The sequence below is a fragment of the Ambystoma mexicanum genome, chromosome 4q, assembly GCF_040938575.1.
Source record: "Ambystoma mexicanum isolate Mex_15411 chromosome 4q, UKY_AmexF1_1, whole genome shotgun sequence".
Lineage (NCBI taxonomy): Eukaryota > Metazoa > Chordata > Amphibia > Caudata > Ambystomatidae > Ambystoma > Ambystoma mexicanum.
The window spans coordinates 435,161,799-435,232,300 of NC_090928.1; the positions used below are offsets into that span (position 1 = coordinate 435,161,799).

The following is a 70,502-nucleotide window of genomic DNA, read 5'->3' on the forward strand; positions in this document are numbered from 1 at the left end:
AACAATAAGATATATCATCATTTCATATACAAAACAATGAACAATTGGGTTTAACTATGCTCTTAGCACAAAATCAACCAACTGCAGTAGAGAAGCATTTACATTTTGCAGAATTTGTGCATTTGACAAAAGATTTTTTTTTCCATGTTCCAAGATCTATATGTGATACGAAATGTATGAATTCTTGCAATGGAAACCTCACTGTATTTTACCAAGGCAGATAAAGGACATCCTTCACACCCCATATACTTATAAGGAGGGTTTGGTAGCTGAAAATGCATTGCTTTGATGGTGATTGCATGTTGCTTGCACTTTGTACATATTACTGAATTAATAAAGGTGAACATTTTAGAACTGGGGGTAGAGCTCAGTAGAAGAGCATTTAACTGCAGATCAAGAGGTCCCTAGTTCAAATCTGGGTGCCCCCTGATCCAACTGTTGTACCTGTTGAAATATTTTTTTAATTAAAGAAAACATTTACAATCTTAGCATTTTATGTAATGAGCAACACATTTCTACATTTGAAATACTCCTGATCATCTCCTGAAACATAGGGTAAACACCATTAAGCTGTTTCGGATTTCTTCGTATGATACAAGCTGTGTATTACATTCACCCAAGTTCTACTGGTGATATTATCAGTTTGAAATAGTCCATTGGAAGCTCATATGAATGTTATAAAACTGTGGTGGAAACCAATAATATGCCCTTAATGAAATGTATTAATTTGTAGAGCTGACCAGAAGTGCACTGATGTCATTAGTTCTACAGGTTCCATACAGTCACCCACTCTATCACGTTTTTTAAAAAAGGGCAGTTTTCAGCATTCAAGGGTTTATGTCAGTGGTAGAGGGTAGGAGTGCAGTTCAAGAAGTCCCTGTTTCATAACCGTATACCCTCTTCAATAGATCCTGTTAAAAGGTTTTTCAAGCCAATGCACGGTAAGAAACAATAAGATATATCATCATTTCATATACAAAACAATGAACAATTGGGTTTAACTATGCTCTTAGCACAAAATCAACAACCTGCAGTAGAGAAGCATTTACGTTTTGCAGAATTTGTGCATTTGACAAAAGTTTTTTTTTCCATGTTGCAAGATTTACATGTGATACGAAATGTATGAATTCTTGCAATGGAAACCTCACTGTATTTTAGCAAGGCAGATAAAGGACATCCTTCGCACTCCATATACTTATAAGGAGGGTTTGGTGGCTGAAAATGCATTGCTTTGATGGTGATTGCATATTGCTTGCACTTTGTACATATTACTGAATTAATAAAGGTGAACATTTTAGAACTGCGGGTATAGCTCAGTGACAGAGCATTTGACGGCAGATCAAGAGGTTCCTAGGTCAAATCTGGGTGCCCCCTGGTCCAACTGTTGTACCTGTAGAAATATTTTTTTAATTAAATAAATCGAAGAAAACATACAAGCTTAGCATTTTATGTAATGAGCAACACATTTCTACATTTGAAATACTCCTGATCATCTCCTGAAACATAGGGTAAACACCATTAAGCTGTTTCGGATTTCTTCGTATGATACAAGCTGTGTATTACATTCACCCAAGTTCTACTGGTGACATTATCAGTTTGAAATAGTCCATTGGAAGCTCATATGAATGTTATAAAACTATGGTGGAAACCAATAATATGCCCTTAATGAAAAGTATTAATTTGTACAGCTGACCAGAAGTGCACTGATGTCATTAGTTCTACAAGTTCCATACAGTCACCCACTCTATCACTTTTTTTTAAAAAAGGGCAGTTTTCAGCATTCAAGGATTTATGTGAGTGGTAGAGGGTAGGAGTGCAGTTCAAGCAGTCCCTGTTTCATAACCATATGCCCTCTTCAATAGATCCTGTTAAAATGTTTTTCAACCCAATGCACTTTAAGAAACAATAAGATATATCATCATTTCATATACAAAACAATGAACAATTTGGTTTAACTATGCTCTTAGCACAAAATCAACAAACTGCACTAGATAAGCAGTTACGTTTTGCAGAATTTGTGCATTTGACAACAGTTTTTTTTTCCATGTTCCAAGATCTACATGTGATACGAAATGTATGAATTCTTGCACTGGAAACCTCACTGTATTTTACGAAGGCAGATAAAGGACATCTTTTGTACCCCATATACTTATAAGGAGGGTTTGGTGGCTGAAAATGCATTGCTTTGATGGTGATTGCATGTTGCTTGCACTTTGTACATATTACTAAATTAATAAAGGTGAACATTTCAGACCTGGGGGTATATCTCAGTGGTAGAGCATTTGACTGCTGATCAAAAGGTCCCCAGTTCAAATCTGGGTGCCCCCTTGTCCAACTGTTTTACCTGTAGAAATATTTTTTTAATTGAAATACTCCTGATCATCTCCTAAAACGTAGGGTAAACACCATGAAACTGTTTAGGATTTCTTCGTATGATACAAGCTGTGTTTTACATTCACCCAAGTTCTACTGGTGATATTATCAGTTTGAAATAGTCCATTGCAAGCTCATATGAATGTTATAAAACTGTGGCGGAAACCAATAATATGCCCTTAATGAAATGTATTAATTTGTACAGCTGCCCAGAAGTGCACTGATGTCATTAGTTCTACAAGTTTCATACAGTCATCCACTCTATCACTTTTTTTTTAAAAAGAGCAGTTTTCAGCATTCAAGGGTTTATGTCAGTGGTAGAGCGTAGGAGTGCAATTCAAGAAGTCCCTGTTTCATAACCATATACCCTCATCAATAGATCCTGTTAAAATGTTTTTCAACCCAATGCACTGTAAGAAACAATAGGATATATCATCATTTCATATAAAAAACAATGAACAATTGGGTTTAACTATGCTCTTAGCACAAAATCAACACACTGCTGTAGAGAAGCAGTTACGTTTTGCAGAATTTGTGCATTTGACAAACATTTTTTTCCATGTTCCAAGATCTACATGTGACACGAAATGTATGAATTCTTGAAATGGAAACCTCACTGTATTTTACCAAGGCAGATAAAGGGGACATCCTTCGCACCCCATATCCTTATAAGGAGGGTTTGGTGGCTGAAAATGCATTGCTTTGATGGTGATTGCATGTTGCTTGCATTTGTATTTGTTTATAATGCGCAGACCATCAGGCCCGGGGGCATCAGGGCGCAATTTGTACAGGGTTGCAAGAAAAGAACATACAGGGAGATAAATTACAAACAAGTATAACAATACAGCATAATAAACAAACTTAAAAATTACATATCTTACACATGGTACAGTGACCCTAGGCTCTGCAGAGGAAGTATCCCTGAGGTAGTTGGGAAAGGTAGCAGACCGGAAATTGTGCAGGGGAACTGGCGGGTTGGGTAAGTAGGACCGATGTCTGACAAAGCTATTGCTGGTCAAAGAGCCAAGATTTGGCTTTCTACATATTACTGAATTAATAAAGGTGAACATTTTAGAACTGCGGGTATAGCTTGGTGGTAGAGCATTTGACTGCAGATCAAGAGGTCCCTAGTTGAAATCTGGGTGTCCCCTGGTCCAACTGTTGTACCTGTAGAAATATTTTATTAATTAAATAAATTGAAGAAAACATACAATCTTAGCATTTTATGTAATGAGCAACACATTTCTACATTTGAAATACTCCTGATCATCTCCTGAAACATAGGGTAAAAACCATTAAGCTGTTTCGGATTTCTTCATATGATACAAGCTGTGTATTACATTAAGCCAAGTTCTACTGGTGATATTATCAGTTTGAAATAGTCCATTGGAAGCTCATATGAATGTTATGAAACTGTGGTGGAAACCAATAATATGCCCTTAATGAAATGTATTAATTTGTACAGCTGACCAGAAGTGCACTGATGTCATTAGTTCTACAAGTTCCATACAGTCACCCACTCTATCACTTTTTTAAAAAAGGGCAGTTTTCAGCATTCTAGGGTTTATGTGAGTGGTAGAGGGTAGGAGTGCAGTTCAAGAAGTCCCTGTTTCATAACCATATACCCTCTTCAATAGATCCTGTTAAAATGCTTTTCAACCCAATGCACTGTAAGAAACAATAAGATATATCATCATTTCTTATACAAAACAATGAACCATTGGGTTTAACTATGCTCTTAGCAAAAAATCAACAAACTGCAGTAGAGAAGCAGTTACGTTTTGCAGAATTTGTGCATTTGACAAAAGTTTTTTTTTCCATGTTCCAAGATCCACATGTGATACGAAATGTATGAATTACTGCACTGGAAACCTCACTGTATTTTACGAAGGCAGATAAAGGACATCTTTTGTACCCCTTATACTTATAAGGAGGGTTTGGTGGCTGAAAATGCATTGCTGTGATGGTGATTGCATGTTGCTTCCACTTTGTACATATTACTGAGTAAATAAAGGTGAACATTTCAGAGCTGGGGATATAGCTCAGTGGTAGAGCATTTGACTGCAGATTAAGAAGTCCCTAGTTCAAATCTGGGTGCCCCCTTGTCCAACTGTTGTACCTGTAGAAATATTTTTTTAATTAAATAAATTGAAGAAAACATACAATCTTAGCATTTTATGTAATGAGCAACACAGTTCTACATTTGAAATACTCCTGATCATCTCCGGAAACATAGGGTAAACACCATTAAGCTGTTTCGGATTTCTTCATATGATACAAGCTGTGTATCACATTCACCCAAGTTCTACTGGTGATATTATCAGTTTGAAATAGTCCATTGGAAGCGCATATGAATGTTATAAAACTGTGGTGGAAACCAATAATATGCCCTTAATGAAATGTATTAATTTGTACAGCTGACCAGAAGTGCACTGATGTCATTAGTTCTACAAGTTCCATGCAGTCACCCACTCTATCACCTTTTTAAAAAGAGCAGTTTTCAGCATTCAAGGGTTTATGTCAGTGGTAGAGGGTAGGAGTGCAGTTCAAGGAGTCACTGTTTCATAACCATATACCCTCTTCAATAGATCCTGTTAAAATGTTTTTCAACCCAATGCACTGTAAGAAACAATAGGATATATCATCATTTTATATATAAAACAATGAGCAATTGGGTTTAACTATGCTCTTAGCACAAAATCAACAAACTGCACTAGAGAAGCAGTTACGTTTTGCAGAATTTGTGCATTTGACAAAAGTTTTTTTTTCAATGTTCCAAGATCTACGTGTGATACGAAATATATGAATTATTGCAAAGGAAACCTCACTGTATTTTACCAAGACAGATTAAGGACATCTTTTGTACCCCTTATAGTTATAAGGAGGGTTTGGTGGCTGAAAATGCATTGCTTTGATGGTGATTGCATGTTGCTTCCACTTTGTACATATTACTGAATTAATATAGGTGGTCATTTCAGAATTGGGGGTATAGCTCTCTGGTAGAGCATTTGACTGCAGATCAAGAGGTCCCTAGTTCAAATCTGGGTGCCCCCTTGTCCAACTGTTTTACCTGTAGAAATATTTTTTAAATTGAAGAAAACATTTACAATCTTAGCATTTTATGTAATGAGCAACACATTTCTACATTTGAAATACTCCTGATCATATCCGGAAACATAGGGTAAACACCATTAAGCTGTTTCGGATTTCTGCAATGATACAAGCTGTGTATCACATTCACCCAAGTTCTACTGGTGATATTATCAGTTTGAAATAGTCCATTGGAAGCGCATATGAATGTTATAAAACTGTGGTGGAAACCAATAATATGCCCTTAATGAAATGTATTAATTTGTACAGCTGACCAGAAGTGCACTGATGTCATTAGTTCTACAAGTTCCATACAGTCACCCACTCTATCACCTTTTAAAAAAAGGGCAGTTTTCAGCATTCAAGGGTTTAACTCAGTTTTAGAGCGTAGGAATGCAGTTCAAGAAGTCCCTGTTTCATAACCATATACCCTCTTCAATAGCTCCTGTTAAAATGTTTTTCAACCCAATGCACTGTAAGAAACAATAGGATATATCATCATTTCATATAAAAAAGCAATGAACAATTGGGTTTACCTATGCTCTTAGCACAAAATCAACAAACTGCAGTAGAGAAGCAGTTACGTTTTGCAGAATGTGTGCATTTGACAAAAGTTTTTTTTCCATGTTCCAGATCTACATGTGAAACGAAATGTATGAATTCTTGCAATGGAAACCTCACTGTATTTTACCAAGGCAGATAAAGGACATCCTTCACACCCCATATACTTATAAGGAGAGTTTGGTGGCTGAAAATGCATTGCTTTGATGGTGATTGCATGTTGCTTCACTTTGTACATATTACTGAATTAATAAAAGTGAACATTTTAGAACTGGGGGTATAGCTCCGTGGTAAAGCATTTGACTGCAGATCAAGAGGTCCCTAGTTCAAATCTGGGTGCCCCCTGGTCCAACTGTTTTACCTGTAGAATTTTATTTTTAATTAAATAAATTAAAGAAAAAACATTTACAATCTTAGCATTTTATGTAATGAGCAACACATTTCTACATTTGAAATACTCCTGATCATCTCCGTAAACATAGGGTAAACACCATTAAGCTGTTTCGGATTTCTTCGTATGATACAAGCTGTGTATTACATTCACCCAAGTTCTACTGGTGACATTATCAGTTTGAAATAGTCCATTGGAAGCGCATATGAATGTTATAAAACTGTGGCGGAAACCAATAATATGCCCTTAATGAAATGTATTAATTTGTACAGCTGACCAGAAGTGCACTGATGTCATTAGTTCTACAAGTTCCATACAGTCACCCACTCTATCACCTTTTTAAAAAAGAGTAGTTTTCAGCATTCAAGGGTTTATGTCAGTGGTAGAGGGTAGGAGTGCAGTTCAAGAAGTCCCTGTTTCATAACCATATACCCTCTTCAATAGATCCTGTTAAAATATTTTTCAACCCAATGCACTGTAAGAAACAATAGGATATATCATCATTTCATATAAAAAACAATGAACAATTGGGTTTAACTATGCTCTTAGCACAAAATCAACAAACTGCAGTAGAGAAGCAGTTACGTTTTGCAGAATTTGTGTATTTGACAAAAGTTTTGTTTCCATGTTCCAAGATCTACATGTGATACGAAATGTATGAATTCTTGCAATGGAAACCTCACTGTATTTTACCAAGGCAGATAAAGGACATCTTGTGTACCCCTTATAGTTATAAGGAGGGTTTGGTGGCTGAAAATGCATTGCTTTGATGGTGATTGCATGTTGCTTCCACTTTGTACATATTACTGAATTAATAAAAGTAAACATTTCAGAACGGGGGGTATAGTTCAGTGGTAGAGCATTTGACTGCAGCTCAAGAGGTCCCTAGTTCAAATCTGGGTGCCCCCTTGTCCAAATGTTTTACCTGTAGAAATATTTTTTAAATTAAATAAATTGAAGAAAACATTTACAATCTTAGCATTTTATATAATGAGCAATACATTTCTACATTTGAAATACTCCTGATCATCTCCTGAAACATAGGGTAAACACCATTAAGCTGTTTAGGATTTCCTCATATGATACAAGCTGTGTATTACATTCACCCAAGTTCTACTGGTGATATTGTCAGTTTGAAATAGTCCAATTGAAGCGCATATGAATGTTATAAAACTGTGGTGGAAACCAATAATATGCCCTTAATGAAATGTATTAATTTGTACAGCTGACCAGAAGTGCACTGATGTCATTAGTTATACAAGTTCCATTCAGTCACCCACTCTATCACCTTTTTAAAAAAGGGCAGTTTTCAGCATTCAAGTGTTTAACTCAGTGGTAGAGGGTAGGAATGCAGTTCAAGAAGTCCCTGTTTCATAACCATATACCCTCTTCAACAGATCCTGTTAAAATGATTTTCAACCCAATGCACTGTAAGAAACAATAATATATATAATCATTTCATATACAAAACAATGAACAATTGGGTTTAACTATGCTCTTAGCACAAAATCAACAAACTGCACTAGAGAAGCAGTTACGTTTTTCAGAATTTGTGCATTTGACAAACTTTTTTTTCCATGTTCCAAGATCTACATGTGATACGAAATGTATGAATTCTTGCAATGGAAACCTCACTGTATTTTAGCAAGGCAGATAAAGGACATCCTTCGCACCCCATATACTTATAAGGAGGGTTTGGTGGCTGAAAATGCATTGCTTTGATGGTTATTGCATGTTGCTTGCACTTTGTACATATTACTGAATTAATAAAGGTGAACATTTTAGAACTGCGGGTATAGCTCAGTGCTAGAGCATTTGACGGCAGATCAAGAGGTTCCTAGGTCAAATCTGGGTGCCCCCTGGTCCAACTGTTGTACCTGTAGAAATATTTTTTTAATTAAATAAATTGAAGAAAACATATAAGCTTAGCATTTTATGTAATGAGCAACACATTTCTACATTTGAAATACTCCTGATCATCTCCTGAAACATAGGGTAAACACCAATAAGCTGTTTCGGATTTCTTCGTATGATACAAGCTGTGTATTACATTCACCCAAGTTCTACTGGTGATATTATCAGTTTGAAATAGTCCATTGGAAGCTCATATGAATGTTATAAAACTGTGGTGGAAACCAATAATATGCCCTTAATGAAATGTATTAATTTGTACAGCTGACCAGAAGTGCACTGATGTCATTAGTTCTACAAGTTCCATACAGTCACCCACTCTATCACTTTTTTAAAAAAGGGCAGTTTTCAGCATTCAAGGGTTTATGTGAGTGGTAGAGGGTAGGAGTGCAGTTCAAGAAGTCCCTGTTTCATAACCATATACCCTCTTCAATAGATCCTGTTAAAATGTTTTTCAACCCAATGCACTTTAAGAAACAATAAGATATATCATCATTTCATATACAAAACAATGAACAATTGGGTTTAACTATGCTCTTAGCACAAAATCAACAAACTGCACTAGAGAAGCAGTTACGTTTTGCAGAATTTGTGCATTTCACAACAGTTTTTTTTCCATGTTCCAAGATCTACATGTGATACGAAATGTATGAATTCTTGCACTGGAAACCTCACTGTATTTTACGAAGGCAGATAAAGGACATCTTTTGTACCCCATATACTTATAAGGAGGGTTTGGTGGCTGAAAATGCATTGCTTTGATGGTGATTGCATGTTGCTTGCACTTTGTACATATTACTGAATTAATAAAGGTGAACATTTTAGAACTGCTTATAAGTATGAATTAATTTAGGTGAACATTTCAGAATTGGGGGTATAGCTCCGTGGTAGAGCATTTAACTGCAGATCAAGAAGTCCCTAGTTCAAATCTGGCTGCCCCTTTCTCCAACTGTTTTACCTGTAGAAATATTTTTTTAATTAAATAAATTGAAGAAAACATTTACAATCTTAGCATTTTATGTAATGAGCAACACATTTCTACATTTGAAATACTGATCATCTCCTGATCATCTCCTGAAACATAGGGTAAACACCATTAAGCTGTTTAGGATTTCTTCATATGATACAAGCTGTGTTTTACATTCACCCAAGTTCTACTGGTGATATTATCAGTTTGAAATAGTCCATTGGAAGCTCATATGAATGTTATAAAACTGTGGTGGAAACCAATAATATGCCCTTAATGAAATGTATTAATTTGTCCAGCTGACCAGAAGTGCACTGATGTCATTAGTTCTACAAGTTCCATACAGTCACCCACTCTATCACCTTTTTAAAAAAGGGCAGTTTTCAGCATTCAAGGGTTTAACTCAGTGGTAGAGCGTAGGAATGCAGTTCAAGAAGTCCCTGTTTCATAACCATATACCCTCTTCAATAGATCCTGTTAAAATGTTTTTCAACCCAATGCACTGTAAGAAACAATAGGATATATCATCATTTCATATAAAAAAAAGAATGAACAATTGGGTTTAACTATGCTCTTAGCACAAAATCAACAAACTGCAGTAGAGAAGCAGTTAGGTTTTGCAGAATGTGTGCATTTGACAAAAGTTTTTTTTCCATGTTCCAAGATCTACATGTGATACGAAATGTATGAATTCTTGCAATGCAAACCTCACTGTATTTTACCAAGGCAGATAAAGGACATCCTTCGCACCCTATATACTTATAAGGAGGTTTTGGTGGCTGAAAATGCTTTGCTTTGATGGAGATTGCATGTTGCTTCCACTTTGTACATATTACTGAATTAATAAAGATGAACTTTTCAGAACTGGGGGTATAATTCAGTGGTAGAGCATTTGACTGCAGATCAAGAGGTCCCTAGTTCAACTCTTGGTGCCCCCTTGTTTTACCTGTACAAATATTTTTTTTATTAAATAAATTGAAGAAAACATTTACAATCTTAGCATTTTATATAATGAGCAACACATTTCTACATTTGAGATACTCCTGATCATCTCCTGAAACATAGGGTAAACACCATGAAACTGTTTAGGATTTCTTCATATGATAGAAGCTGTGTTTTACATTCACCCAAGTTCTACTGGTGATATTATCAGTTTAAATAGTCCATTGGAAGCTCATATGAATGTTATAAAACTGTGGTGGAAACCAATAATATGCCCTTAATGAAATGTATTAATTTGTACAGCTGACCAGAAGTGCACTGATGTCATTAGTTCTACAAGTTCCATACAGTCACCCACTCTATCACCTTTTTAAAAAAGGGCAGTTTTCAGCATTCAAGGGTTTAACTCAGTGGTAGAGCATAGGAGTGCAGTTCAAGAAGTCCCTGTTTCATAACCATATACCCTCGTCAATAGATCCTGTTAAAAGGTTTTTCAACCCAATGCACTGTAAGAAACAATAGGATATATCATCATTTCATATAAAAAACAATGAAAAATTGGGTTTAACTATACTTTTAGCACAAAATCAACAAACTGCAGTAGAGAAGCAGCTACATTTTGCAGAATTTGTGCTTTTGACAAAAGATTTTTTTTCCATGTTCCAAGATCTACATGAGATACGAAATGTATGAATTCTTGCAATGGAAACCTCAATGTATTTTACCAAGGCAGATAAAGGACATCCTTCGCACCCCATATACTTATAAGGAGGGTTTGGTGGCTGAAAATGCTTTGCTTTGATGGTGATTGCATGTTGCTTGCACTTTGTGCATATTACTGAATTAATAAAGGTGAACTTTTCAGAAATGGGGGTATAGCTCAGTGGTAGAGCATTTGACTGCAGATCAAGAGGTCCCTAGTTCAACTCTTGGTGCCCCCTTCTTTTACCAGTACAAATATTTTTTTTATTAAATAAATTGAAGAAAACATTTACAATCTTAGCATTTTATATAATGAGCAACACATTTCTACATTTGAAATACTCCTGATCATCTCCTGAAACATAGGGTAAACACCATGAAACTGTTTAGGATTTCTTCATATGATACAAGCTGTGTTTTACATTCACCCAAGTTCTACTGGTGATATTATCAGTTTAAATAGTCCATTGGAAGCTCATATGAATGTTATAAAACTGTGGTGGAAACCAATAATATGCCCTTAATGAAATGTATTAATTTGTACAGCTGACCAGAAGTGCACTGATGTCATTAGTTCTACAAGTTCCATACAGTCACCCACTCTATCACCTTTTTAAAAAAGGGCAGTTTTCAGCATTCAAGGGTTTAACTCAGTGGTAGAGCATAGGAGTGCAGTTCAAGAAGTCCCTGTTTCATAACCATATACCCTCGTCAATAGATCCTGTTAAAAGGTTTTTCAACCCAATGCACTGTAAGAAACAATAGGATATATCATCATTTCATATAAAAAACAATGAAAAATTGGGTTTAACTATACTCTTAGCACAAAATCAACAAACTGCAGTAGAGAAGCAGTTACGTTTTGCAGAATTTGTGCATTTGACAAACGTTTTTTTCCATGTTCCAAGATCTACATGTGATACGAAATGTATGAATTCTTGCAATGGAAACCTCACTGTATTTTACCAAGGCAGATAAAGGACATCCTTCGCAACCCTTATACTTAAAACCTCACTGTATTTTACCAAGGCAGATAAAGGACATCCTTCGCAACCCTTATACTTATAAGGAGGATTTGGCGGCTGAACATGCATTGCTTTGATGGTGATTGCATGTTGCTTCCACTTTGTACATATTACTGAATAAATAAAGGCGAACATTCCAGAAGTGGGGGTATAGCTCAGGGGTGGAGCATTTCACTGCAGATCAAAAGGTCCCTAGTTCAAATCTGGGTGCCCCCTTGTCCCACTGTTTTACCTGTAGAAATATTTTTAATTAAATACATTGAAGTAAACATTTACAATCTTAGCATTTTATGTAATGAGCAACACATTTCTACATTTGAAATACTCATGATCATCACCTGAAACATAGGGTAAACACCATTAAGCTTTTTAGGATTTCTTAATATGATACAAGCTGTGTTTTACATTCACCCAAGTTCTACTGGTGATATGATCAGTTTGAAATAGACTATTGGAAGCTCATATGAATGTTATAAAACTGTGGTGGAAACCAATAATATGCCCTTAATGAAATGTATTAATTTGTACAGCTGACCAGAAGTGCACTGATGTCATTAGTTCTACAAGTTCCATACAGTCACCCACTCTATCACCTTTTTAAAAAAGGGCAGTTTTCAACATTGAAGGGTTTATTTCAGTGGTAGAGCGTAGGAGTGTAGTTCAAGAAGGCCCTGTTTCATAACCAGATACCCTCTTCAGTAGATCCTGTTAAAATGTTTTTCAACCCAATGCACTGTAAGAAACAATAGGATATATCATCATTTCTTATACAAAACAATGAAGTATTGGGTTTAACTATGCTCTTAGCACAAAATCAACAAACTGCAGTAGAGAAGCAGTTACGTTTTGCAGAATTTGTGCATTTGACAAAAGATTTTTTTCCATGTTCCAAGATCTACATGTGATACGAAATGTATGAATTCTTGCAATGGAAACCTCACTGTATTTTACCAAGGCAGATAAAGGAGATCCTTCGCACCCCATATACTTATAAGGAGGGTTTGGTGGCTAAAAATGCATTGCTTTGATGGTGATTTCATGTTGCTTGCACTTTGTACATATTACTGAATTAATAAAGGTGAACTTTTCAGAACTGGGGGTATAGCTCAGTGGTAGAGCATTAGACTGCAGATCAAGAGGTCCCTAGTTCAAATCTAGGTGCCCCCTTGTTCAACTGTTTTACCTGTAGAAATATTTTTTTTATTAAATAAATTGAAGAAAACATTTGCAATCTTAGCATTTTATATAATGAGCAACACATTTCTACATTTGAAATACTCCTGATCATCTCCTGAAACATAGGGTAAACACCTTTAAACTGTTTAGGATTTCTTCATATGATACAAGCTGCGTTTTACATTCACCCAAGTTCTACTTGTGATATTATCAGTTTGAAATAGTCCATTGGGAGCTCATATGAATGTTATAAAACTGTGGTGGAAACCAATAATATGCCCTTAATGAAATTTATTAATTTGTACAGCTGACCAGAAGTGCACTGTTGTCATTCGTTCTACAAGTTCCATACAGTTACCCACTCTATCACCTTTTTAAAAAAGGGCAGTTTTCAGCATTCAAGGGTTTAACTCAGTGGTAGAGCATAGGAGTGCAGTTCAAGAAGTCCCTGTTTCATAACCATATACCCTCGTCAATAGATCCTGTTAACATGTTTTTCAACCCAATGCACTATAAGAAACAATAGGATATATCATCATTTCATATAAAAAACAATGAACAATTGGGTTTAGCTATACTCTTAGCAAAAAATCAACAAACTGCAGTAGAGAAGCAGTTACGTTTTGCAGAATTTGTGCATTTGACAAACGTTTTTTTCCATGTTCCAAGATCTACATGTGATGCGAAATGTATGAATTCTTGCAATGGAAACCTCACTGTATTTTACCAAGCCAGATAAAGGACATTTTTGTACCCCTTATACTTATAAGGAGGGTTTGGTGGCTGAAAATGCATTGCTTTGATGGTGATTGCATGTTGCTTGCACTTTGTACATATTACTGAATTAATAAAGGTAAACTTTTCAGAACTGGGGGTATAGCTCAGTGGTAGAGCATTTGACTGCAACTCAAGAGGTCCCTAGTTCAAATCTGGGTGCCCCTTGTTTAACTGTTTTACCTGTAGAATTTTTTTTTATTAAATAAATTGAAGAAAACATTTACAATGTTAGCATTTTATGTAATGAGCAACACATTACTACATTTGAAATACCCCTGATCATCTCCTGAAACATAGGGTAAACACCATGAAATTGTTTAGGATTTCTTCATATGATACAAGCTGTGTTTTACATTCACCCAAGTTCTACTGGTGATATTATCAGTTTGAAATGGTCAATTGGAAGCTCATATGAATGTTATAAAACTGTGGTGGAAACCAATAATATGCCCTTAATGAAATGTATTAATTTGTACAGCTGACCAGAAGTGCACTGATGTCATTAGTTCTACAAGTTCCATACTGTCACCTCTAACACCTTTTTCAAAAAGGGCAGTTTTCAGCATTCAAGGGTTTAACTCAGTGGTAGAGCATAGGAGTGCAGTTCAAGAAGTCCCTGTTTCATAACCATATACCCTCATCAATAGATCCTGTTAAAATGTTTTTCAACCCAATGCACTGTAAGAAACAATAGGATATATCATCATTTCATATAAAAAAACAATGAACAATTGGGTTTAACTATACTCTTAGCACAAAATCAACAAACTGCAGTAGAGAAGCAGCTACATTTTACAGAATTTGTGCATTTGACAAAATATTTTTTTCCATGTTCCAAGATCTACATGTGATACGAAATGTATGAATTCTTGCAATGGAAACCTCACTGTATTTTACCAAGGCAGATAAAGGACATCCTTCGCACCCCATATACTTATAAGGAGGGTTTGGTGGCTGAACATGCTTTACTTTGATGGTGATTGCATGTTGCTTGCACTTTGTGCATATTACTGAATTAATAAAGGTGAACTTTTTAGAACTGGGGGTATAGCTCAGTGGTAGAGCATTTGACTGCAGATCAAGATGTCCCTAGTTCAAATCTGGGTGCCCCCTTGTTCAACTGTTTTACCTGTAGAATTAAATAAATTGAAGAAAACATTTACAATCTTAGCATTTTATGTAATGAGCAACACATTTCTACATTTGAAATACTCCTGATCATCTCCTGAAACATAGGGTAAACACCATGAAACTGTTTAGGATTTCTTCATATGATACAAGCTGTGTTTTACATTCACCCATGGTCTACTGGTGATATTATCAGTTTGAAATAGTCCATTGGAAGCTCATATGAATGTTATAAAACTGTGGTGGAAACCAATAATATGCCCTTAAAGAACTGTATTAATTCGTACAGCTGACCAGAAGTGCACTGATGTCATTAGTTCTACAAGTTCCATACAGTCACCCACTCTATCACATTTTTGAAAAAGAGCAGTTTTCAGCATTCAAGGGTTTAACTCAGTGGTAGAGCATAGGAGTGCAGTTCAAGAAGTCCCTGTTTCATAACCATATACCCTCATCAATAGATCCTTTTAAAATGTTTTTCAACCCAATGCACTGTAAGAAACAATAGGATATATCATCATTTCATATAAAAAAAACAATGAACAATTGGGTTTAACTATACTCTTAGCACAAAATCAACAAACTGCAGTAGAGAAGCAGCTACATTTTGCAGAATTTGTGCATTTGACAAAATATTTTTTTTCCATGTTCCAAGATCTACATGTGATACGAAATGTATGAATTCTTGCAATGGAAACCTCACTGTATTCTACCAAGGCAGATAAAGGACATCCTTCGCACCCCATATACTTATACGGAGGGTTTAGTGGCTGAACATGCTTTGCTTTGATGGTGATTGCATGTTGCTTGCACTTTGTGCATATTACTGAATTAATAAAGGTGAACTTTTCAGAACTGGCGGTATAGCTCAGTGGTAGAGCATTTGACTGCAGATCAAGAGGTCTCTAGTTCAAATCTGGATGCCCCCTTGTTCAACTGTTTTACCTTTAGAAATATTTTTTTATTAAATAAATTGAAGAAAACATTTACAATCTTAGCATTTTATGTAATGAGCAACACATTTCTACATTTGAAATACTCCTGATCATCTCCATGAAACTGTTTAGGATTTCCTCATATGATACAAGCTGTGTTTTACATTCACCAAAGTTCTACTGGTGATATGATCAGTTTGAAATAGACCATTGGAAGCTCATATGAATGTTATAAAACTGTGGTGGAAACCAATAATATGCCCTTAATGAAATGTATTAATTTGTACAGCTGACCAGTAGTGCACTGATGTCATTAGTTCTACAAGTTCCATAGAGTCACCCACTCTATCACCTTTTTAAAAACGGGCAGTTTTCAACATTCAAGGGTTTATGTCAGTGGTAGAGCGTAGGAGTGTAGTTCAAGAAGTCCCTGTTTCATAACCATATACCCTCTTCAATAGATCCTGTTAAAATGTTTTTCAACCCAATGCACTGTAAGAAACAATAGGATATATCATCATTTCATATACAAAACAATGAACAATTGGGTTTAACTATGCTGTTAGCACAAAATCAACAAACTGCAGTAGAGAAGCAGTTACATTTTGCAGAATTTGTGCATTTGACAAAAGATTTTTTTTCCATGTTCCAAGATCTACATGTGATACGAAATGTATGAATTCTTGCAATGGAAACCTCACTGTATTTTACCAAGGCAGATAAAGGACATCCTTCGCACCCCAAATACTTATAAGGAGGGTTTGGTGGCTGAAAATGCATTGCTTTGATGGTGATTTCATGTTGCTTGCACTTTGTACATATTACTGAATTAATAAAGGTGAACATTTCAGAACTGGGGGTATAGCTCGGTGGTAGAGCATTTGACTGGAGGTAAAGCGGTCCCTAGTTCAAATCTGGGTCCCCCCTTGTTCAACTGTTTCACCTGTAGAAATATTTTTTTAATTAAATAAATTGAAGAAAACATTTACAATCTTAGCATTTTATGTAATGAGCAACACATTTCTACATTTGAAATACTCCTGATCATCTCCTGAAACATAGGGTAAACACCATGAAACTGTTTAGGATTTCTTCGTATGATACAAGCTGTGTTTTACATTCACCCAAGTTCTACTGGTGATATTATCAGTTTGAAATAGCCCATTGGAAGCTCATATGAATGTTATAAAACTATGGTGGAAACCAATAATATGCCTTTAATGAAATGTATTAATTTGTACAGCTGACCAGAAGTGCACTGATTTCATTAGTTCTACAAGTTCCATACAGTCACCCACTCTATCACCTTTTTAAAAAAGGGCAGTTTTCAGCATTCAAGGGTTTATTTCAGTTGTAGAGCGTAGGAGTGCTTTTCAAGAAGTTCCTGTTTCATAACCATATACCCTCTTCAATAGATCCTGTTAAAATGTTTTTTTTAACCCAATGCACTGTAAAAACCAATAAGATATATCATCATTTCATATACAAAACAATGAACAATTGGGTTTAGCTATGCTCTTAGCACAAAATCAACAAAATGCAGTAGAGGAACAGTTACGTTTTGCAGAATTTGTGCATTTGACAAAAGATTATTTTCCATGTTCCAAGATCTACATGTGATACGAAATGTATGAATTCTTGCAATGGAAACCTCACTGTATTTTAACAAGGCAGATAAAGGACATCTTTTGTACCCCTTATACTTATAATGAGGGTTTGGTGGCTGAAAATGCATTGCTTTGATGGTGATTGCATGTTGCTTCCACTTTGTACATATTACTGAATAAATAAAGGTGAGCATTTCAGAAATGGGGGTAGAGCTCAGGGGTAGAGCATTTCACTGCAAATCAAAAGGTCCCTAGTTCAAATCTGGGTGCCCCCTTGTCCAACTGTTTTACCTGTAGAATTAAGGAAATTGAAGAAAACATTTACAATCATAGCATTTTATGTAATGAGCAACACATTTCTACTTTTGAAATACTCCTGATCATCTCCTGAAACATAGGGTAAACACCATGAAACTGGTTAGGATTTCTTTATATGATACAAGCTGTGTTTTACATTCACCCAAGTTCTACTGGTGATATTATCAGTTTGAAATAGTCCATTGGGAGCTCATATGAATGTTATAAAACTGTGGTGGAAACCAATAATATGCCCTTAAAGAACTGTATTAATTTGTACAGCTGACCAGAAGTGCACTGTTGTCATTAGTTCTACAAGTTCCATACAGTTACCCACTCTATCACATTTTAAAAAAAGGGCAGTTTTCAGCATTCAAGGGTTTAACTCAGTGGTAGAGCATAGGAGTGCAGTTCAAGAAGTCCCTGTTTCATAACCATATACCCTCGTCAATAGATCATGTTAACATGTTTTTCAACCCAATGCACTATAAGAAACAATAGGATATATCATCATTTCATATACAAAACAGTGAACAATTGGGTTTAACTATGCTCTTAGCACAAAATCAATAAACTGCAGTAGAGAAGCAGTTACGTTTTGCAGAATTTGTGCATTTGACAAACGTTTTTTTCCATGTTCCAAGATCTACATGTGATGCGAAATGTATGAATTCTTGCAATGGAAACCTCACTGTATTTTACCAAGGCAGATAAAGGACATTTTTGTACCCCTTATACTTATAAGGAGGGTTTGGTGGCTGAACATGCTTTGCTTTGATGGTGATTGCATGTTGCTTGCACTTTGTACATATTACTGAATTAATAAAGGTGAACTTTTCAGAACTGGGGGTATAGCTCAGTGGTAGAGCATTTGACTGCAGATCAAGAGGTCCCTAGTTCAAATCTGGGTTCCCCCTTGTTCAACTATTTTACCTGTAGAAATATTTTTTTTATTAAATAAATTGAAGAAAACATTTACAATCTTAGCATTTTATGTAATGAGCAACACATTTCTACATTTGAAATACTCCTGATCATTACCTGAAATATAGGGTAAACACCACTAAGCTGTTTATGATTTCTTCATATGATACAAGCTGTGTTTTACATTCACCCAAGTTCTACTGGTGATATGATCAGTTTGAAATAGTGCATTGGAAGCTCATATGAATGTTATAAAACTGTGGTGGAAACCAATAATATGCCCTTAATGAAATGTATTAATTTGTACAACTGACCAGAAGTGCACTGATGTCATTAGTTCTACAAGTTCCATAGAGTCACCCACTCTATCACCTTTTTAAAAAAGGGCAGTTTTCAACATTGAAGGGTTTATGTCAGTGGTAGAGCGTAGGAGTGTAGTTCAAGAAGTCCCTGTTTCATAACCATATACCCTCTTCAATAGATCCTGTTAAAATGTTTTTCAAACCAATGCACTGTAAGAAACAATAGGATATATCATCATTTCATATACAAAACAATGAACAATTGGGTTTAACTATGCTCTTAGCACAATGTCAACAAACTGCAGTAGAGAAGCAGTTACATTTTGCAGAATTTGTGCATTTGACAAAAGATTTTTTTTCCATGTTTCAAGATCTACATGTGATACGAAATGTATGAATTCTTGCAATGGAAACCTCACCGTATTTTACCAAGGCAGATAAAGGACATACTTCGCACCCCTTATACTTATAAGGAGGGTTTGGCGGCTGAACATGCATTGCTTTGATGGTGATTGTATGTTGCTTGCACTTTGTACATATTACTGAATTAATAAAGGTGAACTTTTCCAAACTGTTGGTATAGCTCATTGGTAGAGCATTTGACTGCAGATCAAGAGGTCTCTAGTTCATACCTGGGTGCCGCCTTGATCAACTGTTTTACCTGTAGAAATATTTTTTTAATTAAATAAATTGAGGAAAACATTTACAATCTTAGCATTTTATGTAATGAGAAACACATTTCTACATTTGAAATACTCCTGATCATCTCCTGAAACATAGGGTAAACACCATGAAACTGTTTAGGATTTCTTCATATGATACAAGCTGTGTTTTACATTCACCCAAGTTCTACTGGTGATATTATCAGTTTGAAATAGCCAATTGGAAGCTCATATGAATGTTATAAAACTGTGGTGGAAACCAATAATATGCCCTTAATGAAATGTATTAATTTGTCCAGCTGACCAGAAGTGCACTGATGTCATTAGTTCTACAAGTTCCATACAGTCACCCACTCTATCACCTTTTTAAAAAAGGGCAGTTTTCAGCATTCAAGGGTTTAACTCAGTGGTAGAGCGTAGGAATGCAGTTCAAGAAGTCCCTGTTTCATAACCATATACCCTCTTCAATAGATCCTGTTAAAATGTTTTTCAACCCAATGCACTGTAAGAAACAATAGGATATATCATCATTTCATATAAAAAACAATGAACAATTGGGTTTAACTATGCTCTTAGCACAAAATCAACCAACTGCAGTAGAGAAGCATTTACATTTTGCAGAATTTGTGAATTTGACAAAAGTTTTTTTTCCATGTTCCAAGATCTACATGTGATACGAAATGTATGAATTCTTGAAATGGAAAACTCACTGTATTTTACCAAGGCAGATAAAAGACATCCTTCGCACCCCTTATACTTATAAGGAGGGTTTGGTGGCTGAAAATGCATTGCTTTGATGGTGATTGCATGTTGCTTCCGCTTTGTACATATTACTGAATAAATAAAGGTGAACATCATCGAATTGGGGGTATAGCTCAGTGGTAGAGCATTTGACTGCATATCAAGAGGTCCCTAATTCAAATCTGGGTGCCCCCTGGTCCAACTGTTGTACCTGTAGAAATATTGTTTTAAATAAATTGAAGAAAACATTTACAATCTTAGCATTTTATGTAATGAGCAACACATTTCTACATTTGAAATACTCCTGATCATCTCCTGAAACATAGGGTAAACACAATGAAACTGTTTAGGATTTCTTCATATGATACAAGCTGTGTTTTACATTCACCCAAGTTCTACTGGTGATATTATCAGTTTGAAATAGTCCATTGGAAGCTCATATGAATGTTATAAAACTGTGGTGGAAACCAATAATATGCCCTTAATGAAATGTATTAATTTGTACAGCTGACCAGAAGTGCACTGATGTCATTAGTTCTACAAGTTCCATACCGTCACCCACTCTATCACCTTTTTAAAAAAGGGCAGTTTTCAGCATTCAAGGGTTTAACTCAGTGATAGAGCGTAGGAATGCAGTTCAAGAAGTCCCTGTTTCATAACAATATACCCTCGTCAATAGATCCTGTTAAAAGGTTTTTCAACCCAATGCACTGTAAGAAACAATAGGATATATCATCATTTCATATAAAAAACAATGAAAAAGTGGGTTTAACTATACTCTTAGCACAAAATCAACAAACTGCAGTAGAGAAGCAGTTACGTTTTGCAGAATTTGTGCATTTGACTAACGTTTTTTTTCCATGTTCCAAGATCTACATGTAATACGAAATGTATGAATTCTTGCAATGGAAACCTCGTTGTATTTTACCAAGGCAGATAAAGGACATTTTTGTACCCCTTATACTTATAAGGAGGGTTTGGTGGCTGAAAATGCATTGCTTTGATGGTGATTGCATGTTGCTTCCACTTTGTACATATTACTGAATAAATAAAGGTGAATATTTCAGAAATGCGGGTATAGCTCGGGGGTAGAGCATTTCCCTGCAAATCAAAAGGTTCCTACTTCAAATCTGGGTGCCCCCTTGTCCAACTGTTTAACCAGTAGAAATATTTTTTTAATTAAATAAATTGAAGTAAACATTTACAATCTTAGCATTTTATGTAATGAGCAACACATTTCTACATTTGAAATACTCCTGATCATCACCTGAAACATAGGGTAAACACCATTAAGCTGTTTAGGATTTCTTCATATGATACAAGCTGTGTTTTAAATTCTCTATCTCGCCTATCTTCTTTAACTGCTTCTTTATTGACTATCCTGCTCTCCTCACTAAATCTGGTAGGAAAAAGTTTAAAAAGGACATCCTGGTCTCCAACCCAGGCCTCCCTATCGCTGACACCTACACTAGTGCCTGCTCTAAGGAAACTCTCACTGACATCCTCTTTTTCGCGCCTTCACCTGACCTATGGACCCTTCATATGGTCTCTGTGCTCTCTCCTTTTTCATCTTCTCCCATTAATGGTGGCACCCGTTGGGATGTCCTCTTGGCCCCCTTCCGCTCCTCTAAGGCCATCATTAATGTCTACGCTAATGGGACCGTCTTGGTCCAAGGCCCTCAGGCCAACCTTCACCTCTTTGATAGACGCTTCCCTCGCCTCATCAACTTCCTTTCCTCCCCTGCTGTCCCCCCCCTGTATTCGGCTACCTTGCCTCTACCCTGCCCCCTCTCGCACTCCCTCTTCACCTCCTTCTTCTACACCTCCGCAAGGCGTACCTCTGATCTGTACCCCTCCCCGGAAGTCCTTCAAGGATGGCAACCTTCTCCACTTTGCCACTCTTAACTCTCGCTCTGCCATCAAGCATTCCTCCGATATCTGTCGCCTTCTTGAGGAACTGGACCTTGACGTCCTCGGTCTCACTGAGACATGGTTCACAGCCAGCTCTGTCACGAGCTTTGACACACTCCTACCTGAAGGTTACAAGATCCTCTCTGTGTCCAGGCCCAACCGTGCAGGGTGGGGTGTTGCCCTTATCTTCCCTGAGTGGATTCCTGCCACTGTCACTCCTATGCAGACCTACTCCTCTTTTGAATGTCTTGTCTGCCGACTCTCTCTCTCTCCTAGCCATTCCCTTACCGTGGCTACTATCTATCGGCCACCTGGTCAAATTTCCTCTTTCCTCTCTGAGTGGGCTGACCTCTCCTCCTCACTCCAGTCCTCTACCACTCAACTCCTCTTTCTTGGTGACTTTAACATCCACCTAGATGCCTCCTGTCCCCCCACTGGACTCTTTCGTGACCTCTGCGACTCTCTCTCACTCTCTATTCTCCCGTCTGGGCCTACTCATTCTGCAGGGTACACTCCTGATGCTCTGATCTCTTCTGACCTTCCCCTCTCTGTCCCTCTCTCCACTCCTCTCTCCTGGAGTGATCACTTTCTCCTATCCTCCCACCTCACCCTCCCTACCCCACAGGCAAAGCCACCCTCATCATTGCCACCCACCTTCTCGGTCATCCGACCCATGAAGCGCGTGTCAGTTGCGGCTTTCGCTGCCACCTTCTCGCCCCCCCTCCCCCTTTGGCTGACTCCCACCCTGACACAGCCCTCTCCTTGCTCCACTCTGCTATATCTGATACTCTTGATATCCTTGCCCCTGTCATGAAAATCCGCCTGAAGCCCAAAGCCAAATGTAACTCCTGGTATGATTCGGATCACGTCACCCTAAAACGCAAGTGCAGAGTGGCAGAGAGGAAATGGCGTGCTTCATGTTCATCCTCTGACAAACTGGCCTGCCGCCTGCTCCAAAGGCAATACCGTCTCTCTGTTCTCACCAAGAAGAGAGCCCTTATCCAAGCCCGCATCTCTGCGGCATCTAACAACTCGGCTGAACTCTTTAAAATCTGCAAGGAGCTTGCCAACCCTGCTGCAGTCTCTACCTCTCCTGTCCCCTCCCAGGCCCTCTGCACTGCACTGGCCTCCCACTTCATCTCTAAAACTCAGGACATCCTGTCCTCACTCTCCTCCTATCACCTCCCCCCCTCTCTTCCCTGCTCTTCCTCTGGCCCTTCTGCAGCCACCCCTCCTCCCTCCTTCTCTGCCTTTCCCTTTTTTTCTGCTGACGAGGTTTCCAGACAAGTCCAATCTATGAAAGTCTCGTCTAAACAGATTCACCCCTGTTGCTCCAAAACTATCAAGGACCACATCGACTCCCTGGCTCCTGCCCTGGCTGACTTTTGAAACCACTCCTTCGCCTCTGGAGTCTTCCCATCCCCCCTCAAGCACTCCCTTGTGCACCCTCTCCTTAAGAAACCCTCTGCCGACCCCTCCTGTCCGGCTAATTATCGCCCAATCTCCATCACTCCCTTCCTGGGCAAGCTCCTGGAGAAACTGGCCATCTCCCAGCTTAACCTCCATGCTGAAGCTGTTGATAGTCTCCATGACCATCAATCTGGCTTCAGAGCGGCCAGAAGCACAGAAACTGCTCTCCGGAACATCCGTGAGGACCTGCTCTTGAACCTCGACTCCAACACTCCGTGTGTTCTCATTCTGCTCGATCTCTCTTCTGCCTTTGACACTGTCAACCATGCCATCCTGCTCAACCGTCTCCGTGATAACCTGGGTATCACTGGTCAGGCTCTGGCGTGGCTGACCTCTTTCCTTTCCAATCGACCCTCCCAGGTCCAACTTGGGTCCTTCCTCTCTGACATCTTCTTCTCCACCTGTGGCGTTCCGCAGGGATCTAATCTCTCTCCCTGGCTGTTCAACCAGTATCTGGCACTCCTTGCCCACCGCAACGCCACCCTCTGCCCCAGCTTTCAGTGCTATGCGGACAATACCCAACTCATTTTCAGACTACCCTCGTCCTCCTCCTCTCCCTCCCTCATCTCTGACTGTCTGTCTGCTATCCAGGAATGGTGTGCTGCCAATGACCTCTGCCTTAATGCTAGTAAGACTGAGATCCTACTCATCGGCACACCCACTCCCTCCTTCCCTGCAGCTCTCTGGCCGGCCTCTCTTGGCCCTCTTCCTGCTCCTACCTGCAAGGCAAAAAACCTCAGGGTCATCTTCGACTCCACACTCTCCTTCTCTCCTCATATATCTGACATCTCTAAGAAGTCACATTACCAGCTGCACCTCCTCAGAGGTATTCTTCCCTTCCTCTTCTTCCCCCAGAAGCTCACTGTCTCCCGAGCCCTGGTTCTCTCGAAGCTGGACTACTGTAACAGCCTCTATCTTAATCTGCCTGCCTCCACTCTCCGTCCTCTGCAACTCATCCAGAACAGAACTGTGAGATTTGTCCTTGGCCTCAAGCCCAGGGACCGTATCTCTCCAGGACTGAAATCTCTACACTGGCTCCCAGTGGCTGCGAGGATTAAGTTCAAAACCCTCTGCATTGTCCACAAGGCCTTCTGGGGCCTGGGGCCTAAATACCTTCAACTCTCTCTTCCAAAATATCTTCCTTCCCGACCCCTACGCTCATCCGTCTCCAACTCCCTCAGGGTCAGCCGCTTCTCGAAGCAACGAGCTGGGGGTAGATCTCTCTCCGCGGCAGGGGCTTCCCTCTGGAACAGCCTTCCTGCCTCCCTGAAACTTGAGGAGAACCATCTCCGGTTCCAGAAGCACCTCAAAACCTTCCTCTTCACTTCTGCTTTCTCTCTCCCTCTCCCCTGCTAAATTCTTCACCAAACTGCACTGATTCTGCAACTGGGCCACTCTCACCAACCTCGGTCCTGGGCCCAGTCACTCTTCACTTGCACTGCCTCCCTGGCAACCCCTGCACTGCGGGACTGTCTCTGTATCCCTACAGCCCCCCCAGCACTTGTCTGCACTTACCTTGCACTTGCCACCAGCTGGCCCTATTTATTTATTATTTTATTTCTATTCTACTTATTTGTACTGCACTCCCCCCCTCCCCCTTCCCCTTGCACTTTTTCCCTTCCCCCTACCCCTGCACTTGCGCGGTCTGAATGACACCTGGCCTAGTAGGATCGTTGTCTGTCTTCCCCTTGTGCCCCCCTCCCTGCCTCGTCGCGCCTTGAAACACTTGTGTATAGGCGCGTTACAAATGCCATATCATATCATATCATATCACCCAAGTTCTACTGGTGATATTATCAGTTTGAAATAGTCCATTGGAAGCTCATGAAGTGGGAGAAAAGACACCCCCGAATCTCCTTGCGCCCCTGGCCTAGAGGATCGCGACCCAGACACCCACCACGAGATGAATTAGCCTATCTACCAGACAACCAAATACCTGGTACAGGAACATACGGATGTGCCCATCAGCCTGCCCACCAGCCTGCCCTGCTCAAGCCGACACCTGCGGCATGGATGAACTCGACTAAACCCTTCAACAGTAAATAAACATATCGTTAGAGATGCCATGATGACCTAGCCAACTGTCAGAACACCCGTCCAATCATGTACACTGGACACCCCCACTCCAATCCACACTAAGAAGATACTCAGTGCTATAACGTAGGTGACGGACACACCCACTGATGCGCATCTTTATTATTTTTCACATAGGTTTTTTCGAAATGCAGAAACGCAAGACGCACACAACACTCATCTAAATGCTTGCTGACGCTTCTCCTAACCCTTACATTGTGATGAAAATACAACGTAGACATGATCCCGCATATGAAGCAATGTGATACCACAACTTAAAGTGCCGTGCATTAAACATCCCCACCTATGCACCAGGCCCAAGTAGGCCACAAGCAAGAGCCTCCACGAACATTGGATGAGCAAGAGTTCAATTGCTGACCCTGAAGAACGCGCCCAGCGTGAACTGACAGCCAAGGTAGCGATGTTGCAACTCGCATGCCACCAGCCGACGCCAAGGTCACACCTGCAAACTAAGCCAGACACACAGTGGAAAATACAACCTTAAATGTGCAGAATTCTGCCTCAACCACGGTCTCTCCTCACGTGACCAAGCCAAACCTGACAGGGTGCCAGACCCAGGAGGGAGAAGTCGCCTGGGTCCCACGTTTGAGACACAGGCTCCAACAATGAAATGACCCAATGAACACCTACAGCGAAGGGAATGGTCTGCTCTCAGGCATATGAGCAAATCCACGCATTGTCTGCACGAACACATAGTTACATATTGTTGCAAATGACAGGTACACCGCGAGCTGGGAACAACGATGGTCCCAGGCTGGGGGGCTCACGAGTCGACCAATCGGAACATGGGGCACTCATCACTGATGCCACTAACATTAGCCAATCATTAGGGGTCTTTGTGTAAAAATGTTCAAGTATCTAATAGAAGGGACAACCCAAGTATACCACCTGACTGACCCTTAACCACTAACAGCGTTCTCTTTACGTATGCTATACTAACCCTACCACTCGAGGAACCAATCCAGAGTGGCGATGGGTTTTTGCTAACTTTCCCAGGTGACGCAAGTAGCGCGTCATACTGAGGCAAAAAGGGGCCTGCGAGCCCCACAAATTTCGAGAGTCTGGACGGACGCGTACAATCCTAGACCCATCCTTGCCGTTATTCAATAAACAGCAGAACCACCTTGCTTCTTGTGTGTGTCTCATACTAATTTTTGGGATACGCGGGAGGAGTTGGGGCCTCCCAGCCCAGAGGTCCGCGGAAGGCCCAGCCGACCCAGGGAGAAACCATCCGACACTCATATGAATGTTATAAAACTGTGGTGGAAACCAATAATATGCCCTTAATGAAATGTATTAATTTGTACAGCTGACCAGAAGTGCACTGATGTCATTAGTTCTACAAGTTCCATACAGTCACCCACTCTATCACCTTTTTAAAAAAGGGCAGTTTTCAACATTGAAGGGTTTATGTCAGTGGTAGAACGTAGGAGTGTAGTTCAAGAAGTCCCTGTTTCATAACCATGTACCCTCTTCAATAGATCCTGTTAAAATATTTTTCAACCCAATGCACTGTAAGAAACAATAGGATATATCATCATTTCTTATACAAAACAATGAAGTATTGGGTTTAACTATGCTCTTAGCACAAAATCGACAAACTGCAGTAGAGAAGCAGTTACATTTTGCAGAATTTGTGCATTTGACAAAAGATTTTTTTTCCATGTTCCAAGATCTACATGTGAAACGAAATGTATGAATTCTTGCAATGGAAACCTCACTGTATTTTACCAAGGCAGATAAAGGACATCTTTTGTATCCCTTATACTTATAAGGAGGGTTTGGTGGCTGAAAATGCATTGCTTTGATGGTGATTGCATGTTGCTTCCACTTTGTACATATTACTGAATAAATAAAGGTGAATATTTCAGAAATGGGGGTATAGCTCAGGGGTAGAGCATTTGACTGCAGATCAAGAGGTCCCTAGTTCAAATCTGGGTGCCCCCTTCTTCAACTGTTTTACCTGTAGAAATATTTTTTTAATTAAATAAATTGAAGTAAACATTTACAATCTTAGCATTTTATGTAATGAGCAACACATTTCTACATTTGAAATACTCCTGATCATCACCTGAAACATAGGGAAAACACCATTAAGCTGTTTAGGATTTCTTCATATGATACAAGCTGTGTTTTACATTCACCCAAGTTCTACTGGTGATATGATCAGTTTATAATAGTCCATTGGAAGCTCATATGAATGTTATAGAACTGTGGTGGAAACCAATAATATGCCCTTAATGAAATGTATTAATTTGTACAGCTGACCAGAAGTGCACTGATGTCATTAGTTCTACAAGTTCCATACAGTCACCCACTCTATCACTTGTTTAAAAAAGGGCAGTTTTCAGCATTCAAGGGTTTATGTGAGTGGGAGAGATAGGAGTGCAGTTCAAGAAGTCCCTGTTTCATAACCATATACCCTCTTCAATAGATCCTGTTAAAATGTTTTTCAACCCAATGCACTGTAAGAAACAATAAGATATATCATCATTTCATATACAAAACAATGAACAATTGGGTTTAACTATGCTCTTAGCACCAAATCAACAAACTGCAGTAGAGAAGCAGTTACATTTTGCAGAATTTGTGCATTTGACAAAAGTTTTTTTTTCCATGTTCCAAGATCTACATGTGATACGAAATGTATGAATTCTTGCACTGGAAACCTCACTGTATTTTACCAAGGCAGATAAAGGACATCCTTCGCACCCCATATACTCATAAGGAGGGTTTGGTGGCTGAAAATGCATTGCTTTGATGGTGATTGCATGTTGCTTGCACTTTGTACATATTACTGAATTAATAAAGGTGAACATTTTACGACTGCGGGTATAGCTCAGTGGTAGAGCATTTGACTGCAGATCAAGAGGTCCTTAGTTGAAATCTGGGTGCCCACTGGTCCAACTGTTGTACCTGTAGAAATATTTTTTTAAATAAAATGAATAAAACATTTACAATCTTAGCATTTTATGTAATGAGCAACACATTTCTACATTTGAAATACTCCTGATCATCTCCTGAAACATAGGGTAAAAACCATTAAGCTGTTTCGGATTTCTTCGTATGATACAAGCTGTGTGTTACATTCACCCAAGTTCTACTGGTGATATTATCAGTTTGAAATCGTCCATTGGAAGCTCATATGAATGTTATAAAACTGTGGTGGAAACCAATAATATGCCCTTAATGAAATGTATTAATTTGTACAGCTGACCAGAAGTGCACTGATGTCATTAGTTCCACAAGTTCCATATAGTCACCCACTCTATCACTTTTTTAAAAAAGGGCAGTTTTCAGCATTCAAGGGTTTATGTCAGTGGTAGAGGGTAGGAGTGCAGTTCAAGAAGTCCCTGTTTCATAACCATATACCCTCTTCAATAGATCCTGTTAAAATGTTTTTCAACCCAATGCACGGTAAGAAACAATAAGATATATCATCATTTCATATACAAAACAATGAACAATTGGGTTTAACTATGCTCTTAGCACAAAATCAAAAAACTGCAGTAGAGAAACAGTTAAGTTTTGCAGAATTTGTGTATTTGACAAAAGTTTTTTTTCCATGTTCCAATATCTACATGTGATACGAAATGTATGAATTCTTGCACTGGAAACCTCACTGTATTTTACGGAGGCAGATAAAGGACATCTTTTGTACCCCTTATACTTATAAGGAGGGTTTGGTGGCTGAAAATACATTGCTTTGATGGTGATTGCATGTTGCTTCCACTTTGTACATATTACTGAATAAATAAAGGTAAACATTTCCGAATGTAGGAAATAGCTCAGTGGTAGAGCATTTGATTGCAGATCAAGAGGTCCCTAGTTCAAATCTGGGTGCCCCCTTGTCCAACTGTTTTACCTGTAGAAATATGTTTTTAATTAAATAAATTGAAGAAAACATTTACAATCTTAGCATTTTATGTAATGAGCAACACATTTCTACATTTGAAATACTCCTGATCATCTCCGGAAACATAGGTTAAACACAATTAAGCTGTTTCGGAATTCTTCATATGATACAAGCTGTGTATTACATTCACCCAAGTTCTACTGGTGATATTATCAGTTTGAAATAGTCCAATGGAAGCTCATATGAACGTTATAAAACTGTGGTGGAAACCAATAATATGCCCTTAATGAAATGTATTAATTTGTCCAGCTGACCAGAAGTGCACTGATCTCATTAGTTCTACAAGTTCCATACAGTCACCCACTCTATCACCTTTTTAAAAAAGGGCAGTTTTCAGCATTCAAGGGTTTAACTCAGTGGTAGAGTGTAGAAATGCAGTTCAAGAAGTCCCTGATTCATAACCATATATCCTCTTCAATAGATCCTGTTAATGTTTTTCAACCCAATGCACTGTAAGAAACAATAGGATATATAATCATTTCATATAAAAAACAATGAACAATTGGGTTTAACTATGCTCTTAGCACAAAATCAACAAACTGCAGTAGAGAAGCAGTTAGTTACGTGTTGCAGAATTTGTGCATTTGACAAAAGTTTTTTTTCCATGTTCCAAGATCTACATGTGATACGAAATGTATGAATTCTTGCAATGGAAACCTCACTGTATTTTACCAAGGCAGATAAAGGACATCCTTCGCACCCCATATACCTATAAGGAGGGTTTGGTGGCTGAAAATGCTTTGCTTTGATGGTGATTGCATGTTGCTTGCACTTTGTACATATTACTGAATTAATAAAGGTGAATATTTTAGAACTGGGGGTATAGCTCAGTGGTAGAGTATTTGACTGCAGTTCAAGAGGTCCCTAGTTCAAATCTGGGTGCCCCCTGGTCTAAGTGTTGTACCTGTAGAAATATTTTTTTAAATAAATTGAAGAAAACATTTACAATCATAGCATTTTATGTAATGAGCAACACATTTCTACATTTGAAATACTCCTGATCATCTCCTGAAACATAGTGTAAACACCATTAAGCTGTTTCGGATTTCTTCGTAATGATACAAGCTGTGTATTACATTCACCCAATTTCTACTGGTGATATTATCAGTTTGAAATAGTCCATTGGAAGCTCATATGAATGTTATAAAACTGTGGCAGAAACCAATAATATGCCCTTAATGAAATATATTAATTTATACAGCTGACCAGAAGTGCACTGATGTCATTAGTTCTACAAGTTCCATACAGCCACCCACTCTATCACTTTTTTAAAAAAGGGCAGTTTTCAGCATTCAAGGGTTTATGTCAGTGGTAGAGGGTCAGAGTGCAGTTCAAGAAGTCCCTGTTTCATAACCATATACCCTCTTCAATAGATCCTGTTAAAATGTTTTTCAACCCAATGCAGTGTAAGAAACAATAAGATATATCATCATTTCATATACAAAACAATGAACAATTGGGTTTAACTATGCTCTTAGTACAAAATCAACAAACTGCAGTAGAGAAGCAGTTACGTTTTGCAGAATTTGTGCATTTGACAAAGTTTTTTTTTCCATGTTCCAAGATCTACATGTGATACGAAATGTATGAATTCTTGCACTGGAAAGCTCACTGTATTTTACGAAGGCAGATGAAGGACATCTTTTGTACCCCTTATACTTATAAGGAGGGTTTGGTGGCTGAAAATACATTGCTTTGATGGTGATTGCATGTTGCTTCCACTTTGTACATATTACTGAATAAATAAAGGTAAACATTTCAGAATGTAGGATATAGCTCAGTGGTAGAGCATTTGTTTGCAGATCAAGAGGTCCCTAGTTCAAATCTGGGTGCCCCCTTGTCCAACTGTTTTACCTGTAGAAATATGTTTTTAATTAAATAAATTGAAGAAAACATTTACAATCTTAGCATTTTATGTAATGAGCAACACATTTCTACATTTGAAATACTCCTGATCATCTCCGGAAACATAGGTTAAACACAATTAAGCTGTTTCGGAATTCTTCATATGATACAAGCTGTGTATTACATTCACCCAAGTTCTACTGGTGATATTATCAGTTTGAAATAGTCCATTGGAAGGGCATATGAATGTTATAAAACTGTGGTGGAAACCAATAATATGCCCTTAATGAAATGTATTAATTTGTACAGCTGACCAGAAGTGCACTGATGTCATTAGTTCTACACGTTCCATACAGTCACCCACTCTATCACCTTTTTAAAAAAGAGCAGTTTTCAGCATTCAATGGTTTATGTCCGTGGTAGAGGGTAGGAGTGCAGTTCAAGAAATCCCTGTTTCATAACCATATACCCTCTTCAATAGATCCTGTTAAAATATTTTTCAACCCAATGCACTGTAAGAAACAATAGGATGTATCATCATTTCATATAAAAACAATGAACAATTGGGTTTAACTATGCTCTTAGCACAAAATCAACAAACTGCAGTAGAGAAGCAGTTACGTTTTGCAGAATTTGTGCATTTGACAAACGTTTTTTTTCCATGTTCCAAGATCTACATGTGATACGAAATGTATGAATTCTTGCAATGGAAACCTCACTGTATTTTACCAAGGCAGATAAAGGACATCTTGTGTAACCCTTATAGGTATAAGGAGGGTTTGGTGGCTAAAAATGCATTGCTTTGATGGTGATTGCATGTTGCTTCCGCTTTGTACATATTACTGAATAAATAAAGGTGAACATCATCGAATTGGGGGTATAGCTCAGTGGTAGAGCATTTGACTGCACATCAAGAGGTTCCTAATTCAAATCTGGGTGCCCCCTGGTCCAACTGTTGTACCTGTAGAAATATTGTTTTAAATAAATTGAAGAAAACATTTACAATCTTAGCATTTTATGTAATGAGCAACACATTTCTACATTTGAAATACTCCTGATCACCTCCTGAAACATAGTGTAAACACCATTAAGCTGTTTCGGATTTCTTCGTATGATACAAGCTGTGTATTACATTCACCCAAGTTCTACTGGTGATATTATCAGTTTGAAATAGTCCATTGGAAGCTCATATGAACGTTATAAGACTGTGGTGGAAACCAATAATATGCCCTTAATGAAATGTATTAATTTGTCCAGCTGACCAGAAGTGCACTGATGTCATTAGTTCTACAAGTTCCATACAGTCACCCACTCTGTCACCTTTTTAAAAAAGGGCAGTTTTCAGCATTCAAGGGTTTAACTCAGTGGTAGAGCGTAGAAATGCAGTTCAAGAAGTCCCTGATTCATAACCATATATCCTCTTCAATAGATCCTGTTAAAATGTTTTTCAACCCAATGCACTGTAAGAAACAATATAATATATAATCATTTCATATAAAAAACAATGAACAATTGGGTTTAACTATGCTCTTAGCACAAAATCAACAAACTGCAGTAGAGAAGCAGTTACGTTTTGCAGAATTTGTGCATTTGACAAACGTTTTTTTTCCATGTTCCAAGATCTACATGTGATACGAAATGTATGAATTCTTGCAATGGAAACCTCACTGTATTTTACCAAGGCAGATAAAGGACATCTTGTGTAACCCTTATAGGTATAAGGAAGGTTTGGTGGCTGAAAATGCATTGCTTTGATGGTGATTGCATGTTGCTTCCACTTTGTACATATTACTGAATTAATAAAGGAGAGTGTTTCAGAACTGGGGGTATAGTTCAGTGGTAGAGCATTTGACTGCAGATCAATAGGTCCCTAGTTCAAATTTGGGTGTCCCCTTGTCCAACTGTTGTACCTGTAGAAATATTTTTTTAAATAAATTGAACAAAACATTTACAATCTTAGCATTTTATGTAATGAGCAACACATTTCTACATATGAAATACTCCTGATCATCTCCTGAAACATAGGGTAAACACCATTAAGCTGTTTAGGATTTCTTCATATGATACAAGCTGTGTTTTACATTCACCCAAGTTCTACTGGTGATATTATCAGTTTGAAATAGTCCATTGGAAGCTCATATGAACGTTATAAAACTGTGGTGGAAACCAATAATATGCCCTTAATGAAATGTATTAATTTGTCCAGCTGACCAGAAGTGTACTGATGTCATTAGTTCTACAAGTTCCATACAGTCACCCACTCTATCACCTTTTTAAAAAAGGGCAGTTTTCAGCATTCAAGGGTTTAACTCAGTGGTAGAGCGTAGGAATGCAGCTCAAGAAGTCCCTGTTTCATAACCATCTACCCTCTTCAATAGATCCTGTTAAAATGTTTTTCAACCCAATGCACTGTAAGAAACAATAGGATATATCATCATTTCATATAAAAAACAATGAACAATTGGGTTTAACTATGCTCTTAGCACAAAATCAACAAACTGCAGTAGAGAAGCAGTTACGTTTTGCAGAATTTGTGAATTTGACAAAAGTTTTTTTTCCATGTTCCAAGATCTACATGTGATACGAAATGTATGAATTCTTGAAATGGAAAACTCACTGTATTTTACCAAGGCAGATAAAGGACATCCTTCGCACCCCTTATACTTATAAGGAGGGTTTGGTGGCTGAAAATGCATTGCTTTGATGGTGATTGCATGTTGCTTCCGCTTTGTACATATTACTGAATAAATAAAGGTGAACATCATCGAATTGGGGGTATAGCTCAGTGGTAGAGCATTTGACTGCAGATCAAGAGGTCCCTAATTCAAATCTGGGTGCCCACTGGTCCAACTATTGTACCTGTAGAAATATTGTTTTAAATAAATTGAAAAAACATTTACAATCTTAGCATTTTATGTAATGAGCAACACATTTCTACATTTGAAATACTCCTGATCATCTCCTGAAACATAGTGTAAACACCATTAAGCTGTTTCGGATTTCTTCGTATGATACAAGCTGTGTATTACATTCACCCAAGTTCTACTGGTGATATTATCAGTTTGAAATAGTCCATTGGAAGCTCATATGAACGTTATAAGACTGTGGTGGAAACCAATAATATGCCCTTAATGAAATGTATTAATTTGTCCAGCTGACCAGAAGTGCACTGATGTCATTAGTTCTACAAGTTCCATACAGTCACCCACTCTGTCACCTTTTTAAAAAAGGGCAGTTTTCAGCATTCAAGGGTTTAACTCAGTGGTAGAGCGTAGAAATGCAGTTCAAGAAGTCCCTGATTCATAACCATATATCCTCTTCAATAGATCCTGTTAAAATGTTTTTCAACCCAATGCACTGTAAGAAACAATAGGATATATAATCATTTCATATAAAAAACAATGAACAATTGGGTTTAACTATGCTCTTAGCACAAAATCAACAAACTGCAGTAGAGAAGCAGTTACGTTTTGCAGAATTTGTGCATTTGACAAAAGTTTTTTTCCATGTTCCAAGATCTACATGTGATACGCAATGTATGAATTCTTGCAATGGAAACCTCACTGTATTTTACCAAGGCAGATAAAGGACATCCTTCGCACCCCATATACCTATAAGGAGGGTTTGGTGGCTGAAAATGCTTTGCTTTGATGGTGATTGCATGTTGCTTGCACTTTGTACATACTACTGAATTAATAAAGGTGAACATTTTAGAACTGGGGGTATAGCTCAGTGGTAGAGCATTTGACTGCAGTTCAAGAGGTTCCTAGTTCAAATCTGGGTGTCCCCCTGGTCCAAATGTTGTACCTGTAGAAATATCTTTTTAAATAAATTGAAGAAAACATTTACAATCGTAGCATTTTATGTAATGAGCAACATATTTCTACATTTGAAATACTCCTGAACATCTCCTGAAACATAGTGTAAACACCATTAAGCTGTTTCGGATTTCTTTGTATGATACAAGCTGTGTATTACATTCACCCAATTTCTACTGGTGATATTATCAGTTTGAAATAGTCCATTGGAAGCTCATATGAATGTTATAAAACTGTGGCAGAAACCAATAATATGCCCTTAATGAAATGTATTAATTTGTACAGCTGACCAGAAGTGCACTGATGTCATTAGTTCTACAAGTTCCATTCGGTCACCCACTGTATCACCTTTTTAAAAAAGAGCAGTTTTCAGCATTCAAGGGTTTATGTTAGTGGTAGAGGGTAGGAGTGCAGTTCAAGAAGTCCCTGTTTCATAACCATATACCCTCTTCAATAGATCCTGTTAAAATATTTTTCAACCCAATGCACAGTAAGACACAATAGGATATATCATCATTTCATATAAAAAACAATGAACAATTGGGTTTAACTATGCTCTTAGCACAAAATCAACAAACTGCAGTAGAGAAGCAGTTACGTTTTGCAGAATTTGTGCATTTGACAAACGTTTTTTTTCCATGTTCCAAGATCTACATGTGATACGAAATGTATGAATTCTTGCAATGGAAACCTCACTGTATTTTACCAAGGCAGATAAAGGACATCTTGTGTATCCCTTATAGTTGTAAGGAGGGTTTGGTGGCTGAAAATGCATTGCTTTGATGGTGATTGCATGTTGCTTCCACTTTGTACATATTACTGAATTAATGAAGGAGAACATTTCAGAACTGGGGGTATAGTTCAGTGGTAGAGCATTTGACTGCAGATTAATAGGTCCCTAGTTCAAATCTGGGTGCCCCCTTGTCCAACTGTTTTACCTGTAGAAATATTTTTTTAATTAAATAAATTGAAGAAAACATTTACAATCTTAGCATATTATGTAATGAGCAACACATTTCTACAAATTTAAATACTCCTGATCATCTCCTGAAACATAGGGTAAACACCATTAAGCTATTTTGGATTTCTTCGTATGATACAAGCTGTGTTTTACATTCACCCAAGTTCTACTGGTGATATGATCAGTTTGAAATAGTCCATTGGAAGCTCATATGAACGTTATAAAACTGTGGTGGAAACCAATAATATGCCCTTAATGAAATGTATTAATTTGTCCAGCTGACCAGAAGTGTACTGATGTCATTAGTTCTACAAGTTCCATACAGTCACCCACTCTATCACCTTTTCAAAAAAGGGCAGTTTTCAGCATTCAAGGGTTTATGTCAGTGGTAGAGCGTAGGAATGCAGTTCAAGAAGTCCCTGTTTCATAACCATCTACCCTCTTCAATAGATCCTGTTAAAATGTTTTTCAACCCAATGCACTGTAAGAAACAATAGGATATATCATCATTTCATATGAAAAACAATGAACAATTGGGTTTAACTATGCTCTTAGCACAAAATCAACAAACTGCAGTAGAGAAGCAGTTACGTTTTGCAGAATTTGTGCATTTGACAAAAGTTTTTTTTCCATCTTCCAAGATCTACATGTGATACGAAATGTATGAATTCTTGAAATGGAAACCTCACTGTATTTTACCAAGGCAGATAAAGGACATCCTTCGCACCCCTTATACTTATAAGGAGGGTTTGGTGGCTGAAAATGCATTGCTTTGATGGTGATTGCATGTTGCTTCCACTTTGTACATATTACTGAATAAATAAAGGTGAACATTATCGAATTGGGGGTATAGCTCAGTGGTAGAGCATTTGACTGCAGATCAAGAGGTCCCTAATTCAAATCTGGGTGCCCCCTGGTCCAACTGTTGTACCTGTAGAAATATTGTTTTACATAAATTGAAGAAAACATTTACAATCTTAGCATTGTATGTAATGAGCAACACATTTCTACATTTGAAATACTCCTGATCATCTCCTGAAACATAGTGTAAACACCATTAAGCTATTTTGGATTTCTTCGTATGATACAAGCTGTGTATTACATTCACCCAAGTTCTACTGGTGATATTATCAGTTTGAAATAGTCCATTGGAAGCTCATATGAATGTTATAAAACTGTGGTAGAAACCAATAATATGCCCTTAATGAAATGTATTAATTTGTACAGCTGCCCAGAAGTGCACTGATGTCATTAGTTCTACAGGTTCCATACAGTCACCCACTCTATCACTTTTTTTTAAAAAGGGCAGTTTTCAGCATTCAAGGGTTTATGTCAGTGGTAGAGTGTAGGAGTGCAGTTGAAGAAGTCCCTGTTTCATAACCATATACCCTCTTCAATAGATCCTGTTAAAATGTTTTTCAACCCAATGCACTGTAAGACACAATAGGATATATCATCATTTCGTGTAAAAAACAATGAACAATTGGGTTTAACTATGCTCTTAGCACAAAATCAACAAACTGCAGTAGAGAAGCAGTTACGTTTTGCAGAATTTGTGCATTTGACAAAAGTTTTTTTTTCCATGTTCCAAGATCTACATGTGATACGAAATGTATGAATTCTTGCACTGGAAAACTCACTGTATTTTAAGAAGGCAGATAAAGGACATCTTTTGTACCCCTTATACTTATAAGGAGGGTTTGGTGGCTGAAAATGCATTGCTTTGATGGTGATTGCATGTTGCTTCCACTTTGTACATATTACTGAATAAATAAAGGTGAACATTTCAGAACTGGGGGTATAGCTCAGTGGTAGAGAATTTGACTGCAGATCAAGAGATCACTAGTTCAAATCTGGGTGCCCTCTTGTCCAACGGTTTTACCTGTAGAAATATTTTTTTAATTAAATAAATTGAAGAAAACATTTACAATCTTAGCATTTTATGTAATGAGCAACACATTTCTACATTTGAAATACTCCTGATCGTCCCCGGAAACATAGGGTAAACACCATTAAGCTGTTTCGGAATTCTTAGTATGATACACGCTGTGTATTACATTACCCAAGTTCTACTGGTGATATTATCAGTTTGAAATAGTCCATTGGAAGCTCATATGAATGTTATAAAACTGTGGTGGAAACCAATAATATGCGCTTAATGAAATGTATTAATTTGTACAGCTGACCAGAAGTGCACTGATGTCATTAGTTCTACAAGTTCCATACAGTCACCCACTCTATCACCTTTTTAAAAAAGAGCAGTTTTCAGCATTCAAGGGTTTATGTCAGTGGTAGAGGGTAGGAGTGCAGTTCAAGAAGTCCCTGTTTCATAACCATATACCCTCTTCAATAGATCCTGTTAAAATATTTTTCAACCCAATGCACTGTAAGAAACAATAGGATATATCATCATTTCATATAAAAAACAATGAACAATTGGGTTTAACTATGCTCTTAGCACAAAATCAACAAACTAAACAAAATCAACAAACCAATCCCTATTGGTGATATAAAACTGTGGTGGAAACCAATAATATGCCCTTAATGAAATTTATTAATTTGTACAGCTGACCAGAAGTGCACTGATGTCATTAGTTCTACAAGTTCCATAAAGTCACCCACTCTATCACCTTTTTAAAAAAGGGCAGTTTTCAGCATTCAAGGGTTTATGTCAGTGGTAGAGCGTTTGAGTGTAGTTCAAGAAGTCCCTGTTTCATAACCATATACCCTCTTCAATAGATCCTGTTAAAATGTTTTTCAACCCAATGCACTGTAAGAAACAATAGGATATATCATTTTGTATAAAAAACAATGAACAATTGGGTTTAACTATGCTCTTAGCACAAAATCAACAAACTGCAGTAGAGAAGCAGTTACGTTTTGCAGAATTTGTGCATTTGACAAAAGTTATTTTTCCATGTTCCAAGATCTACATGTGATACGAAATGTATGAATTCTTGCAATGGAAACCTCACTGTATTTTACCAAGGCAGATAAAGGACATCCTTCGCACCCCATATACTTATAAGGAGGGTTTGGTGGCTGAAAATGCATTGCGTTGATGGTGATTGCATGTTGCTTGCACTTTGTACATATTACTGAATTAATAAAGGTGAACATTTTAGAAGTACAGGTATAGCTCAGTGGTAGAGCATTTGACTGTAGATCAAAAGGTCCCTAGTTCAATTCTGGGTGCCCCCTTCTCCAACTGTTTTACCTGTAGAAATATTTTTTTAATTAATTAAATAAATTGAAGAAAACATTTACAATCTTAGCATTTTATGTAATGAGCAACACATTTCTACATTTGAAATACTCCTGATCATCTCCGGAAACATAGGGTAAACACCATTAAGCTGTTTCGGATTTCTTCGTATGATACAAGCTGTGTATTACATTCACCCAAGTTCTACTGGTGATATTATCAGCTTGAAATAGTCCATTGGAAGCGCATATGAATGTTATAAAACTGTGGTGGAAACCAATAATATGCCCTTAATGAAATGAATTAATTTGTACAGCTGACCAGAAGTGCACTGATGTCATTAGTTCTACAAGTTCCATACAGTCACCCACTCTATCACCTTTTTTTAAAAAAGAGCAGTTTTCAGCATTCAATGGTTTATGTCAGTGGTAGAGGGTAGGAGTGCAGTTCAAGAAGTCCCTGTTTCATAACCATATACCCTCTTCAATAGATCCTGTTAAAATGTTTTTCAACCCAATGCACTGTAAGAAACAATAGGATATATCATCATTTCATATAAAAAACAATGAATAATTGGGTTTAACTATGCTCTTAGCACAAAATCAACAAACTGCAGTAGAGAAGCAGTTTCGTTTTGCAGAATTTGTGCATTTGACAAAAGTTTTTTTTCCATGTTCCAAGATCTACATGTGATGCGAAATGTATGAATTCTTGCACTGGAAATCTCACTGTATTTTACAAAGGCAGATAAAGGACATCTTTTGTACCCCTTATACTTATAAGGAGGGTTTGGTGGCTGAAAATGCATTGCTTTGATGGTGATTGCATGTTGCTTCCACTTTGTACATATTACTGAATAAATAAAGGTACACATTTCAGAATATGGGGTATAGCTCAGTGGTCGAGCATTTGATTGCAGATCAAGAGGTCCCAAGTTAAAATCTGGGTGCCCCCTTGTCCAACTGTTTTACCTGTAGAAATATTTTTTTAATTAAATAAATTGAAGAAAACATTTACAATCTTAGCATTTTATGTAATGAGCAACACATTTCTTCATTTGAAATACTCCTGATCATCTCTGGAAACATAGGGTAAACACCATTAAGCTGATTCGGAATTCTTCGTATGATACAAGCTGTGTATTACATTCACCCAAGTTCTACTGGTGATATTATCAGTTTGAAATAGTCCATTGGAAGCGCATATGAATGTTATAAAACTGTGGTGGAAACCAGTAATATGCCCTTAATGAAATGTATTAATTTGTACAGCTGACCAGAAGTGCACTGATGTCATTAGTTCTACAAGTTCCATACAGTCACCCACTCTATCACCTTTTTAAAAAAGGGCTGTCTTCAGCATTCAAGGGTATAACTCAGTGGTAGAGCGTTGGAGTGCAGTTCAAGAAGTCCCTCTTTCATAACTATATACCCTCTTCAATAGATCCTGTTAAAATGTTTTTCAACCCAATGAACTGTAAGAAACAATAGGATATATCATCATTTCATATAAAAACAATGAACAATTGGGTTTAACTATGCTCTTGGCACAAAATCAACAAACTGCAGTAGAAAAGCAGTTACGTTTTGCAGAATTTGTGCATTTGACAAAAGTTTTTTTTTCCTGGACCAAGATCTACATGTGATACGAAATGTATGAATTCTTGCACTGGAAACCTCACTGTATTTTACAAAGGCAGATAAAGGACATTTTTTGTACCCCTTATATTTATAAGGAGGGTTTGGTGGCTGGAAATGCATTGCTTTGATGGTGATTGCATGTTGCTTCCACTTTGTACATATTACTGAATTAATAAAGGTGAACATTTTAGAACTGCGGGTATAGCTCGATGGTCGAGCATTTAACTGCAGATCAAGAGGTCCCTAGTTCAAATCTGTGTGCCCGCTTGTCCAACTGTTTTACCTGTTGAAATATTTTTTTAATTAAATAAATTGAAGAAAACATTTACAATCTTAGCATTTTATGTAATGAGCAATACATTTCTACATTTCGAAATACTCCTGATCATCTCCTGAAACATAGGGTAAACACCATTAAGCTGTTTAGGATTTCCTCATAAGATACAAGCTGTGTATTACATTCACCCAAGTTCTACTGGTGATATTGTCAGTTTGAAATAGTCCATTGGAAGCGCATATGAATGTTAGAAAACTGTGGTGGAAACCAATAATATGCCCTTAATGAAATGTATTAATTTGTACAGCTGACCAGAAGTGCACTGATGTCATTAGATCTACAAGTTCCATCCAGTCAACCACTCTATCACCTTTTTAAAAAAGAACAGTTTTCAGCATTCAAGGGTTTATGTCAGTGGTAGAGGGTAGGAGTGCAGTTCAAGAAGTCCCTGTTTCATAACCATATACCCTCTTCAATAGATCCTGTTAAAATATTTTTCAACCCAATGCACTGTAAGAAACAATAGGATATATCATAATTTCATATAAAAAACAATGAACAATTGGGTTTAACTATGCTCTTAGCACAAAATCAACAAACTAAACAAAATCAACAAACCAATCCCTATTGGTGATATAAAACTGTGGTGGAAACCAATAATATGCCCTTAATGAAATGTATTAATTTGTACAGCTGACCAGAAGTGCACTGATGTCATTAGTTCTACAAGTTCCATAAAGTCACCCACTCTATCACCTTTTTAAAAAAGGGCAGTTTTCAGCATTCAAGGGTTTATGTCAGTGGTAGAGCGTGGGAGTGTAGTTCAAGAAGTCCCTGTTTCATAACCATATACCCTCTTCAATAGATCCTGTTAAAATGTTTTTCAACCCAATGCACTGTAAGAAGCAATAGGAAATATCATCATTTCATATACAAAACAATGAACAATTCGGTTTAACTATGCTCTCAGCACAAAATCAACAAACTGCAGTAGAGAAGCAGTTACATTTTGCAGAATTTGTGCATTTGACAAAAGATTTTTTTCCATGTTCCCAGATCTGCATGTGATACGAAATGTATGACTTCTTGCAATGGAAACCTCACTGTATTTTACCAGGGCAGATAAAGGACATCCTTTGCACCCCATATACTTATAAGGAGGGTTTGGTGGCTGAAAATGCATTGCTTTGATGGTGATTGCATGTTGCTTGCACTTTGTACATATTACTGAATAAATAAAGGTGAACATTTCAAAACTGGGGGTATAGCTCATTGGTAGAGCATTTGACTGCAGATCAAGAGGTCCCTAGTTCAAATCTGGGTGCCCCCTTGTCCATCTGTTTTAATTGTAGAAATATATTTTTAATTAAATAAATTGAAGAAAACATTTACAATATCAGCAATTATGTAATGAGCAACACATTTCTACATTTGAAATACTCCTGATCATCTCCTGAAACACATGGTAAACACCATTAAGCTGTTTCGGACTTCTTCGTATGATACAAGCTGTGTATTACATTCACCCAAGCTCTATTGGTGATATTATCAGTTTGAATTAGTCCATTGGAAGCTCATATGAATGTTATAAAACTGTGGGGGAAACCAGTAATATGCCCTTAATGAAATGTATTAATTTGTACAGCTGACCAGAAGTGCACTGATGTCATTAGTTCTACAATTTCCATTGAGTCACCCACTCTATCACCTTTTTAAAAAAGGGCAGTTTTCAACATTGAAGGGTTTATGTCAGTGGTAGAGCGTAGGAGTGTAGTTCAAGAAGTCCCTGTTTCATAACCATATACCCTCTTCAATAGATCCTGTTAAAATGTTTTTCAACCCAATGCACTGTAAGAACCAATAAGATATATCATCATTTCATATACAAAACAATGAACAATTGGGTTTAACTATGCTCTTAGCACAAAATCACCAAACTGCAGTAGAGAAGCAGTTACATTTTGCAGAATTTGTGCATTTGACAAAAGTTTTTTTTCCATGTTCCAAGATCTACATGTGATACAAAATGTATGAATTCTTGCAATGGAAACCTCACTGTATTTTACCAAGGCAGATAAAGGACATCTTTTGTACCCCTTATACTTATAAGGAGGGTTTGGTGGCTGAAAATGCATTGCTTTGATGGTGATTGCATGTTGCTTCCACTTTGTACATATTACTGAATAAATAAAGGTGAACATTTCAGAAATGGGGGTATAGCTCAGGGGTAGAGCATTTCACTGCAGATCAAAAGGTCCCTAGTTCAAATCTGGGTGCCCCCTTGTCCAACTGTTTTACCTGTAGAAATATTTTTTTAATTAAATACATTGAAGTAAACATTTACAATCTTAGCATGTTATGTAATGAGCAACACATTTCTACATTTGAAATACTCCTGATCATCACCTGAAACATAGGGTAAACACCGTTAAGCTGTTTAGGATTTCTTCGTATGATACAAGCTGTGTTTTACATTCACCCAAGTTCTACTGGTGATATGATTAGTTTGAAATAGTCCATTGGAAGCTCATATGAATGTTATAAAACTGTGGTGGAAACCAATAATATGCCCTTAATGAAATGTATTAATTTGTACAGCTGACCAGAAGTGCACTGATGTTATTAGTTCTACAAGTTCCATACAGTCACCAACTCTATCACCTTTTTAAAAAAGGGCAGTTTTCAGCATTCAAGGGTTTATGTCAGTGGTAGAGCGTGGGAGTGCTTTTCAAGAAGTTCCTGTTTCATAACCATATACCCTCTTCAATAGATCGTGTTAAAATATTTTTCAACCCAATGCACTGTAAGAAACAATAGGATATATCATCATTTCATATACAAAACAATGAACAATTGGGTTTAACTGTGCTCTTGGCACAAAATCAACAAACTGCAGTAGAGAAGCAGTTACATTTTGCAGAATTTGTGCATTTGACAAAAGATTTTGTGTCCATGTTCCAAGATCTACATGTGATACGAAATGTAGGAATTCTTGCAATGGAAACCTCACTGTATTTTACCAAGGCAGATAAAGGACATCCTTCGCACCCCATATACTTATAAGGAAGGTTTGGTGGCTGAAAATGCATTGCTTTGATGGTGATTGCATGTTGCTTCCACTTTGTACATATTACTGAATAAATAAAGGTGAACATTTCAAAAATGGGTGTATAGCTCAGGGTTAGAGCATTTCACTGCAGATCAAAAAGTCCCTAGTTCAAATCTGGGTGCCCCCTTGTCCAACTGTTTTACCTGTAGAAATATTTTTTTAATTAAATAAATTGAAGTAAACATTTACAATCTTAGCATTTTATATAATGAGCAACACATTTCTACATTTGAAATACTCCTGATCATCACCTGAAACATAGGGTAAACACCATTAAGCTGTTTAGGATTTCTTAATATGATACAAGCTGTGTTTTACATTCACCCAAGTTCTACTGGTGATATGACCAGTTTAAAATAGTCCATTGGAAGCTCATATGAATGTTATAAAACTGTGGTGGAAACCAATAATATGCCCTTAATGAAATGTATTAATTTGTACAGATGACCAGAAGTGCACTGATATCATTAGTTCTACAAGTTCGATAAAGTCACCCACTCTATCACCTTTTTAAAAAAGGGCAGTTTTCAACATTGAAGGGTTTAGTTTATGTCAGTGGTAGAGCGTAGGGGTGTAGTTCAAGAAGTCCCTGTTTCATAACCATATACCCTCTTCAATAGATCCTGTTAAAATGTTTTTCAACACAATGCACTGTAAGAAACAATAGGATATATCATCATTTCATATACAAAACAATGAACAATTGGGTTTAACTATGCTCTTAGCACAACATCAACAAACTGCAGTAGAGAAGCAGTTACATTTTGCAGAATTTGTGCATTTGACAAAAGATTTTTTTTCCATGTTCCAAGATCTACATGTGATACGAAATGTATGAATTCTTGCAATGGAAACCTCACTGTATTTTACCAAGGCAGATAAAGGACATCCTTTGCACCTGATATACATATACAAGCTGTGTTTTACATTCACCCAAGTTCTACTGGTGATATTTTCAGTTTGAAATAGTCCATTGGAAGCTCATATGAATGTTATAAAACTGTGGTGGAAACCAATAATATGCCCTTAATGAAATGTATTAATTTGTACAGATGACCAGAAGTGCACTGATGTCATTAGTTCTACAAGTTCCATACAGTCACCCACTCTATCACCTTTTTAAAAAAGGACAGTTTTCAACATTGAATGGTTTATGTCAGTAGTAGAGCGTAGGAGTGTAGTTCAAGAAGTCCCTATTTCATAACCATATACCCTCTTCAATAGATCCTGTTAAAATGTTTTTCAACCCAATGCACTGTAAGAAACAATAGGATATATCATCATTTCATATACAAAACAATGAACAACGGGTTTAACTATGCTCTTAGCACAACATCAACAAACTGCAGTAGAGAAGCAGTTACATTTTGCAGAATTTGTGCATTTGACAAAAGATTTTTTTTCCATGTTCCAAGATCTACATGTGATACGAAATGTATGAATTCTTGCAATGGAAACCTCACTGTATTTTACCAAGGCAGATAAAGGACATCTTTTGTACCCCTTATACTTATAAGGAGGGTTTGGTGGCTGAAAATGCATTGCTTTGATGGTGATTGCATGTTGCTTCCACTTTGTACATATTACTGAATAAATAAAGTCGAACATTTCAGAAATGGGGGTATAGCTCAGTGGTAGAGCATTTGACTGCAGATCCAGAGGTCCCTAGTTCAAATCTGGGTGCCCCCTTGTTCAACTGTTTTACCTGTAGAAATATTTTTTTAAATAAATTGAAGAAAACATTTACAATCTTAGCATTTTATGTAATGAGCAACACATTTCTACATTTGAAATACTCCTGATCATCTCCTGAAACATAGGGTAAACACCATGAAACTGTTTAGGATTTCTTCATATGATACAAGCTGTGTTTTACATTCATACAAGTTCTACTGGTGATATTATCAGTTGGAAATAGTCCATTGGAAGCTCATATGAATGTTATAAAACTGTGGTGGAAACCAATAATATGCCCTTAATGAAATGTATTAATTTGTACAGCTGACCAGAAGTGCACTGATGTTATTAGTTCTACAAGTTCCATACAGTCACCAACTCTATCACCTTTTTAAAAAAGAGCAGTTTTCAGCATTCAAGGGTTTATGTCAGTGGTAGAGCGTGGGAGTGCTTTTCAAGAAATCCCTGTTTCATAACCATACACCCTCGTCAATAGATCCTGTTGAAATGTTTTTCAACCCAATGTACTGTAAGAAACAAAAGGATATATCATCATTTCATATAAAAACAATGAACAATTGGGTTTAACTATGCTCTTAGCACAAAATCAACAAACTGCAGTAGAGAAGCAGTTACGTTTTGCAGAATTTGTGCATTTGACGAAAGTTTTTTTTTCCATGTTCCAAGATCTACATGTGATACGAAATGTATGAATTCTTGCAATGGAAACCTCACTGTATTTTACCAAGGCAGATAAAGGACATCTTTTGTACCCCTTATACTTATAAGGAGGGTTTGGTGGCTGAAAATGCATTGCTTTGATGGTGATTGCATGTTGCTTCCACTTTGTACATATTACTGAATAAGTAAAGGTGAACATTTCAGAAATGGGGTTATAGCTCAGGGATAGAGCATTTCACTGCAGATCAAGAGGTCACTAGTTCAATTCTGGGTGCCCCCTTATCCAACTATTTTACCTGTAGAAATATTTTTTTAATTAAATAAATTGAAGTAAACATTTACAATCTTAGCATTTTATGTAATGAGCAACACATTTCTACATTTGAAATACTCCTGATCATCACCTGAAACATAGGGTAAACACCATTAAGATGTTTAGGATTTCTTCATATGATACAAGCTGTGCTTTACATTCACCCAAGCTCTACTGGTGATATGATCAGTTTGAACTAGTCCATTGGAAGCTCATATGAATGTTATAAAACTGTGGTGGAAACCAATAATATGCCCTTAATGAAATGTATTAATTTGTACTGCTGACCAGAAGTGCTCTGATGTCATTAGTTCTACAAGTTCCGTAGAGTCACCCAGTCTATCACCTTTTTAAAAAAGGGCAGTTTTCAACATTGAAGGGATTATGTCAGTGGTAGAGCGTAGGAGTGTAGTTCAAGAAGTCCCTGTTTCATAACCATATACCCTCTTCAATAGATCCTGTTAAAATGTTTTTCAACCCAATGCACTGTAAGAATCAATAGGATATGTCATCATTTCATATACGAAACAATGAACAATTGGGTTTTACTATGCTCTTAGGACAAAATCACCAAACTGCAGTAGAGAAACAGTTACATTTTGCAGAATTTGTGCATTTGACGAAAGTTTTTTTTCCATGTTCCAAGATCTACATGTGATACGAAATGTATGAATTCTTGCAATGGAAACCTCACTGTATTTTACCAAGGCAGATAAAGGACATCCTTTGCACCCGATATACATATACAAGCTGTGTTTTACATTCACCCAAGTTCTACTGGTGATATTTTCAGTTTGAAATAGTCCATTGGAAGCTCATATGAATGTTATAAAACTGTGGTGGAAACCAATAATATGCCCTTAATGAAATGTATTAATTTGTACAGCTGACCAGGAGTGCACTGATGTCATTAGTTTTACAAGTTCCATACAGTCACCCACTCTATCACCATTTTAAAAAAAGGGCAGCTTTCAGCATTCAAGGGTTTAACTCAGTGGTAGAGCATAGGAGTGCAGTTCAAGAAATCCCTGTTTCATAACCATACACCCTCGTCGATAGATCCTGTTAAAATGTTTTTCAACCCAATGTACTGTAAGAAACAAAAGGATATATCATCATTTCATATAAAAAAAATGAACAATTGGGTTTAACTATGCTCTTAGCACAAAATCAACAAACTGCAGTAGTGAAGCAGTTACATTTTGCAGAATTTGTGCATTTGACAAAAGATTTTTTTTCCATGTTCCAAGATCTACATGTGATACGAAATGTATGAATTCTTGCAATGGAAACCTCACTGTATTTTAGCAAGGCAGATAAAGGACATCTTTTGTACCCTTTATACTTATAAGGAGGGTTTGGTGGCTGAAAATGCATTGCTTTGATGGTGATTGCATGTTGCTTCCACTTTGTACATTTTACTGAATAAGTAAAGGTGAACATTTCAGAAATGGGGTTATAGCTCAGGGATAGAGCATTTCACTGCAGATCAAGAGGTCACTAGTTCAATTCTGGGTGCCCCCTTATCCAACTATATTACCTGTAGAAATATTTTTTTAATTAAATAAATTGAAGTAAACATTTACGATCTTAGCATTTTATGTAATGAGCAACACATTTCTACATTTGAAATACTCCTGATCATCACCTGAAACATAGGGTAAACACCATTAAGATGTTTAGGATTTCTTCATATGATACAAGCTGTGCTTTACATTCGCCCAAGTTCTACTGGTGATATGATCAGTTTGAACTAGTCCATTGGAAGCTCATATGAATGTTATAAAACTGTGGTGGAAACCAATAATATGCCCTTAATGAAATGTATTAATTTGTACTGCTGACCAGAAGTGCTCTGATGTCATTAGTTCTACAAGTTCCGTAGAGTCACCCAGTCTATCACCTTTTTAAAAAAGGGCAGTTTTCAACATTGAAGGGATTATGTCAGTGGTAGAGCGTAGGAGTGTAGTTCAAGAAGTCCCTGTTTCATAACCATATACCCTCTTCAATAGATCCTGTTAAAATGTTTTTCAACCCAATGCACTGTAAGAAACAATAGGATATATCATCATTTCATATACAAAACAATGAACAATTGGGTTAAACTATGCTCTTAGCACAAAATCAACAAACTGCAGTAGAGAAGCAGTTACATTTTGCAGAATTTGTGCATTTGACAAAAGATTTTTTTTCCATGTTCCAAGATCTACATGCGATACGAAATGTATGAATTCTTGCAATGGAAACCTCACTGTATTTTACCAAGGCAGATAAAGGACATCCTTCGCACCCCATATACTTATAAGGAAGGTTGGTGGCTGAAAATGCATTGCTTTGATGGTGATTGCATGTTGCTTCCACTTTGTACATATTACTGAATAAATAAAGGTGAACAGTTCAGAAATGGGGGTATAGCTCAGGGGTAGAGCATTTCACTGCAGCTCAAAAGTCCCTAGTTCAAATCTGGGTGCTCCCTTGTCCAACTGTTTTACCTGTAGAAATATTTTTTAATTAAATAAATTGAAGTAAACATTTACAATCTGAGCATTTTATGTAATGAGCAACACATTTCTACATTTGAAATACTCCTGATCATCACCTGAAACATAGGGTAAACACCATTAAGCTGTTTAGGATTTCTTCATATGATACAAGCTGTGTTTTACATTCACCCAAGTTCTACTGGTGATATGACCAGTTTAAAATAGTCCATTGGAAGCTCATACGAATGTTATAAAACTGTGGTGGAAACCAATAATATGCCCTTAATGAAATGTATTGATTTGTACAGCTGACCAGAAGTGCACTGATGTCATTAGTTCTACAAGTTCCATAGATTCACCCACTCTATCACCTTTTTAAAAAAGGGCAGTTTTCAACATTGAAGGGTTTATGTCAGTGGTAGAGCGTAGGAGTGTAGTTCAAGAAGTCCCTGTTTCATAACCATATACCCTCTTCAATAGATCCTGTTAAAATGTTTTTCAACCCAATGCACTGTAAGAAACAATAGGATATATCATCATTTCATATACAAAACAATGAACAATTGGGTTTAACTATGCTCTTAGCACAACATCAACAAACTGCAGTAAAGAAGCAGTTACATTTTGCAGAATTTGTGCATTTGACAAAAGATTTTTTTTCCATGTTTTAAGATCTACATGTGATACGAAATGTATGAATTCTTGCAATGGAAACCTCACTGTATTTTACCAAGGCAGATAAAGGACATCCTTCGCACCCCATATACTTATAAGGAGGGTTTGGTGGCTGAAAATGCATTGCTTTGATGGTGATTGCATGTTGCTTCCACTTTGTACATATTACTGAATAAATAAAGGTGAAATTTTCGGAACTGGCTGTGTAGCTCAGTTGTAGAGCATTTAACTGCCGATCAAGAGGTCCCTAGTTCAAATCTGGGTGCCCCCCTTGTTCAACTGTTTTACCTGTAGAAATATTTTTTAATTAAATAAATTGAAGTAAACATTTACAATCTGAGCATTTTATGTAATGAGCAGCACATTTGAAATACTCCTGATCATCACCTGAAACATAGGGTAAACACCATTAAGCTGTTTAGGATTTCTTCATATGATACAAGCTGTGTTTTACATTCACCCAAGTTCTACTGGTGATATGACCAGTTTAAAATAGTCCATTGGAAGCTCATACGAATGTTATAAAACTGTGGTGGAAACCAATAATATGCCCTTAATGAAATGTATTGATTTGTACAGCTGACCAGAAGTGCACTGATGTCATTAGTTCTACAAGTTCCATAGAGTCACCCACTCTATCACCTTTTTAAAAAAGGGCAGTTTTCAACATTGAAGGGTTTATGTCAGTGGTAGAGCGTAGGAGTGTAGTTCAAGAAGTCCCTGTTTCATAACCATATACCCTCTTCAATAGATCCTGTTAAAATGTTTTTCAACCCAATGCACTGTAAGAAACAATAGGATATATCATCATTTCATATACAAAACAATGAACAATTGGGTTTAACTATGCTCTTAGCACAAAATCAACAAACTGCAGTAGAGAAGCAGTTACATTTTGCAGAATTTGTGCATTTGACAAAAGATTTTTTTTCCATGTTCCAAGATCTACATGTGATACGAAATGTATGAATTCTTGCAATGGAAACCTCACTGTATTTTACCAAGGCAGATAAAGGACATCCTTCGCACCCCATATACTTATAAGGAAGGTTTGGTGGCTGAAAATGCATTGCTTTGATGGTGATTGCATGTTGCTTGCACTTTGTACATATTACTGAATTAATAAAAGTGAACTTTTCAGAACTGGGGGTATAGCTCCGTGGTAGAGCATTTGCCTGCAGATCAAGAGGTCCCTATTTCAAATCTGGGTGCTCCCTTGTTCAACTGTTTTACCTGTAGAAATATTTTTTTAAATAAATTGAAGAAAACATTTCCAATCTTAGCATTTTATGTAATGAGCAACACATCTCTACATTTGAAATACTCCTGAAACATAGGGTAAACACCATGAAACTGTTTAGGATTTCTTCATATGATACAAGCTGTGTTTTACATTCACCCAAGTTCTACTGGTGATATTATCAGTTTGAAATAGTCCATTGGAAGCTCATATGAATGTTATAAAACTGTGGTGGAAACCAATAATATGCCCTTAATTAAATGTATTAATTTGTACTGCTGACCAGAAGTGCTCTGATGTCATTAGTTCTACAAGTTCCGTAGAGTCACCCAGTCTATCACCTTTTTAAAAAAGGGCAGTTTTCAACATTGAAGGGTTTATGTCAGTGGTAGAGCGTAGGAGTTCAGTTCAAGAAGTCCCTGTTTCATAACCATATACCCTCTTCAATAGATCCTGTTAAAATGTTTTTCAACCCAATGCACTGTAAGAAACAATAAGATATATCATCATTTCATATAAAAAGCAATGAACAATTGGGTTTAACTATGCTCTTAGCACAAAATCAACAAACTGCAGTAGAGAAGCAGTTACGTTTTGCAGAATTTGTGCATTTGACAAACGTTTTTTTTCCATGTTCCAAGATCTACATGTGATACGAAATGTATTAATTCTTGCAATGGAAACCTCACTGTATTTTACCTAGGCAGATAAACGACATCTTTTGTACCCCTTATACTTATAAGGAGGGTTTGGTGGCTGAAAATGCATTGCTTTGATGGTGATTGCATGTTGCTTCCACTTTGTACATATTACTGAATAAATAAAGGTGAACATTTCAGAAATGGGGGTATAGCTCAGTGGTAGAGCATTTGACTGCAGATCAAGAAGTCCGTAGTTCAAATCTGGGTGCCCCCTTGTTCAACTGTTTTACCTGTAGAAATATTTTTTTAATTAAATAAATTATAAACATTTACAATCTTAGCATTTTATGTAATGAGCAACATATTTCTACATTTGAAATACTCCTGATCATCACCTGAAACATAGGGCAAACACCATTAAGATGTTTAGGATTTCTTCATATTATACAAGCTGTGCTTTACATTCACCCAGGTTCTACTGGTGATATGATCAGTTTGAACTAGTCCATTGGAAGCTCATATGAATGTTATAAAACTGTGGTGGAAACCAATAATATGCCCTTAATGAAATGTATTAATTTGTACTGCTGACCAGAAGTGCTCTGATGTCATTAGTTCTACAAGTTCCGTAGAGTCACCCAGTCTATCACCTTTTTAAAAAAGGGCAGTTTTCAACATTGAAGGGTTTATGTCAGTGGTAGAGCGTAGGAGTGTAGTTCAAGAAGTCCCTGTTTCATAACCATATACCCTCTTCAATAGATCCTGTTAAAATGTTTTTCAACCCAATGCACTGTAAGAACCAATAAGATATATCATCATTTCATATACAAAACAATGAACAATTGGGTTTAACTATGCTCTTAGCACAAAATCACCAAACTGCAGTAGAGAAGCAGTTACATTTTGCAGAATTTGTGCATTTGACAAAAGATTTTTTTTCCATGTTCCAAGATCTACATGTGATACAAAATGTATGAATTCTTGCAATGGAAACCTCACTGTATTTTACCAAGGCAGATAAAGGACATCTTTTGTACCCCTTATACTTATAAGGAGGGTTTGGTGGCTGAAAATGCATTGCTTTGATGGTGATTGCATGTTGCTTCCACTTTGTACATATTACTGAATAAATAAAGGTGAACATTTCAGAAATGGGGGTATAGCTCAGGGGTAGAGCATTTCACTGCAGATCAAAAGGTCCCTAGTTCAAATCTGGGTGCCCCCTTGTCCAACTGTTTTACCTGTAGAAATATTTTTTTAATTAAATACATTGAAGTAAACATTTACAATCTTAGCATGTTATGTAATGAGCAACACATTTCTACATTTGAAATACTCCTGATCATCACCTGAAACATAGGGTAAACACCGTTAAGCTGTTTAGGATTTCTTCGTATGATACAAGCTGTGTTTTACATTCACCCAAGTTCTACTGGTGATATGATTAGTTTGAAATAGTCCATTGGAAGCTCATATTAATGTTATAAAACTGTGGTGGAAACCAATAATATGCCCTTAATGAAATGTATTAATTTGTACAGCTGACCAGAAGTGCACTGATGTTATTAGTTCTACAAGTTCCATACAGTCACCAACTCTATCACCTTTTTAAAAAAGGGCAGTTTTCAGCATTCAAGGGTTTATGTCAGTGGTAGAGCGTGGGAGTGCTTTTCAAGAAGTTCCTGTTTCATAACCATATACCCTCTTCAATAGATCGTGTTAAAATATTTTTCAACCCAATGCACTGTAAGAAACAATAGGATATATCATCATTTCATATACAAAACAATGAACAATTGGGTTTAACTGTGCTCTTAGCACAAAATCAACAAACTGCAGTAGAGAAGCAGTTACATTTTGCAGAATTTGTGCATTTGACAAAAGATTTTTTTTCCATGTTCCAAGATCTACATGTGATACGAAATGTAGGAATTCTTGCAATGGAAACCTCACTGTATTTTACCAAGGCAGATAAAGGACATCCTTCGCACCCCATATACTTATAAGGAAGGTTTGGTGGCTGAAAATGCATTGCTTTGATGGTGATTGCATGTTGCTTCCACTTTGTACATATTACTGAATAAATAAAGGTGAACATTTCAAAAATGGGTGTATAGCTCAGGGTTAGAGCATTTCACTGCAGATCAAAAAGTCCCTAGTTCAAATCTGGGTGCCCCCTTGTCCAACTGTTTTACCTGTAGAAATATTTTTTTAATTAAATAAATTGAAGTAAACATTTACAATCTTAGCATTTTATATAATGAGCAACACATTTCTACATTTGAAATACTCCTGATCATCACCTGAAACATAGGGTAAACACCATTAAGCTGTTTAGGATTTCTTAATATGATACAAGCTGTGTTTTACATTCACCCAAGTTCTACTGGTGATATGACCAGTTTAAAATAGTCCATTGGAAGCTCATATGAATGTTATAAAACTGTGGTGGAAACCAATAATATGCCCTTAATGAAATGTATTAATTTGTACAGATGACCAGAAGTGCACTGATATCATTAGTTCTACAAGTTCGATAAAGTCACCCACTCTATCACCTTTTTAAAAAAGGGCAGTTTTCAACATTGAAGGGTTTATGTCAGTGGTAGAGCGTAGGAGTGTAGTTCAAGAAGTCCCTGTTTCATAACCATATACCCTCTTCAATAGATCCTGTTAAAATGTTTTTCAACCCAATGCACTGTAAGAACCAATAAGATATATCATCATTTCATATACAAAACAATGAACAATTGGGTTTAACTATGCTCTTAGCACAAAATCACCAAACTGCAGTAGAGAAGCAGTTACATTTTGCAGAATTTGTGCATTTGACAAAAGATTTTTTTTCCATGTTGCAAGATCTACATGTGATACGAAATGTATGAATTCTTGCAATGGAAACCTCACTGTATTTTACCAAGGCAGATAAAGGACATCTTTTGTACCCCTTATACTTATAAGGAGGGTTTGGTGGCTGAAAATGCATTGCTTTGATGGTGATTGCATGTTGCTTCCACTTTGTACATATTACTGAATAAATAAAGTCGAACATTTCAGAAATGGGGGTATAGCTCAGTGGTAGAGCATTTGACTGCAGATCAAGAGGTCCCTAGTTCAAATCTGGGTGCCCCCTTGTTCAACTGTTTTACCTGTAGAAATATTTTTTTAAATAAATTGAAGAAAACATTTACAATCTTAGCATTTTATGTAATGAGCAACACATTTCTACATTTGAAATACTCCTGATCATCTCCTGAAACATAGGATAAACACCATGAAACTGTTTAGGATTTCTTCATATGATACAAGCTGTGTTTTACATTCATACAAGTTCTACTGGTGATATTATCAGTTGGAAATAGTCCATTGGAAGCTCATATGAATGTTATAAAACTGTGGTGGAAACCAATAATATGCCCTTAATGAAATGTATTAATTTGTACAGCTGACCAGAAGTGCACTGATGTTATTAGTTCTACAAGTTCCATACAGTCACCAACTCTATCACCTTTTTAAAAAAGAGCAGTTTTCAGCATTCAAGGGTTTATGTCAGTGGTAGAGCGTGGGAGTGCTTTTCAAGAAATCCCTGTTTCATAACCATACACCCTGGTCAATAGATCCTGTTGAAATGTTTTTCAACCCAATGTACTGTAAGAAACAAAAGGATATATCATCATTTCATATAAAAACAATGAACAATTGGGTTTAACTATGCTCTTAGCACAAAATCAACAAACTGCAGTAGAGAAGCAGTTACGTTTTGCAGAATTTGTGCATTTGACGAAAGTTTTTTTTCCATGTTCCAAGATCTACATGTGATACGAAATGTATGAATTCTTGCAATGGAAACCTCACTGTATTTTACCAAGGCAGATAAAGGACATCTTTTGTACCCCTTATACTTATAAGGAGGGTTTGGTGGCTGAAAATGCATTGCTTTGATGGTGATTGCATGTTGCTTCCACTTTGTACATATTACTGAATAAGTAAAGGTGAACATTTCAGAAATGGGGTTATAGCTCAGGGATAGAGCATTTCACTGCAGATCAAGAGGTCACTAGTTCAATTCTGGGTGCCCCCTTATCCAACTATTTTACCTGTAGAAATATTTTTTTAATTAAATAAATTGAAGTAAACATTTACAATCTTAGCATTTTATGTAATGAGCAACACATTTCTACATTTGAAATACTCCTGATCATCACCTGAAACATAGGGTAAACACCATTAAGATGTTTAGGATTTCTTCATATGATACAAGCTGTGCTTTACATTCACCCAAGCTCTACTGGTGATATGATCAGTTTGAACTAGTCCATTGGAAGCTCATATGAATGTTATAAAACTGTGGTGGAAACCAATAATATGCCCTTAATGAAATGTATTAATTTGTACTGCTGACCAGAAGTGCTCTGATGTCATTAGTTCTACAAGTTCCGTAGAGTCACCCAGTCTATCACCTTTTTAAAAAAGGGCAGTTTTCAACATTGAAGGGATTATGTCAGTGGTAGAGCGTAGGAGTGTAGTTCAAGAAGTCCCTGTTTCATAACCATATACCTTCTTCAATAGATCCTGTTAAAATGTTTTTCAACCCAATGCACTGTAAGAAACAATAGGATATGTCATCATTTCATATACGAAACAATGAACAATTGGGTTTTACTATGCTCTTAGCACAAAATCACCAAACTGCAGTAGAGAAAAAGTTACATTTTGCAGAATTTGTGCATTTGACGAAAGTTTTTTTTCCATGTTCCAAGATCTACATGTGATACGAAATGTATGAATTCTTGCAATGGAAACCTCACTGTATTTTACCAAGGCAGATAAAGGACATCCTTTGCACCCGATATACATATACAAGCTGTGTTTTACATTCACCCAAGTTCTACTGGTGATATTTTCAGTTTGAAATAGTCCATTGGAAGCTCATATGAATGTTATAAAACTGTGGTGGAAACCAATAATATGCCCTTAATGAAATGTATTAATTTGTACAGCTGACCAGGAGTGCACTGATGTCATTAGTTTTACAAGTTCCATACAGTCACCCACTCTATCACCATTTTAAAAAAAGGGCAGCTTTCAGCATTGAAGGGTTTAACTCAGTGGTAGAGCATAGGAGTGCAGTTCAAGAAATCCCTGTTTCATAACCATACACCCTCGTCGATAGATCCTGTTAAAATGTTTTTCAACCCAATGTACTGTAAGAAACAAAAGGATATATCATCATTTCATATAAAAAAAAATGAACAATTGGGTTTAACTATGCTCTTAGCACAAAATCAACAAACTGCAGTAGTGAAGCAGTTACATTTTGCAGAATTTGTGCATTTGACAAAAGATTTCTTTTCCATGTTCCAAGATCTACATGTGATACGAAATGTATGAATTCTTGCAATGGAAACCTCACTGTATTTTAGCAAGGCAGATAAAGGACATCTTTTGTACCCTTTATACTTATAAGGAGGGTTTGGTGGCTGAAAATGCATTGCTTTGATGGTGATTGCATGTTGCTTCCACTTTGTACATTTTACTGAATAAGTAAAGGTGAACATTTCAGAAATGGGGTTATAGCTCAGGGATAGAGCATTTCACTGCAGATCAAGAGGTCACTAGTTCAATTCTGGGTGCCCCCTTATCCAACTATATTACCTGTAGAAATATTTTTTTAATTAAATAAATTGAAGTAAACATTTACGATCTTAGCATTTTATGTAATGAGCAACACATTTCTACATTTGAAATACTCCTGATCATCACCTGAAACATAGGGTAAACACCATTAAGCTGTTTAGGATTTCTTCATATGATACAAGCTGTGTTTTACATTCACCCAAGTTCTACTGGTGATATGACCAGTTTAAAATAGTCCATTGGAAGCTCATATGAATGTTATAAAACTGTGGTGGAAACCAATAATATGCCCTTAATGAAATGTATTAATTTGTACTGCTGACCAGAAGTGCTCTGATGTCATTAGTTCTACAAGTTCCGTAGAGTCACCCAGTCTATCACCTTTTTAAAAAAGGGCAGTTTTCAACATTGAAGGGATTATGTCAGTGGTAGAGCGTAGGAGTGTAGTTCAAGAAGTCCCTGTTTCATAACCATATACCCTCTTCAATAGATCCTGTTAAAATGTTTTTCAACCCAATGCACTGTAAGAAACAATAGGATATATCATCATTTCATATACAAAACAATGAACAATTGGGTTAAACTATGCTCTTAGCACAAAATCAACAAACTGCAGTAGAGAAGCAGTTACATTTTGCAGAATTTGTGCATTTGACAAAAGATTTTTTTTCCATGTTCCAAGATCTACATGCGATACGAAATGTATGAATTCTTGCAATGGAAACCTCACTGTATTTTACCAAGGCAGATAAAGGACATCCTTCGCACCCCATATACTTATAAGGAAGGTTGGTGGCTGAAAATGCATTGCTTTGATGGTGATTGCATGTTGCTTCCACTTTGTACATATTACTGAATAAATAAAGGTGAACAGTTCAGAAATGGGGGTATAGCTCAGGGGTAGAGCATTTCACTGCAGCTCAAAAGTCCCTAGTTCAAATCTGGGTGCTCCCTTGTCCAACTGTTTTACCTGTAGAAATATTTTTTAATTAAATAAATTGAAGTAAACATTTACAATCTGAGCATTTTATGTAATGAGCAACACATTTCTACATTTGAAATACTCCTGATCATCACCTGAAACATAGGGTAAACACCATTAAGCTGTTTAGGATTTCTTCATATGATACAAGCCGTGTTTTACATTCACCCAAGTTCTACTGGTGATATGACCAGTTTAAAATAGTCCATTGGAAGCTCATACGAATGTTATAAAACTGTGGTGGAAACCAATAATATGCCCTTAATGAAATGTATTGATTTGTACAGCTGACCAGAAGTGCACTGATGTCATTAGTTCTACAAGTTCCATAGAGTCACCCACTCTATCACTTTTTTAAAAAAGGGCAGTTTTCAACATTGAAGGGTTTATGTCAGTGGTAGAGCGTAGGAGTGTAGTTCAAGAAGTCCCTGTTTCATAACCATATACCCTCTTCAATAGATCCTGTTAAAATGTTTTTCAACCCAATGCACTGTAAGAAACAATAGGATATATCATCATTTCATATACAAAACAATGAACAATTGGGTTTAACTATGCTCTTAGCACAACATCAACAAACTGCAGTAAAGAAGCAGTTACATTTTGCAGAATTTGTGCATTTGACAAAAGATTTTTTTTCCATGTTTTAAGATCTACATGTGATACGAAATGTATGAATTCTTGCAATGGAAACCTCACTGTATTTTACCAAGGCAGATAAAGGACATCCTTCGCACCCCATATACTTATAAGGAGGGTTTGGTGGCTGAAAATGCATTGCTTTGATGGTGATTGCATGTTGCTTCCACTTTGTACATATTACTGAATAAATAAAGGTGAAATTTTTGGAACTGGGTGTGTAGCTCAGTTGTAGAGCATTTAACTGCCGATCAAGAGGTCCCTAGTTCAAATCTGGGTGCCCCCCTTGTTCAACTGTTTTACCTGTAGAAATATTTTTTAATTAAATAAATTGAAGTAAACATTTACAATCTGAGCATTTTATGTAATGAGCAACACATTTGAAATACTCCTGATCATCACCTGAAACATAGGGTAAACACCATTAAGCTGTTTAGGATTTCTTCATATGATACAAGCTGTGTTTTACATTCACCCAAGTTCTACTGGTGATATGACCAGTTTAAAATAGTCCATTGGAAGCTCATACGAATGTTATAAAACTGTGGTGGAAACCAATAATATGCCCTTAATGAAATGTATTGATTTGTACAGCTGACCAGAAGTGCACTGATGTCATTAGTTCTACAAGTTCCATAGAGTCACCCACTCTATCACCTTTTTAAAAAAGGGCAGTTTTCAACATTGAAGGGTTTATGTCAGTGGTAGAGCGTAGGAGTGTAGTTCAAGAAGTCCCTGTTTCATAACCATATACCCTCTTCAATAGATCCTGTTAAAATGTTTTTCAACCCAATGCACTGTAAGAAACAATAGGATATATCATCATTTCATATACAAAACAATGAACAATTGGGTTTAACTATGCTCTTAGCACAACATCAACAAACTGCAGTAAAGAAGCAGTTACAGTTTGCAGAATTTGTGCATTTGACAAAAGATTTTTTTTCCATGTTTTAAGATCTACATGTGATACGAAATGTATGAATTCTTGCAATGGAAACCTCACTGTATTTTACCAAGGCAGATAAAGGACATCCTTCGCACCCCATATACTTATAAGGAGGGTTTGGTGGCTGAAAATGCTTTGCTTTGATGGTGATTGCATGTTGCTTCCACTTTGTACATATTACTGAATAAATAAAGGTGAATTTTTCGGAACTGGCTGTGTAGCTCAGGGGTAGAGCATTTAACTGCCGATCAAGAGGTCCCTAGTTCAAATCTGGGTGCCCCCTTGTTCAACTGTTTTACCTGTAGAAATATTTTTTTAATTAAATAAATTGAAGAAAACATTTACAATCTTAGTATTTTATGTAATGAGCAACACATTTCTACATCTGAAATACTCCTGATCATCTCCTGAAACATAGAGTAAACACCATAAAACTGTTTAGGATTTCTTCATAGGATACAAGCTGTGTTTTACATTCACCCAAGTTCTACTGGTGATATTATCAGTTTGAAATAGTCCATTGGAAGCTCATATGAATGTTATAAAACTGTGGTGGAAACCAATAATATGCCCTTAATGAAATGTATTAATTTGTACAGGTGACCAGAACTGCACTGATGTCAATAGTTCTACAAGTTCCATACAGTCACCCACTCTATCACCGTTTAAAAAAAAGGACAGTTTTCAGCATTCAAGGGTTTAACTCAGTGGTAGACCGTAGGAGTGCAGTTCAAGAAGTCCCTGTTTCATAACCATATACCCTCATCAATAGATCCTGTTAAAATGTTTTTCAACCCAATGTACTGTAAGAAACAATAGGATATATCATCATTTCATATACAAAACAATATACAATTGGGTTTAACTATGCTCTTAGCACAAAATCAACAAACTGCAGTAGAGAAGCAGTTACATTTTGCAGAATTTGTGCATTTGACAAAAGATTTTTTTTCCATGTTCCAAGATCTACATGTGATACGAAATGTATGATTTCTTGCAATGGAAACCTCACTGTATTTTACCAAGGCAGATAAAGGACATCCTTCGCACCCCATATACTTATAAGGAGGGTTTGGTGGCTGAAAATGCATTGCTTTGATGGTGATTGCATGTTGCTTGCACTTTGTACATATTACAGAATTAATAAAGGTGAACATTTCAGAAATGAGGGTATAGCGCAGGGGTAGAGCATTTCACTGCAGATCAAAAGGTCCCTAGTTCAAATATGGGTTCCCCCTTGTCTAACTGTTTTACCTGTAGAAATATTTTTTTAATGAAATAAATTGAAGTAAACATTTACAGGTTTATAGTCAAAATCTCGAAAAGTAAAATCTCGAATAAAAAAGCACGAATTAAAAATCTCGAAAAAAGAAAATCTAATTTTTTTTTCAAAATGGGGCGGTTACCCCCCAACCCCCCTTTTTTCATTTTTTTTTATTTTACCCTTTTTTTTACTTACCTGACCCCAAAAACCATATAAATAAATAAATAAATAAAAAATTCGATATTTTTTTTTGTTGAGATTTTTATTTCGTGCTTTTTGTAATTCGAGATTTTATTTTCGGTATTTTGACCGACCACCACATTTACAATCTTAGCATTTTATGTAATGAGCAACACATTTCTACATTTCAAATACTCCTGATCATCACCTGAAACATAGGGTAAACACCATTAAGCTGTTTAGGATTTCTTCATATGATACAAGCTGTGTTTTACATTCACCCAAGTTCTACTGGTGATATTATCAGTTTGAAATAGTGCATTGGAAGCTCATATGAATGTTATAAAACTGTGGTGGAAACCAATAATATGCGCTTAATTAAATGTATTAATTTCTACAGCTGACCAGAAGTGCACTGATGTCATTAGTTCTACAAGTTCCATACAGTCACCTACTCTATCACCTTTTTAAAAAAGGGCATTTTTCAGCATTCAAGGGATTAACTCAGTGGTAGAGCGTAGGAGTGCAGTTCAAGAAGACCCTGTTTCATAACCATATACCCTCTTCAATAGATCCTGTTAAAATGTTTTTCAACCCAATGCACTGTAAGAAACAATAGGATATATCATCATTTCATATAAAAAACAATGAACAATTTGGTTTACCTATGCTCTTAGCACAAAATCAACAAACTGCAGTAGAGAAGCAGTTACGTTTTGCAGAATTTGTGCATTTGACAAAAGTTTTTTTTCAATGTTCGAAGATCTACATGTGATACGAAATGTATGAATTCTTGCAATGGAAACCTCACTGTATTTTACCAAGGAAGATAAAGGACATCTTTTGTACCCCTTATAGTTATAAGGAGGGTTTGGTGGCTGAAAATGCATTGCTTTGATGGTGATTGCATGTTGCTTCCACTTTGTACATATTACTGAATAAGTAAAGATGAACATTTCAGAAATGGGGTTATAGCTCAGGGATAGAGCATTTCACTGCAGATCAAGAGGTCACTAGTTCAATTCTGGGTGCCCCCTTATCCAACTATTTTATCTGTAGAAATATTTTTTTAATTAAATAAATTGAAGTAAACATTTACAATCTTAGCATTTTATGTAATGAGCAACACATTTCTACATTTGAAATACTCCTGATCATCACCTGAAACATAGGGTAAACACCATTAAGATGTTTAGGATTTCTTCATATGATACAAGCTGTGCTTTACATTCACCCAAGTTCTACTGGTGATATGATCAGTTTGAACTAGTCCATTGGAAGCTCATATGAATGTTATAAAACTGTGGTGGAAACCTATAATATGCCCTTAATGAAATGTATTAATTTGTACTGCTGACCAGAAGTGCTCTGATGTCATTAGTTCTACAAGTTCCGTAGAGTCACCCAGTCTATCAACTTTTTAAAAAAGGGCAGTTTTCAACATTGAAGGGATTATGTCAGTGGTAGAGCGTAGGAGTGTAGTTCAAGAAGTCCCTGTTTCATAACCATATACCCTCTTCAATAGATCCTGTTAAAATGTTTTTCAACCCAATGCACTGTAAGAAACAATAGGATATATCATCATTTCATATACAAAACAATGAACAATTGGGTTAAACTATGCTCTTAGCACAAAATCAACAAACTGCAGTAGAGAAGCAGTTACATTTTGCAGAATTTGTGCATTTGACAAAAGATTTTTTTTCCATGTTCCAAGATCTACATGTGATACGAAATGTATGAATTCTTGCAATGGAAACCTCACTGTATTTTACCAAGGCAGATAAAGGACATCCTTCGCACCCCATATACTTATAAGGAAGGTTGGTGGCTGAAAATGCATTGCTTTGATGGTGATTGCATGTTGCTTCCACTTTGTACATATTACTGAATAAATAAAGGTGAACAGTTCAGAAATGGGGATATAGCTCAGGGGTAGAGCATTTCACTGCAGATCAAAAGTCCCTAGTTCAAATCTGGGTGCTCCCTTGTCCAACTGTTTTACCTGTAGAAATATTTTTTAATTAAATAAATTGAAGTAAACATTTACAATCTTAGCATTTTATGTAATGAGCAACACATTTCTACATTTGAAATACTCCTGATCATCACCTGAAACATAGGGTAAACACCATTAAGCTGTTTAGGATTTCTTCATATGATACAAGCTGTGTTTTACATTCACCCAAGTACTACTGGTGATATGACCAGTTTAAAATAGTCCATTGGAAGTTCATATGAATGTTATAAAACTGTGGTGGAAACCAATAATATGCCCTTAATGAAATTTATTAATTTGTACAGCTGACCAGAAGTGCACTGATGTCATTAGTTCTACAAGTTCCATACAGTCACCCACTCTATCACCGTTTAAAAAAAAGGACAGTTTTCAACATTCAAGGGTTTAACTCAGTGGTAGACCGTAGGAGTGCAGTTCAAGAAGTCCCTGTTTCATAACCATATATCCTCATCAATAGATCCTGTTAAAATGTTTTTCAACCCAATGTACTGTAAGAAACAAAAGGATATATCATCATTTCATATAAAAAACAATGAACAATTGGGTTTAACTATGCTCTTAGCACAAAATCAACAAACTGCAGTAGAGAAGCAGTTACATTTTGCAGAATTTGTGCATTTGACAAAAGATTTTTTTTTCCATGTTCGAAGATCTACATGTGATACGAAATATATGAATTCTTGCAATGGAAACCTCACTGTATTTTACCAAGGCAGATAAAGGACATCTTTTGTACCCCTTATACTTATAAGGAGGGTTTGGTGGCTGAAAATGCATTGCTTTGATGGTGATTGCATGTTGCTTCCACTTTGTACATATAACTGAATAAATAAAGGTGAACATTTCAAAAATGGGGGTATAGCTCAGTGGTAAAGCATTTGACTGCAGTTCAAAAGGTCCCTAGTTCAAATCTGGGTGCCCCCTTGTTCAACTGTTTTACCTGTAGAAATATTTTTTTAATTACATAAATTGAAGAAAACATTTACAATCTTAGCATTTTATGTAATAAGCAACACATTTCTACATTTGAAATACTCCTGATCATCTCCTGAAACATAGGGTAAACATCATGAAACTGTTTAGGATTTCTTCATATGATACAAGCTGTGTTTTACATTCACCCAGGTTCTACTGGTGATATTATCAGTTTGAAATAGTCCATTGGAAGTTCATATGAATGTTATAAAACTGTGGTGCAAACCAATAATATGCCCTTAATGAAATGTATTAATTTGTACAGCTGACCAGAAGTGCACTGATGTCATTAGTTCGACAAGTTCCATACAGTCACCCACTCTATCACCGTTTAAAAAAAGGGCAGTTTTCAGCATTCAAGGGTTTAACTCAGTGGTAGAGCGTAGGAGTGTAGTTCAAGAAGTCCCTGTTTCATAACCATATACCCTCTTCAATAGATCCTGTTAAAATGTTTTTCAACCCAATGCACTGTAAGAAACAATAGGATATATCATCATTTCATATACAAAACAATGAACAATTGGGTTTAACTATGCTCTTAGCACAAAATCAACAAACTGCAGTAGAGAAGCAGTTACATTTTGCAGAATTTGTGCATTTGACAAAAGTTTTTTTTCCATGTTCCAAGATCTACATGTGATACGAAATGTATGAATTCTTGCAATGGAAACCTCACTGTATTTTACCAAGGCAGATAAAGGACATCTTGTGTACCCCTTATACTTATAAGGAGGGTTTGGTGGCTGAAGATGCATTGCTTTGATGGTGATTGCATGTTGCTTCCACTTTGTACATATTACTGAATAAATAAAGGGGAACATTTCAGAAATGGGGGTATAGCTCAGGGGTAGAGCATTTCACTGCAGATCAAAAGTCCCTATTTCAAATCTGGGTGCCCCCTTGTCCAACTGTTTTAACTGTAGAAATATTTTTTTAATTAAATAAATTGAAGTAAACATTTACAATCTTAGCATTTTATGTAATGAGCAACACATTTCTACATTTGAAATACTTCTGATCATCACCTGAAACATAGGGTAAACACCATTAAGCTGTTTAGGATTTCTTCATATCATACAAGCTGTGTTTTACATTCACCCAAGTTCTACTGGTGATATGATTAGTTTGAAATAGTCCATTGGAAGCTCATATGAATGTTATAAAACTGTGGTGGAAACCAATAATATGCCCTTAATGAAATGTATTAATTTGTACAGCTGACCAGAAGTGCACTGATGTCATTAGTTCTACAAGTTCCATACAGTCACCCACTCTATCACCTTTTTAAAAAAGGGCAGTTTTCAGCATTCAAGGGATTATGTCAGTGGTAGAGCGTAGGAGTGCTTTTCAAGAAGTCCCTGTTTCATAACCATATACCCTCTTCAATAGATCCTGTTAAAATGTTTTCAACCCAATGCACTGTAAGAAACAATAGGATATATCATCATTTCATATACAAAACAATGAACAATTTGGTTTAACTATGCTCTTAGCACAAAATCAACTGCAGTAGAGAAGCAGTTACATTTTGCAGAATTTGTGCATTTGACAAAAGATTTTTTTTCCATGTTCGAAGATCTACATGTGATACGAAATGTATGAATTCTTGCAATGGAAACCTCACTGTATTTTACCAAGGCACATAAAGGACATCTTTTGCACCCCTTATACTTATAAGGAGGGTTTGGTGGCTGAAAATGCATTGCTTTGATGGTGATTGCATGTTGCTTCCACTTTGTACATATTACTGAATAAATAAAGGTGAACATTTCCGAAATAGGGGTATAGCTCAGGGGTAGAGCATTTCAGGGCAGATCAAAAAGTCCCTAGTTCAAATCTGGGTGCCTCCTTGTCCAACTGTTTTACCTGTAGAAATATTTTTTTGATTAAAAAAATTGAAGTAAACATTTACAATCTTAGCATTTTATGTAATGAGCAACACATTTCTACATTTGAAATACTCCTGATCATCACCTGAAGCATAGGGCAAACACCATTAAGCTGTTTAGGATTTCTTCATATGATACAAGCTGTGTTTTACATTCACCCAAGTTCTACTGGTGATATGACCAGTTTAAAATAGTCCATTGGAAGCTCATATGAATGTTATAAAACTGTGGTGGAAACCAATAATATGCCCTTAATGAAATGTATTAATTTGTACAGCTGACCAGAAGTGCACTGATGTCATTAGTTCTACAAGTTCCATAGAGTCACCCACTCTATCACCTTTTTTAAAAAAGGGCAGTTTTCAACATTGAAGGGTTTATGTCAGTAGTAGAGCGTAGGAGTGTAGTTCAAGAAGTCCCTGTTTCATAACCATATACCCTCTTCAATAGATCCTGTTAAAATGTTTTTCAACCCAATGCACTGTAAGAAACAATAGGATATATCATCATTTCATATACAAAACAATGAACAATTGGGTTTAACTATGCTCTTAGCACAAAATCAACAAACTGCAGTAGAGAAGCAGTTACATTTTGCAGAATTTGTGCATTTGACAAAAGATTTTTTTTCCATGTTCCAAGATCTACATGTGATACGAAATATATGAATTCTTGCAATGGAAACCTCACTGTATTTTACCAAGGCAGATGAAGGACATCCTTCGCACCCCTTATACTTATAAGGAGGGTTTGGTGGCTGAACATGCATTGCTTTGATGGTGATTGCATGTTGCTTCCACTTTGTACATATTACTGAATAAATAAAGGTGAACTTTTCGGAACTGGCTGTGTAGCTCAGTGGTAGAGCATTTAACTGCAGATCAAGAGGTCCCTAGTTCAAATCTGTGCGCCCTCTTGTTCAACTGTTTTACCTGTAGAAAAAAACATTTACTATCTTAGCATTTGATGTAATAAGCAACACATTTCTACATTTGAAATACTCCAGAAACATAGGGTAAACACCATGAAACTGTTTAGGATTTCTTCATATGATACAAGCTGTGTTGTACATTCACCCAAGTTCTACTGGTGATATTATCAGTTTGAAATAGTCCATTGGAAGCTCATATGAATGTTATAAAACTGTGGTGGAAACCAATAATATGCCCTTAATGAAATGTATTAATTTGTACAGCTGACCAGAAGTGCACTGATGTCATTAGTTCTAGAAGTTCCATACAGTCACCAACTCTATCACCTTTTTAAAAAAGGGCAGTTTTCAGCATTCAAGGGTTTAACTCAGTGGTAGAGCGTAGGAGTGCAGTTCAAGAAGTCCCTGTTTCATAACCATATACCCTCGTCAATAGATCCTGTTAAAATGTTTTTCAACCCAATGCACTGTAAGAAACAATAGGATATATCTTCATTTCATATAAAAAACAATGAACAATTGGGTTTAATTATGCTCTTAGCACAAAATCAACAAACTGCAGTAGAGAAGCAGTTACATTTTGCAGAATTTTTGCATTTGACACATTTTTTTTTTCCATGTTCCAAGATCTACATGTGATACGAAAAGTATGAATTCTTGCAATGGAAACCTCACTGTATTTTACCAAGGCATATAAAGGACATCCTTCGCACCCCATATACTTATAAGGAGGGTTTGGTGGCTGAAAATGCTTTGCTTTGATGGTGATTGCATGTTGCTTGCACTTTGTACATATTACTGAATTAATAAAGGTGAACTTTTCAGAACTGGGGGTATAGCTCAGTGGTAGAGCATTTGACTGCAGATCAAGAGGTCCCTAGTTGAAATCTGGGTGCCCCCTTGTTCAACTGTTTTACCTGTAGAAATATTATTTTAATTACATAAATTGAAGAACACATTTACAATCTTAGCATTTTATGTAATGAGCAACACATTTCTACATTTGAAATACTCCTGATCATCTCCTGAAACATAGGGTAAACACCATTAAGCTGTTTAGGATTTCTTCATATGATACAAGCTGTGTTTTACATTCACCCAAGTTCTACTGGTGATATGATTAGTTTGAAATAGTCCATTGGAGGCTCATATGAATGTTATTAAACTGTGGTGGAAACCAATAATATGCCCTTAATGAAATGTATTAATTTGTACAGCTGACCAGAAGTGCACTGATGTTATTAGTTCTACAAGTTCCATACAGTCACCCACTCTATCACCTTTTTAAAAAAGGGCAATTTTCAGCATTCAAGGGTTTATGTCAGTGGTAGAGCGTAGGAGTGCTTTTCAAGAAGTCCCTGTTTCATAACCATATACCCTCTTCAATAGATCCTGTTAAAATGTTTTCAACCCAATGCACTGTAAGAAACAATAGGATATATCATCATTTCATATACAAAACAATGAACAATTGAGTTTAACTATGCTCTTAGCACAAAATCAACTAACTGCAGTAGAGAAGCAGTTACATTTTGCAGAATTTGTGCATTTGAAAAAAGATTTTTTTTCCATGTTCGAAGATCTACATGTGATACGAAATGTATGATTTCTTGCAATGGAAACCTCACTGTATTTTACCAAGGCAGATAAAGGACATCTTTTGTACCCCTTATACTTATAAGGAGGGTTTGGTGGCTGAAAATGCATTGCTTTGATGGTGATTGCATGTTGCTTCCACTTTGTACATATTACTGAATAAATAAAGGTGAACATTTCAGAAATGGGGGTATAACTCAGGGGTAGAGCATTTCACTGCAGATCAAAAGGTCCCTAGTTCAAATCTGGGTGCCCCCTTGTCCAACTGTTTTACCTGTAGAATTTTTTTTTTAATTAAATAAATTGAAGTAAATATTTACAATCTTAGCATTTTATGTAATGAGCAACACATTTCTACATTTGAAATACTCCTGATCATCACCTGAAACATAGGGTAAACACCATTAAGCTGTTTAGGATTTCTTCATATGATACAAGCTGTGTTTTACATTCACCCAAGTTCTACTGGTGATATGATCAGTTTGAAATAGTCCATTGGAAGATCACATGAATGTTATAAAACTGTGGTGGGAACCAATAATATGCCCTTAATGAAATTTATTAATTTGTACAGCTGACCATAAGTGCACTGATATCATTAGTTCTACAAGTTCCATAGAGTCACCCACTCTATCGCCTTTTTAAAAAAGGGCAGTTTTCAACATTGAAGGGTTTATGTCAGTGGTAGAGCGTAGGAGTGTAGTTCAAGAAGTCCCTGTTTCATAACCATACACCCTGTTCAATAGATCCTGTTAAAATGTTTTTCAACCCAATGCTCTGTAAGAAACAATAGGATATATCATCATTTCATATACAAAACAATGAACAATTGGGTTTAACTATGCTCTTAGCACAACATCAACAAACTGCAGTAGAGAAGCAGTTACATGTTGCAGAATTTGTGCATTTGACAAAAGTTTTTTTTCCATTTTTCAAGATCTACATGTGATACGAAATGTATGAATTCTTGCAA

General features: G+C 36.6%; 14 non-coding genes across 14 annotated transcripts; all 14 read left to right on the top strand.

Moving 5' to 3' along the window:
• The first annotated feature begins 2,256 nt into the window (after positions 1-2,256).
• Positions 2,257-2,328, top strand: TRNAS-GCU (transfer RNA serine (anticodon GCU)). Its single transcript has one exon. It is a non-coding gene; the product is annotated as a tRNA-Ser (tRNA).
• Positions 2,329-7,252: 4,924 nt separating this feature from the next.
• On the top strand, positions 7,253-7,324 carry TRNAC-GCA (transfer RNA cysteine (anticodon GCA)). Its single transcript has one exon. It is a non-coding gene; the product is annotated as a tRNA-Cys (tRNA).
• Positions 7,325-11,104: 3,780 nt separating this feature from the next.
• On the top strand, positions 11,105-11,176 carry TRNAC-GCA (transfer RNA cysteine (anticodon GCA)). The gene has a single exon. It is a non-coding gene; the product is annotated as a tRNA-Cys (tRNA).
• A 1,881-nt stretch (positions 11,177-13,057) lies between these two features.
• TRNAC-GCA (transfer RNA cysteine (anticodon GCA)) lies at positions 13,058-13,129 on the top strand. The gene has a single exon. It is a non-coding gene; the product is annotated as a tRNA-Cys (tRNA).
• Positions 13,130-14,008: 879 nt separating this feature from the next.
• Positions 14,009-14,080, top strand: TRNAC-GCA (transfer RNA cysteine (anticodon GCA)). Its single transcript has one exon. It is a non-coding gene; the product is annotated as a tRNA-Cys (tRNA).
• Positions 14,081-14,956: 876 nt separating this feature from the next.
• Positions 14,957-15,028, top strand: TRNAC-GCA (transfer RNA cysteine (anticodon GCA)). Its single transcript has one exon. It is a non-coding gene; the product is annotated as a tRNA-Cys (tRNA).
• Positions 15,029-18,727: 3,699 nt separating this feature from the next.
• Positions 18,728-18,799, top strand: TRNAC-GCA (transfer RNA cysteine (anticodon GCA)). Its single transcript has one exon. It is a non-coding gene; the product is annotated as a tRNA-Cys (tRNA).
• A 9,062-nt stretch (positions 18,800-27,861) lies between these two features.
• Positions 27,862-27,933, top strand: TRNAC-GCA (transfer RNA cysteine (anticodon GCA)). The gene has a single exon. It is a non-coding gene; the product is annotated as a tRNA-Cys (tRNA).
• Positions 27,934-30,718: 2,785 nt separating this feature from the next.
• Positions 30,719-30,790, top strand: TRNAC-GCA (transfer RNA cysteine (anticodon GCA)). The gene has a single exon. It is a non-coding gene; the product is annotated as a tRNA-Cys (tRNA).
• Positions 30,791-35,465: 4,675 nt separating this feature from the next.
• TRNAC-GCA (transfer RNA cysteine (anticodon GCA)) lies at positions 35,466-35,537 on the top strand. Its single transcript has one exon. It is a non-coding gene; the product is annotated as a tRNA-Cys (tRNA).
• Positions 35,538-42,906: 7,369 nt separating this feature from the next.
• On the top strand, positions 42,907-42,978 carry TRNAC-GCA (transfer RNA cysteine (anticodon GCA)). The gene has a single exon. It is a non-coding gene; the product is annotated as a tRNA-Cys (tRNA).
• A 12,550-nt stretch (positions 42,979-55,528) lies between these two features.
• On the top strand, positions 55,529-55,600 carry TRNAC-GCA (transfer RNA cysteine (anticodon GCA)). The gene has a single exon. It is a non-coding gene; the product is annotated as a tRNA-Cys (tRNA).
• A 9,390-nt stretch (positions 55,601-64,990) lies between these two features.
• TRNAC-GCA (transfer RNA cysteine (anticodon GCA)) lies at positions 64,991-65,062 on the top strand. The gene has a single exon. It is a non-coding gene; the product is annotated as a tRNA-Cys (tRNA).
• A 3,700-nt stretch (positions 65,063-68,762) lies between these two features.
• On the top strand, positions 68,763-68,834 carry TRNAC-GCA (transfer RNA cysteine (anticodon GCA)). Its single transcript has one exon. It is a non-coding gene; the product is annotated as a tRNA-Cys (tRNA).
• The last annotated feature ends 1,668 nt before the right edge of the window (positions 68,835-70,502 follow it).